Here is a 60,948-nt window from a genome sequence, read left to right as displayed (position 1 = left end):
TTCAGGGCAATGCAGTTTATTTTGTATAGCTTCCTTCAAGCACATTGTGTCTCTAATGTGTCAGAGCTAATTAACACACTTGCAAATTTTAAAATACTCTTAAAGGTTTTAACTTGATGAAAATTCTAAACAACAGTATCAATATATATGCTCCTTAATTCACATGCATCCTAAAGGTAAAAGGGCAATTACACCTGTGCAACTATTTACATTCTTGTAAATACTGGTTTGGTGAACTCTGAGTGAGGAGGGATATTGGTTATCTTTGTTCATTGATTCAGAAAGACCAGCACTGTGACTCTTCTGTTTAAAAACTTCATATACATGTTTGGACTGTTGGAACAGTATGAGGGACAAGGGGTTTTGCTTGTTTTTTCTTTTTTTTTTTTTTTTTTTTTTTCAATATGGGACTAGCCAATCCCAGTACCAAAAGACAGCTCTACCATAAAACTGAAATTAAAATAATTAATCTCATTATCATGGTGCAATAGCTATATTTTATTAAAATTTCACAATAGTACTGCTGAGTCTTCCTGGTGAAACACTCAAGCTGCCTGATGAACTCAGCAGACAGCTGCTTACCACCACACACTTGACTTGTTCCAGCAGACAGTTCCTGTAAAGACACATCATTGTTTCATGCAGTATAGAGATTTTTTTTCTTTGCTTGCACTACGGACAAAACCAGGTCTGAATTGTGATATTTTGCCTGCACTGTGCAGATCTGTCATACACAGGAGAGCAGCTTCTCTGGCCACATGAAGTCCGAAGGCAGCCTGCCGGGTATCCCTGTTCCAGGCAGTTTGTGGGGCTGGATTTCACATCCCCACACGGGGCTGGAGTGACCTGCTGTGCTTCACAACATTACATGTGAAATTACTGATACTATTAAGCAAGCAATGCTTCTTTGCTCTTCCCTTTTCAAGCCCCCTATTTACTGTACACACCTCCTTTTATTATGCATTTGTCCTTAATAAGAGCTTAAAAAATGAAATAAATTGCCATCATGATAGTTTCATTTTTGCGATTAAAATGGATTTCACTGGAGCTATAAGGACAGAATTACTTAAGGAGTATTGATGGAACAGTCAAGGATCTGAAGAAACACCAATTTGTCAGGAATGGCAGTCTAGCCTCCAACTGCCTGGAAGCCTTGTAGCTACAGCAGTGGCTGGCAGCAGGGTTAGGTGGAAGGAATGACCATTTCACACACCCTGGGGCACTGGGCATCAGGCAGGTTTTAATGTCAGATTTATATAAATGATTCTTTGTTGGTTTTGGAGCAATCTTTGTAGCTTTGCAGCTTTCAATACCTGTGTGAAGACTAAGCAGGAGTGCAGATAAAAAGAGTAAGCTTAAGACACAGAGAAAGTTCTGTCACATGAACAGTTAGATTGTTCCCATCCTGTTCCAGCCACTGGAAGCCAAGGGAGCTTTGTGATTCATAGAAATTCCTCATTTCTGTGTCATGCGTGAGTATAAATCCCACTCCATGACATATTATTCAGTTTTCAAGATTTTTTTAAAAGGAAATACGATGAAGGACATGATAGTCCGTTCCAAAATGTTAGAATTTTGCAATCTACCCATAAATGGCATGAGAGGGCAATTCTCTGCATACAATTTATTACAAATTACTAAGTGGTGGGACAAAAAAAGCAAATGCCATTGACAGTCATATTTGTGCCATCCTATTAACTTTAATTTTATGTAGCTAGGAACCTTAATTTCTTACCTGTTGTTTTTTTCTTTTTTTCTAAGAGGTCATCATTATTTTACTGTGTCGCTCTATAGAATGGGAAAGGCAACTACTTTTTTCCCCATAGAGTTGTAATATTAGCTGTAAACTAATGCTGTTTTCCATAATTCCAGTGCTCCATTCACATGGCTTGAAATATTCAGGTGTATTCTCATCTTTCAGAAAGGGAGAACCCTGGAATAGAAAATTCTTCAATCTCCTAGGGGCAAGAAGGTAATTTAAGCTTTTCAGAACAACTTAAGAGCCATGATAGCTACTAGTGTTATTAAAGTAGCATAGTTTTTCAGAAGATCAACTGTAATGACCTTCATATCCTGGATTTAGATTCAGATGTTGTTGACACAACCATATTAACACAGACAAATGTCTCCATCTTTACTTATAATTTAGCAACACTATAGTGTACAAATGCTTCAGTTACTAAGACAAAGAACAGCAGGAGAGATTAATTTTTATATAACAGTTCCATTGATACGGAAGGAAGATGTTCAAGTGTTCAGGAAAGCTGTGGGCATGGAATGATTAAAATAAACAGAAAAATATTCCAGTGAATACAGTCAAAAAGCAGTTCTTTAATTTTTAAATTTGCACAGCAATAACAGAGACAAACGAGCCTCTGAAATATTTTGGAAAATGTCACTTTGCAAACCTTGTAGATTGCTTAAATGTTTATTAAAATGGACCAAAAGCCAAAATTCTCTGCGTAAAATAAATACTTTGTCTTTGCTAAGTAACAATATTTGTGAACAAAACATAAAACTATAATTTTCATGTGTCAAACATAGTAACATTTAAGATTAAATGTTGGAGTCAGACTTGGCATTTTTTTTTCATCTTCCTATTTACAAGCTTCTCATTAAGACCATTTACCTCACATTAGCTATCAAAATGACTAACATTTTTAAAGTTTGCTCCGTGACTAAAATAAAAACAACAGAAATGTCCTTTCACCATAACTTAACAAAAAGCAGAACCATACTTTTATCATCTAGGAGAACATGCTGTTATAAATACAGCTGGTTTTCATCTACAATTATATAAATAACAAGCATGCTGCCATTCACAAGGATTTTAATAGATGATTATACATAAGCAATATCATAATCTAGGAGAGGATGGCATGAGTTTTTATCTTTCATTTTTATTGTACTTATTTAGGATCGTTGTCTTCATCTGAAAATTGTGGAACAGACTTCTTTGCTACAACATTGTCCAGTCGCTGTCCTTGCAGATACGGGTTCACACTCTGAAAAAGTTTGAAATTATTTAAACTTATTAGAAACAGGGAAACAGATAAAAGGTAACCAGGATTAATGAACACGTTTATGTATTTCTTATCTGTCAGATATTTACAGACTTGGAGAGAAATTGCTTCCAGAGATTAAATCTAAAAGTCAATCACTGTTTTGTTTCTCCTTTTTTTTTTTGGCGCAAAAATTTAATTTAATCCACTGAAAATAATACAAGTGAAGGAGGACTATCAGGAATATAGAACGATCTGAATTAAGCACTGCCTTTTTTCTCCACTCCTCCTTTCCTCAGCTCAGCAGAGAAGCAGCAGCAATTTTAGCTCCCTAATTCTTGAGGCAGGACAGAACTTGTTAGAGAAGTACAGGTAAGCTTTTGTTTAAATCACTGGCCCCTGATGGACGTTGTGCTGGGATACGAGTTAGAGACCACAATACCATTTACAAAGCCTCTTGTTGAGCCTGTCTCCTCTCCAGGAAACCCCTCCTTGCTTCCTCTGTTGATGCCGAGATAAAAAGCTGCTGGCAAAGAAGCAGAGCCAAACAAGGTTTGGCATAGAAAATGGCTCTCACAGCACTGCCAGAAGAAGGGAATGCTGGAAAGAGGATTCCTGGAGAGGGTTTAACTTCACTTTGCACCATGCAAGCAGCACAACGTGAGGCTGAAGATGAACAGATCATGTCTCAAAACTGCTAGGAGATCGTAGATGGAGTAACATGGAAAGCCTATGCTTCAATCTATCTATAACAATGGAGCAAAATCTATTTACTGTATTTGCAAGTGACAAGCAATTCAGTGGAGCTTCAGTATAAAGTATCATTTACACCTGCTTTCTGGCCTGTTACAGTTTCAGTGTAAGCAAAATTCAAGTGTATGCTTTCTCTTTCACACAGATACAGTCAAAAATTCTAGCATGAAGGGTTTTGATGCCAATAAAAACAACTGTTTGCCTAAGGATAAACTTCAGAGGAATGTGAATTTTCTAGTATCCTGATTCTTCTCAGGCTGACTGTGTCACAAAAATTACTTTACTTGAGATATTTCTGTGCTTCTTTCACCAAAACTTAAGAATTAAAAAAAAAAAAAAAAAAAAAAGGCATTCAGAATGGGCATGAAATATTTATTTTCAACTATCCCAAGTTTTTGTTGAATCTCTGTAAAACATTTAAGGTTTATCTGTCTTCAAGTTTAAGCCCTTGGGTTTCTCCAGATTTGTGGATTAATACTTAGTTATAGCACAGAGCAGCCCTTTTGCTTACTTCTGTTAGGTTTTGAGTGTTTTGCCTGCTGCAAGTGAAAACATAAAAATATTAAGAACCAAAAATGAATGTGGAAAAATCTTTGAAAATAAACTAACTCCAATGGTTTAAATTGTTAGAAATAAGACGTATGTAAATTATTTGTTTGTGTTTGTTTAAAGAAGTTCTGTTTAATGTTAATTTAGTGAAATTCAACAGTTGCATAAACTTCTAGGAATTATTTGAAGATTCCTAGGAAGATTAATTGGTCTTTTTTTGGAATGGTACTTGCTTGCTACTTTTTGAAATAAAGTAGAAGACAATGAGAATACATAAAATTTTGAATCCGTGTTAACCAACAAAAGAAAACACAAAATGTAATGCAAAACACTTTGGCTGATTTGACTGAAATATGTTTAATCCTACGCAGCTGTGCAGAATTCAAAGCAATTCAAGTTCTCAAGCACCTTTGTACACAACTCTGAGCACACAGCAACTTAGTGATCACAGAAGTGGCCCTGACACTTCTTGACAGGGCTGTCTGCAAGCATAAAATTTTAAAAAAGGGAAGAACTGCTAATTAAAATTAGCTGTCACTGTAAACCTCCTTGTCTTGCAGTGCGAGTGCTGCAGAGAAGTTAACAGAGCAGCAAATGGTGAATACATCCCTTTGCTGTACACACTGATGATGTGGATGTATGCTTGCATGTGTGCTTAAAGGGGTACGTATAAATATAGGAATATACACACATGCTTAGAAGATGTGGTTTTCTGGACTCCAGGAATGCCTCTGCGACTGTTTCAGAGCCCTGTATAGACACAACAGGGTTACTACCTACACTGTTATACAGGACTTGTTTTACCACACATGGGGACATTCAGATGCAAAAAAATCAACCTGTTGCCAGATCCCAAAACCATGTCTGTGCAGAAAGCATGGAGGTGTGGCAGGGAGCACAAAAGGCAGGAGGAGAATCCAGTGGACTTTTTGATTTCTAGAAGAACACACTCTACTGCTGACAGTTCTAGGTTACTCTTCTGCTGATAAAGTGGAAATTCTGAATTGTTCATTAAAGCATTAGTAATCTTTACAGTATTGCCCTAAAATAATTTTATTTCTAATGAATTTAGCATTAAGTGACATGTCAGTGCTAGGAAAATAAGTCTCTTGTAAAGCAATTCACCTTCAAAATTCTGGGCTACCCCTGGCCACCCAACTGTCAAGTACTTCTTCTGTATCCAATTATATCAGTCAGCTCACAGAAAGAAAATGTTCTTTTTTTTTTTCCCTCATGTATACGTTGCATGAATTCTACTTTAACATGCTGTTCTCACTATTAATAAATATTCTGCTGAACTATTTCCAGAGTGAATTTTACTTATTTAAAAATAAAGTCAAGTGCCTACCCTTTTTTTTTTACTTTTCAGCTAACAAACTTAATAATCAAATGTAAGCATGAAGCAGATACCAAGCTCAGGTCAGATCATTAACTTGTGGTTGAAGTGTCAACTGCCAGTGATGTCTGAATCAGGAAGAAATCAACTAATCTTCTCCCTTTTCTATCAAAGACCTAAAGTTTGAGAGTTAATTAATAAATCATCTTCACTTATGCTTGTTATTTTAAATTTACTTCATTTACAATATAAACTGTGCTATCATATTTTGAAAAGCTACTTTCTGGCAGAGAGCTAGAATTTTCCTTTTTGTAAAAATAATATACCAGCAGCAAAGCTAAAGACTTCAACTCCTCCTGAAAGTGATTTTTTTTTTTAAATAAAAGAAAGGCTTTTACCAAAAAAGAGAGTAGTGAGGCAGACTGCAGAATTTTTTAATGTGGGTTGCCTTCCTTGTTACAGCAGCAGAACAACAAGAACCCTTTCATCTTTGTCTTTCAAGCAAGTGGGACACAGAGATGGGAGTTTCATTTGAGGTAGATCAGATAAAGAACCACCTCTAGTGTTATTTACACCCCAAAATATATCCACACACACAGATAGTCGTAATTAAATTTACTAATATTTTTAGTAGGAAATTTCAAATTCTGTTTTAGAGATATTTAAATAATTTTAAATGGCTTTAAGCAAATAGGATCAATTTTAAAAGACAGATACAATGTTCTACACTTAAGTGTATCTTCTGAAAGTAAGAGGCTATTTTGAGAAACAAATCTTGTACCCCATGTTCAGTCCTGAAGCTGGCTATAGTAGTTTATCACAGAGAGTCCCTGACTTCACGCATAATCTAAAATATAATATGAATGTATCAGATTATGTCTTCATTTTAACAACATGGTTTTAATTTTTATTAGATCCCTGGATTATATAAGGGCTATGAAATATTCCAATAGTTACCCTCTTTCTTCTTTTTGGACCACCATTGATTTTCTCGAAGAGTAAATTCTTGCTCTGGAAGGGAAAAAAAAACCAACACAGCCATCAAATCCATTACACTCTTCTATTAAAATACTACTTCTGCTATTAAATATTATCAAGTCTAGAGGAGTGTGCAGTTTTATGGGAGAAATAAACCACAAATAAGTATTAGTGTATTCCTACTAGTATTTGCAGTTCTTCCGGAGCAGTCACAGCCTTATCAACAATTTAAAAGCCTGTGATTTTCCACTGTTATCTCCCATGTTCAGGCAATAAGTGCTTCAAGTACGTGCTGTATAGTCTGGATGTTCCCCATCATGTGATGCATGGCATAAATACATAAATACTTTTTTCTTGTTTTTAAGGAAAGTCAGAAGGAAAAAGAAAAATAAGAATGTGAGGGAGAGGAAGCAGGAGTCCTGCCTCTGGTATATCTTTCTACACATTTGAGGTGACACAAGAACGGGAGCAAAAAATATTTGCTTTACAAGGGATTTTCTAATTCCTTTTAAAAACAGAAATAGGCGTCATTCCTACTGTTTTGTTGTCTTTGCTTATTCCCTTCCAGATATCAACACTTCCCAGTGAAAAATTCTGCTGAAAGGAGTTCAGCGCCAACTCTTCCTTTGTTTAAGTAGTGCCCTCAATAAAGTTTCTAAAAACCATTTGGTCTATAACATTTTTAATGGCAAACCTTTTAAAAACTGCCAGAAACATCTTGGCAGAAGAGAAAGTTATGATGATGAGAAAAGAAAAAAGAAAAAGAAAACCAACACAAAAAACCCCTTCTGACCATAGTTTACATAAGTGCATCCACATATTGTTGTATTTCTTATAAGTAGTGAATTCTAATAAAGTCTGGAATAACACACACATGTTCAACACATTTTGTTTCAATTCTGTGTTATGAAGAAAACCAAACCCAATCCCTAACCTGAAAATGGAAGGAGAGAAGAATTACATGTATAAAAGCAGAAGACTATATAAACAAGGCCATTAATTCTGCTATAAACAACTGACCTAACATTGATTATATAAATAGAAAGTGTAATTCTAGCACGAGACAAATTCACCAAACACTTCTAACTCTCTCTGCAGCCTTGATATGAGAAAAAACAAACATTTTCAAGTGTTACAATGAAATCTGCCAAAATTGTATGTTTCGTAATTCTTGTGTTCATTAAGCCTCAAATTCACAAGGCCTATCACTTGTCCAACCTCAGTTATTTTGTCTGAGTTGTTCAAAAGGGAACAGAGATGAAGTTGGCCAAGGGGGACATTCTTTGCTAGTCATTTATGTGAACTCACTTCAGGAAAACTTAAATTTAACATTTTAAAGAAACTCAAGGATGCCATGAATTATTCTCCTTAGGAAACAAAGCACCATCAATGCTTCTCTTAGTAAAGTATTTGACCTTATACTTTCATGAGTGGGAAAAGGGTGTTTCTGAAATAAAAAGAATTTCATGAACTACTGGAGCTGGCATTTCTTCTAGCAATTCCTCATTCTGAAGAATTCCTGACAATTGAACTGTTCCTGCTCAAGGAAACCGTATTTTGTTTAGTCTGTTTGAGAATGTTTTAAGACCCTAAGTACTACTGTAGCATTATGTGGAGTAGAAGGCAAATATGGTTGTGCAGCATGAGCTAAGAACATATTTGTATGATAATAGCAATGCTGAAAATATGTTCCACTGCGTAATGGCCTGACCTCATCAGCCACCAAAATCTACCCAGGAAGTGTCCATCCTTCACTGAGAGGTTGTAAAGAATGAAGGCATGGAGTTTCCTTCAGTTAAAGATACACCTCATGGAGAGACATGCTGCATGTGATTTGCTACATTTTCCTCACTCCTGGAGCTTCCTCTTGGCTACTTGGATTAGAGTACTACAGGTTGGAATTTTTGGGTGAAAAAAAATCAGAAGTAAAAATGCTTTCAACCAACAAAATATGTAAGAGGTTTTTAGATTTGATTCATAAATCATATATTGTAAATTATCTTTGTATAAGTCTTTCTGGATGCTGACAACACTTGTTCAAACCATCTAAAGAGCCAATTTGAAAGATGCAAGAAGGGCACACTCAAAAAGTACCTGTGTCCTCTAAGGAGAAGTCTGAACTGAGGAAAAAACCCTAAAATCTTAGAAACTATAGATACAAAACTCCAAAAGTTATTCATCCTACTATTTCTGCTGTCCTCTCTATGTTTTCCACATATGAGGAGAGGAGAGTATAAGCCATGGATCTCACTCTATAAACAGAGTCTGTTCCAGAGACTTCTCACAGGCCAGCATATTGATATATGGAGTTGTCCCAAAGACAGAAAAATTCTTCTCCTTTCTTCCCACTCCTAACCCAGCATATATTTATTATGATTAATATATTTGTACCTGCAGATGTATTAGCAGTATTTACACATAATATTTAGCATCTACATAACCCTACACTTTGCTGCACAAAATCAGCTTCTAAACTTGCTTGACCTTTATAAAGGATACTGCAGAGGTCCCACAGCTTTGCAAGCACGACTGACTGTGACCAAAACAAGCCAACCAACCAACCAATCTGTTTCTGTCCCAGTAGGACAAGCAGGTCCTTTTCTCTGACCTGCTAAGGCAATCTGGGTTTTTCTGTGGTTACACTAAGGAATGCACGTTGGCTCCTGGAAAGGACAAGTCACTGGGAGCTGTAACACTTTCTCCATCACACAGGTAGTAGGAAAAGGCTGGGGAGAAGCTCCTCCAAGAGCTGGGAGCACATGCCAGGCTCCATGGGTCCAGGAGACACTGGCTGCAAGGGCTGCAGCTGGTGATGACAGCCTAGTGCCCACTCAGCTTGCAAGAGCTGGTGGAAGCACAGTCTGTAAGCATACAGCCATCACAGCCCCTGGGCATGCAGTCCCAGCTCTTCAACAGGGAAAGCAGGAACAAACCATCTGTGGCAGGGGGAATTTTAGGTGCTGGGGGCAGCTGGAGGATGAGGATGCACACAGTTACCCACTGGGCAGCCCACAGCCAGCTGTGTTGGTTGTTTACAACTTAATGCAGACAACAGTGAGTACCCTAAGACATGATCTCTTCAGAGAGATGTGATTCAGCTCTGCTTTATAAGGTCTCAAACAGCTCATTTTTAGAGCGCTTACCTGATTTGCCCAGAGGATTAACAAACCCAGACACAGTAAGATACCACTGTATTTATCTTTTTACCATATGCAAGTAGGAGATGATTAGGGCTATTCTCCTGGATCTGGGCAGAACACTTGCTCATGCATATGAACAGCTGTTTCATCTCTAATTAAAAAGATCTGGAGTTGGTTAAGTTGCTAGATATGATTACTGTTTAGTACCTAAGAGTGTTTTAATCCATACATGAGCAGCTTTTTCCCCTGGATTAGTAGTGATGGATGGAGATACAGAAAAAGCCCAGGATTCGCTAATGATTTACTATCATTTATTAAGTATATATGTTGCTGATGACAACACAGTATACGTATTGCTTGATTCTGAAATATTGCTATAGGCCAAAGATTTATAAAAGTGCTTTTGTAGTATTCAGAATGGTATTATGAAAGTAAAGTACTCATGAATAGTAAGAAAACTAACAGTCTTATCTGGCATAAATAAGAAAGTTCACCATCTGGTATTTTTTAAATTAAAATGTTTGATGGTAATTACTTACAATGCAACAAGTTTCCAGAATTTGGATTTTTGGCATTATTCTCTCCAGAAATTTAGCACTTGCATAAGTAATTAAGACTATAAATCTTACACTGGTTTGATTATGAAGATGAATAATTGTCTCAAAATTACAGCAGCAGAAGAGACTGCCAAACATGTCCATTTATCGATATATGCTTAGAGAACACTGGTTTAGTGAAATCTTAAGTGAAGTGTTATAACAGTGTAAAATGAGATTTCATTATTTGCTCTACAAGCATAAATTATGATCATTGTTATTGTTTTCCTGGCGCCTGAAAATGGATTCGGGATTGGACATTTTAACTGATGTAATCCAAGATTAAGTGGCAGAGCTTTCTTTGGAGCCTCTAGTTTGCAGAAATAGTCTAGCTGCAGTTATTAAAGTCCTTGTATCCTCAGAGCAAGATTTTTGCCCTTAGTGTAACTCACTGTTTATTACATGTGATGTGTGAATTAGATTTTCGATAGAATACACCGCATAACCTGACTAGATGAAGCAGCAGCATCAAGTCCTCCAAAATCCTAAAGGGTGAGGAGGATTTCTTAAAGCAAGTTGTCTGATCCTAATTTTTTTTAAGATGTTTTAAGCTGCTGAACTCTGTCTATCTGTATTTTATTTCTATTTTTTATAGATGTAGCTGAACAGCAAATAGTCACTGAATCTGGATATTCTTTCAGATTAGGGCCATTTTATGTTTTGAAATCTTAAGATCTGCACTAATTTTGGCTACATGTTCACCGTAGTTTGAAATGTGTTTTTTTGCATTTATTGTCATGCTTTGGGACAGGTAATAGAACAAAGATTTCTGCTTTCTGTTTTTCTGGGGTGTTTATCAATCACAAGCACTATTTCTGGTTTTCAGGGCAAGTTCACCTTTTTTGAGAAGTTTCCCTTAGGGTGATAATTTTTCCAGCATTAAGGACAATATTGTCCTAATGGTTTCATAGTGTCCCACACAGCAGACAATGCCCAGTTTCACATGCAACAAAAATAGGCAAGAAGCATGTACTCACCCACTTGCCCCTGTTGGGATAGTCATGCTCTGGATCAAAAAGGTGTTGGTGCAGTTGGTACTCCCTGCTGAACTCTGCTGTGTCTGGGGTGTTTTCTAGACATCCATCCTCAACTGCAAAATAAAGCACTGAGTGTTTAGTAGCTTTGAAACACACAATATGTGCCACGTTAGTCAGCAAACTTCTTAAATGCAATAATGCAAATAAAAAAAAAAAATAACTATATGACTAGAAAATACCAGGGTTTTTTTTCTTTTGAAACAAATTTGTCAGAATGTATTTATTTTTTAAAAAACACAAATCCTCACAGCTTAATGAAAATTGAAGGAATTTATTTTCCAAGCTCTTTCCTTCCTTTGTTTTTCTTTTAATTATTGCACTTGATTTTACCTACAACTACATCCTGTTCTGATTCAGAAGGGATATTCTTTCTTTTTTAAATGTTCACAAGTAGTTTTAGAAATTGTTAATGCAGTACTTTTGAAGGTCATGGTAAAACAGAACTGTGAGCAGAGACAGAATTTCTTTCACTGAGTAGCTCTTCCTCAAGCTCCATTTCTGGTTTGCTACTTTGTTCAAACTGGCTGAAAATCATTTCTGCATTGTAAGATCTCATAAAATGCTATGTAGCAGAAGTTTTATGATGAAGACATTCAAGTTTTATGATGACGATTGGTAACTAATTTGATTGGTCCAGAAACCTCCTTGAACAAAAATGGATAGTTTTGTAGACAGTGTCACATCAAGACAGTATCCTTTTCAAAATCAACTTTCATGTTTTTACCAAAATAAGTCATCTTTAGCTTAAATAAAGTTTCAGCAACTTAAGGCCAGAGTAGCTTTTTGGAAGAGTCTGCCCCTGGAGCTCCCACTGCTTTGCCAGCATGGGGAGCTTGCAGTCCAAGCTCCTCTCAGACACAGCCAAAGACATCCTACCAGCCAGGGCATGATGCTGGGCATTCACATAGCTGCATCTGCCAGAGCAGAGCACACACCTGTGGACTTTCCCTTCTGTCCTTGTGTGTCATCATGTAAAAAGATCTGCAGATGGATCATCTTTTTCCCTCAGATGTGGGAAACAGTAATGACTTGACTTAAAACTGAGTTAATTCAATGACCTGAGGATGTTATTCTGAGTTCAACAGACCCAGCTTTCTCTTTTCTTGCTGGGATTGGGAAAAAATAAAACTGCCAAGAGAAAACAAGGGAAAACTCTTTATACTGGCTAACTAACTCAGAAACTATTAAAACACTTAGAGATCATTTCAGTCTCATCAGGGACAAGGTTACATCAAGAGAGAAACAGATGATAACAGAAGTGTAGTAGAACTCAGAGCATCTGTCTCTTCTGGTAGAAAGTACAAAGGGCAGTTGGACACATGGGTGTCCTCTATGACTGCTAATCCAAAAGTCTTCAACTCAAGTGCTCCAGGCTTATGTATTCCTGCTGTGGAATGTGCATATGCAGACAGTGACTGGAAAAATTGTTTTCCATTAAGCAAATCCACAGACCTGATTGAGGAAGGCCTCTGGTAATTTGTATGCATAATACAGTCACCACTTGAATTTCCATTTAAGACTCTGAAAAACATTTTACTCTAATCCCAGCAGATACTATCTTCACTCACAGCATACCTATGACAGAGCCATTTATCTGAGCAGGCAGCACTTCCCTGCAAATTCTCCCTGAGTTCAAATCTGACTGTATTATCCTAGCTAACAACTTTTATTTCACCTAAGAAAGAAAAATTGAAAGGATTTTCAAAAGCATTTCCCTGGATGCCATGTTTTCAATTTATTTATCTAATCTTGAACAGAAGCCTAATGGGCAAGAAGCTAGAAAGTCCATGTGTGTGCTTGTGTGTGTGAGAAAATCTAAACCCATCATTTGCAACTTGTCAGGCAGCAGCTATAGTGAACAAATTGGAAGATGAGGTATTTTTTTCAGAAGATATGAAGGCATCATCATCAAATGGGCTGTAATAGAAAACAGGAAGGGAGGACTATGTGAAATTTTGTCAAATTTTTAAATGAAATGAAAAAACACTTCACAAAACTTTTCATAACATTTTTTTTGATGAATTCTAAGCTAGTTAGAATATTTTTAAATAAGAATACAGACAACTGTTCCACATTATTCAAATAACATAAAAGAAAACTGAACAGAAATCATTTTGAAAGGATCTCTTAGCTCACAAATAAAAAATGAGAGAAAAATAGAATGCTCATTCCCAGTTCCAGTTCCCAAGGCAACCAATGGGTGTTTTACTACTGCTTGCAGTACTGGAAGTCATTCCTTGGCTCAAATAACAGGAGAGAGATCCATTCTCCCAGGGTATGTGTGTATCAGGACACACAGGGGTCAGTACCTGTGTGGTTGCAGGCTGAGGGACACCACACCCTGTGTGTCCTCTGGCTCTCTGAGCTGTGCTGCCCCTCTGCCTGGGCCAGCCTGCCTGCACTGCCTTGGGGTACAGCCATGTGCTTCTCCATTTCTTGGCACAGATGCACCCTCAGTGAGCTATAAAGACCCATGGACTGAAGCCAAGGTATCTTAAATATTGACTCATGGTCTGGGTTGGAGATCAGGGCAGACAGTTTCATTCCTCTTGGCACAATGAAAGTCTCTAAAATAAGGGTAAATCTCATCTGTGCAGAATAACTTTTTTCAGGGGCCATCTTAAAAATAAATTCCCTCGGGAACAGGATGCTCTCATAAATCTATCTTCTACTCTGAGGTCAAGATGATTTCTTCCATGTGACCTTCTCCAGCATCATACAGCAATACAGGAGGTGCACATAGTAATAAAATTTAAAAGAAAAGGAAAAAAAAAAAAAAAAAAAAAAAAAAAAAAAAAAAAAAAAAAAAAAAAAAAAGAAGAAGAAGAAAAGCTCATCTGAAACACACCACCACCTAATTTCTCAACAGTTCTCTCTCCTGGGGCAGAGAATAAAAAATGTCCTAATTTCTGATCATGGCTTGTACAGTGCTGAAAGATATGTACAGTGAAGACAGAGGTACAAAGGCTACAGCTGAATTACCTGTTTTTCCAATAGGGCAGGGATTTGGAGGGTCAGGATATCCTTGATCTTCACTGAAATCCTTTGGTACATTATCTCCTGTCAGCTCAGCCACGATGTTTGGGATATTGCCGTAAGGACCCAAGTGCTGGAGACCCTCATGGGCACCACCTAGCAAAGACAACTTATGCACAGTCTTTTTACAAGATTAAAAGTGTAAGTACTTTAGCTGGTGCAAGTAATCTGGACTTCAATTTAAAATATAAACTCTCTTTATATATATATATATATATATATATATAAATATATATAATTGTTTTAGAGACAAATCCAATCAAGCATCATCTCTTTTAGAAACAATAACATGCAACCTAAATCCAGTAACTTAGATAATTAAAAATGAAACTAGGAAACAAAATTGGCCACATATTATTAAGTCTTATGCTTGTTTTTTCCTTAACTGTGAAAGTTTTAGGCAAGAAAATGCAAAGAAAAAGAAATAATGAAACTTGATACATTTAAAGCCAATTATCTTCAGTCACTGGTACAGTTACTGTTCATTATAGCAACTAACAATAGACGATATGGCAAGACAGTCCCATGGCAGGAAGACAATGTTAGGGACATTGTAAAAAAGAAATACTACCTGCACAGCCTAGAAATACATTAATAAATTAAGTCCTAAGGGAGCTTAAGATATTAAGGCCTCTGGGGACCCAGGGTATTCTAGCAAATTTGGTTGTGTAAACCTAGAAAAATTATTTTTAAATTAAACCAATTCTTTAATGTAAATTTGCATTTTCTGTTGTAATGATGAAAAGAGGTGAAGAGTCCCTGTTGCTGACGGGAATTGTTGTTCACACATATCTCCACAGCAGTCAACACGTTACAAAGCATCCCAGTCAGTGACTTCACACCTTTCCATACACGACTGCCTTTTCCCTGTGGGACCAGAGCACCATCACTGCAGGGTTACAGCAGCAGAGTGCAGCATGTTTTATAACTCAGAGGATACAATGATGGGCCTGCTGTGCTTGGCCAACTGCACCCAAAAGTGGTGTGCTGTGCCTGCCTCCCACACACCTCAGCTGCCTCTGACAACTAGGGTCTTCCATTGAAGATTTGGGAACCAACCTCAGGCCACTCTCTCTCTCTCTATGCCTCTCTACAAATAATTATCTGTCCCAGATCCTTTCTGCATGCCTTACTGGCCAAATGCATCCACAGGCTAAACCCCAGCTGCTTGTGGAGTTTTTAAAATACTATTGTACACTATTCTTTTGAATTTCAGACAAATAAAAAGTTTCAAGCATGTTCTTTTTCCCTGACAAAGACAGTCACCACACACACTGCAGCAATGGAGATGGTTGTGTGACAGCAAAGCAGTATTTTTTTAAACCCTATATAATGAGGGATAACAACATACAGTCAACATATAAATTCTACTAACAATGACTTGAGAGAAAAAGGAATTTGAACAATTGGAAAATATGAGTTAAAGAGTGAACGCAGACACAACTGCTTGGGTAAATAGAAAAATCACCATATTATCACCAAGTAGTCTTATTTTAAATTTATATGTTTTTCACAGATCCGGGAGACATGAATCAGGCCTCTGAACATGAAAGTTACTCCAAAAGAATCATTCAAATACTCCTGTCCCAAATTACAAATAAACATTACCAGCCTAAATCATCTTTTATACAGCCAAACACTGTAAGCTAACATCATTTGCAAAAATTGCTAACAGAAGGCACTCGAATACAAAATTCAAATATTGTGTTCATTTCTACATTTAGAAGTGGCAGTTGAGGCAAATTTTGCAAATTAATTTTGCAAACGATCATTTGGATGTTGGCATTATAGTACCAGAAGCAAATTAGCTTATAAGCACATCTATTTCCATTTTATTTACACAATGGACTAAAATCTAATCAATGTGCTAATTTTCCCCCTCAAGTACAAGTCTCTTATTCTGTAATGCAGTGTTTCAGAAAAGTTTTACAGATACATAACAAACATAAAACTAGCCCTGTAAAAAAAATTGCATCTCTGTTATATGGGGGTTTTGCTTGTAGCTGACCATGAGACCTGGTACTAAAACCAGAACAGAACTAACACTCATTCTGAACTTTTATTATAGGTTTAGTCCACACCCACACAAAGATGACACTCGTAACACAATAATATTATGGTGATGAGGTTAAAAAAAAAGTATAACATACACCTAATCTAATGTAATTTAATATAATGTCTAATATATAGCATAAAATACTTCTTTTGTCCTGAGTTCCTTCACATGAAGATTGATTACATATATGTACTTAAAAGCATCAGGTTATGATTCTGCCGTAAACTACGGAACCACATAATCAATACATGTTTGAATATCTTGTATACAATGTGGTCCACTATGGGACAATCCATCAGATAGAAGCCTATCTGTGCTTGCATGTGGTGCAGACCTCTTGGCACCAAAGCTCCATCCATAAAGAAAACAGAGGTACTTAGCAGGCTCCAGTGTGCTATATATACATGTAAGTTTAAACCAACTGCCAAGAATTCCCCTGACTGACTACAAACCAATCTTTTTATATTAATATAAAGGATTGTTTCCTTTAGGTATAAATGTCCAGAATCATTGAGGGCTTTTCCTTTCTTTCCAACAGAGCTGCAGACAATAGCACCTGCAGTGGTGCCATAATTTAGCACACTTGAGTGATTTAATAGCATCAGCAAAGCTCATTCCTTATAAACTCTGATAAACAGTGCACTCAGCAAAGACTACAATAATAAAAATGAAATGCTATGAATATACGAAGTTGGGGTATTATGTACTGTAACTCTCATTAGTTGCATTTGTTTTGGTATTATAACATTACTGATTTAAAGAAACATTAGGATTGTGCTACACTGCAACTACCAAGTCAAAATATTGGGATACAAACATATCATATTGGGACACAAACATACACAGCTACAAAAGTAGCAGAAAAGCAGTTTTCTTTCAGAGCCTGAAAGAAAAAGACAAGGCAACTAAATATCAAGAAATTTTTCACAATTTCCTATCCAAATGAATCATGAGACACATAATTGTTAAATTATTTGAACCTGGACTATCAAAACTCCAGAGTAGTACAGACTTTCTTTCACCCTTGTGCTGAGAAAGGATGAGCTAGATAAATCTATGGGTTTTCCCATATCTCCTTACTTATATGAGCAGGCTTTTCTGTGCCACATACTAGCAAAGACAAATCAAAACAATCAGCTCCCTATCACATGCAGGATTTCTGTGAGCATTTATTATTAGGTATTTCACATTCCTACAGGATAAACTAGAGGTTTAGCTCTCTTGGGCTAAGATCAGCATTGTTCTAAGTAAGCTTTGAATTTCATTGAAAATATATGCATATATGTAGTCATCTAACACTAGTCTTGAAATATTGCAGGGTGGAAAACAAAAAAAGAACAATGCCTCTCACCATTATTATAATTCTGGAGAAGTATTTTATCAGCTGATTTCAGTTAGAGATCCTTGGAATGATTAAAAGTTTAAAGTGCATACATTGCAGATCTTTTCTTTGTAAGAGCAATACTGTCTGTATGGGTTTCCCATCCATACAGGCAACACAACCACTCCATTCTTGGAGGACAAAAAAAAAGGAAAAGAAACATAAAGAGCAAGTAATTTCTTGCAGGTATTGAATATTTCCCTGATTAAACATGTCCAATGGAAATGCTGTTAATCCACTGATGTTTTAGCTGCCGTTATCCATCTATTGGTAGTGTAAAGCACAGAGCACAGTGGGAACAAATCTGTGGAGAGCAATCCTCCACATCAAATACAAACAGGCAGTGCTGTCCCTCAGAAGTCAGCTTAAGAAAGTCAATGAGAATGGATTTTCAAAAGTGAAAAATTATTGCAGAACATTTAAAGAGAAACAAGAGGACAGATTTGCCTTTCAGTCTCATTGAAACCATATCCCATGTCACAGTGAAGATAGAATTACCTCAATTACAAATTCACAAAAGAGGTAGTCTGGCCAATCTTAGCATGAAGATACAAAATAGGAAGGATCATGAGTATGTGTTGTGAGTAAATAAATCCCAAATCCCAAGTTAAAGCCCTTCACTTAGCGAGTCATACTCCGTGCCTCAGAGTGTCCAAGCGCCTCACAGATTCACAGGGGAATCTTCTCCCTGAGCAAAAATCACATCTCTTATCTTGACCTGTACCAACTCCAAGCAAACACGAGCTGCAAGGGAAGCCTGGTATAGCTTGTCCCATTTGCTCAAGGCTCCTGAGGGAGCAAATACATATTAATCAGAGATGTAATACCATACTTCCTACTTTGCAAAATCTTTTGTTAACCTGGACTATTTGTTCTTATCTTCCAGATTGTTTACAGTGTCTCCTCAACAAATCAGAAATACATCTTTTTCCTTTCACAATGTCAGCTTCCCATACTATCCTGCACTTTCATGCTCAGTCATCTTGTCGTATCTACATTTGTTTTGTCATTGTCTCATTCAAAAGGAACGTCTCCCCAATCAAAGGCAGATTTGATAGAATGCTTCCCAGTGCTCTTATGTGTTAAACTGGGACACCATCCACTACTTACTTTTTCTTTTCTTTTATTATCTGCAGGACCACCCATCATGTAAACTCTCAAAAAATCCTGAATGCAGAAAATGCATTTACATTTTCCTTACCCTTTCTAGCACTTCTAAAGGCTTTACTGCCTCATTGCTGTAATTATAATTCTGCTAGCTTCATCCTAGAGAGTCCTATCCTGCTTACTGAAGTTGATTAAGCACAGGAAGTTGTGGGAAATGGATCTGTAGTGAATTCTTAAAGCCTGACAGAAGGCTCACATAGTCTTGTGCATCTGTATGCAAACCTTGAGATAAAGTATGCTGACTTGGAAAGGCCATGGAACAGGACAGACATTGTTGAGAGAGAAATTGAGCTAGAAACAAGTTTCAAATTATGACCTTGCAAATAAACCAGAAATTTTGGAGACATAGAATTATCAAAGATGTATTGTAGCAAGACTCACATGGGGTATTTTAACAGATGACTGGCTTAAGCATTAGCAGCATTATGTGGCAAAAGCTGATAGCCAAAAAACACTTATAATATATTGTAATTAAGAAACAGTTTGGCTTCTGATTGTGATGGCGTGAATTGTAACATCTGTACCGTCTCACCCTTCACATGAGACTGAAAATCAAGTAAAAGGCCTTAAAGCGCCTCTCATGAGCCCTGTTTCTGGGTCAGAAAAAAGGTTTTTCCAACAAACTGGTGCCCCGGTGTGTGGCAGATAACTCAGCTAATTTGTCAGCTTGTCAGAATGCCCTGAAGTAATTTTTTTGTGAACTACCACTAAAAGTCAGAAAAATCCTCTTTCTGACAGAAGTGAGAAGAACAGAAAAAATTATGAATTATCACATTTTGTCTATTCCACATTTTGTCTATTTTGTCTATTCTAGAAGCTGCTAAATAAGAGAACAGAAAAGGAGAAAAAACATAGGAGAACAAAGAATGGAAAAATGCAAACCTAGCCAACTTCCTTAACCATTCAAGAGCATGCCTCAAGAAACACAAAAGCACTACAGCTATACATGCTCAGGCATCCCAGATTCCAGAGTCAGCTTGTCTTCTCCTTAATAACACAAAGTTTCTTAAAACTATAAAGACTAATTTTCTATTTTTCTGCAGAGGGACAATTTTTGCTAAAGCCTTAAGCACACAAATCGCACAATTACTGACCTTGCTTTCAGCAAATAATTCAGTTTTATCCAATATTTTAATTACAAACAGTACAAATATTTAAGATATGAAAGGCTCTTACTGTAAAATGGTTAGGACCAAAGTAATGCCCATGCCTCCACAATAAATTTATAACAGTAGCTTATATGTCATTATTATTCAAATTGTATACACGATAAAAAAATCCACCAGCCCACTTGCTGACAAAGCAAAAAAAAAAGCAAACTCTTACGCCTGCCTTATTTGAACAGTTCTCTAATGGAGTATATTAACTTGTCCTTCAGCTGAGCAGTGGCTTTTGCACTTCACCATGTGCATTAGCTGACCCATTTTACACACACAGAGCATTATGCAGCACACAGCCATGGGCCCCTCTGCCACCCTGCCTTGCAGCCACCACACACCAGCAGAGTGAAAAAAAAAAAAAAAAATCAACAAAGCGAGAAAATGGCACCCTCCTGTCACTGTCACAGCACAACCTCACTACTGACCACCACACGTGCAGCACTTGGTTCTGGGAAACAGGGCAAGGAAAGGAAAACAGTGACCTCCTTTATCCCATGAGGGATGAGACACTATTTCAATCCTATAAATGTAAATGTGCCAATGGAAGACTGGAACGCTCTATTCACTGGCACTTTATTCACTTGACATCAGCTGCATGAGAAGTCCAAATGCTCCATCATGTCAACACATTCAGAAAAAAATACTCCTTTCACTCCGGTAATGTGAAGCCTGGATGCACCAGAAACATCCAGAATATCCACGTTTTGTCTGTATTGCTCCACTGAACTTCAGAAAATTTTCATGTTCATTTCCGTGTTCATATTCATTCAATTCCATTTCCCATGCAGATGGCTCATGGAGTCCCAGCTGATTCTCCAGCACATTTAAAACCTTCCCATGCCTGTCTGACACCTGCTATAAGGCAGATTTCCCAACTGCCCCCAACGAGTTCCTTGCGAGCATTCCCAGTGTGGAGTTGGAAGGCTCCAGCCTCTGTCCTGGTGAGCCAGCATGACCTCAGAACTTCAAAAGCAGCAGCCCTGCCATGCCACACCACCCCAGTCAACATGAGGCTTCTTTTGCACTTGGATAAAAGCACTGGCACACAACAAAGATGCAACAGAGTGGGGAGATGAAGAGGCCTGGCAGGTAAGGCCAGGCCCAGTGCTGCTCTCTGGTGCTGCAAAGGGACTCAGATCAGCTAACCTGAGGTACTAAAGCATCCCAAGGGGAAGAACCAGCTTCTTCAGCTGACAACATCCTTCTTCTCATTCATCCCTGCAGCTGAGAGCACTGCGGAGTGCATGCACCATGGCAAGCACAGAGAGAAAAGCTCTGGAAACCTTTGGAGAGTGCCAGACATCCTATCCCCTGGCACAACAACAAAATCAAGATGAGTAAGAGTCTCTTCTTTCTAGATTCTTCTAGTTTCTCTAGATTTCTAAAATATCTCTTCATAGAACTGAGTAAGCTTAAAAGTATTTTCTTACTGCAAGTTAATTTAAAATTTAGGTGGGGACATGGGAAATGCAGCTGATTTTGAGAACAAATGGAGGTATAAATCCTAGCATGCTCACAGAATCCCAGATTATGCTGAGTTGGAAGGGACACACAGGGATGGTTGAGTCTGACTCCTCGCTCTGCATGGGACACCCCAAGAGTCATACCATGTGCCTGAGGGCATTGTCCAGAAGCCTCTTGAGCTCTGTGACCACAACCCTGTTCCAGTGCCCAATCACCCTCTGGGTGAAGAACCTTTCCCTAATATCCAACATCCAACCTCTTGGCAACCTCAGGCCATTCCCCTGGGCCCTGTCACTGCTCACCACAAGGGAAAATCAGTGCTGGCCCCTCCTCTTCACCTTATGAGGAATTTGTAACTGCAATGAGGTCTCCCCTCAGTCTCCTGAGAGACAAGCATGGAAAAAAATCTTTGAAAACAAGAGTTCATCGTAGTTTGGCCAATCTTTACTCATAGATTTTCTAAAATACTTTGGGACCATATTGCAATGGTAGATGGAATTTTACAGATTCATGTTAAATTTCTCTATACCTTTTGCCAACATTAGAAAACAGTTACTCTAAAGCATCACACAATACAGAAGTTATTATATTCCCTTTTCTCTTCAGGTTTCTTACCTCTCCTTCTGGATTTTTCCTTTTACTAACATGTACAAAAAATAATTGTGACTACAAATTCCATTCTAATTGATTAATTATCTTTAGGAACCTGACAATCTACTTAATTCAAAATCCCTACAGACCTGCCATTTTTCTTTCCCAAAAGCTGCTTGAGATGGGACTCTTTCTCCTTTGGTGGCATCTTTTAAAGATGACTTTATGAATAGCAGCACTAGTCTGTACAACATAACAGAGGTTTGTAGGAGGTTTTATGAGTTGGAGACACTTTATCTTCTTGGTTCCTCAGCAGAGGTATGTGACGCCTGCACACTCCTGCAATCACAAGAGGAGGATGTTTCAAGAGAAGATTTCAAAGTCTCAAATCTAAATAGGTTCTTCAGTCAGATCCACTTGAAAATGACAGAGATCTGGAGAGAAACAGGATTAATACTCATTTCTTCTTGTGTTTTCTATTGACTTCTCTGACAAGCACACTGGATTTCAGAATTTCCCCTGTATGTTCTCAGCCACACTGAGAACACAGGAGTAGCAGCTGCACCCCTTCTGCAGCTCTGGGGCATCAAAGAAGGGCACTTCCCAAAGTTCAGTTATGGCACAGCTCATAGTGGTAACACCTGCTGCCTTTGCTGGATCCTGCCCGTGCTCCTCAAGAGGGAAAGATGTGAAACACATTGAGGGAACCTGGTATGACCTCCAGGCAGCAGCACAAACACCAGCTTGGCTTTCTTATTATTCACTGCTGGTCACGGCTTATCAATTCATATGGAATCGAGGATATTATAGGCCAAATTTTCAAAGATTTTTCCTTAATAAAAATAAAATCACACCACCTCATCATTTTCCTGTTTGTGGAGTTAGAGGTATAAACATTTTATGTGCAGTTTCTTCACAGACCTGTGCCATATCACTCAGATAAAGAAAATCCACTGCAAGCCACTGCTGTCATTAGCTTTTAAATTCAGAAATTAGCATTCTAAGGCACCTCTCTGATGACATGCATCACTGCCTGATACTCAAATTCTGGTTATACTTAACACTACAATTTGTTGAATGAAATGCAAAGAAAATAGGTATTTTTTGTCAAATCTATACAAATCTAGGTATTTGCATATTTTTGTATAAAAAGCATGTAGGTTTGCCAACTTTCATTTCCATCTTAAAAATGTGAGATGTCCATATTAAATTTTAAAATTATGTTTTCTGGGCTATTAAGATAATTTGGGGGGAAAAAAAAGCAACAAAAAAACCAAACCCAAAAACCACCAAAAACAAACAAACAAAAAAAAAAAACCCAAATCAAAAACCACCACAACAAAGAAATCAGGCTCCCTGGCTGTGTGAGGTCTGCCCCAGCTCAGCCCCACGCAGCCAGCCCTGCACTCCAGCACTGTTCCCCGAGGATGCTGGCACAGATTGGCACAGAGCACCCAAACTGGAGCAGAGAGGGTGCAGCTGTCACACTGCTGTGTTTGCTGACCCCCAAATATCCTACGGTTATTACCTGCAGTCACCCAAGGAAGTCCAAATACATGGAGGACATGTTAGCCTGAAAGTGAATGAGTGCAAAGGTCATTTCTGCACTGGTTTCACTGAGGGAGTTCATCAGCAAAAGTTTTTGCAGCTTTCTAATATGAAGATTTTACTGTTCTTGTAGGAAACAAGTACCTGTCTTGCAGGACAGACAGCCAAGTAATACACTTATTTACTAAGAAAACCTTTACTTTTCTTATTAGTAAAATGTAAATAAAATAGATACTATTACATGCATGAGTAATCTGCATAATTTTATGGGCAGTAGGTTTGATGTAGAGTTATATTTGTACAGAGTCCATGCTGACAAGCCATTGTTAGTAGACATATTTGCATAATGTTTCAGACTCTCTTGAATTTTATCATCTCAATGTGACAAACAGTAACTACACTTTTCTAAAACAATAAATGTACTTACTTCCTTTCAAAATAATTGAATAAACCCCAGCCTGTTTCTAGTAGTCATGAGGAGTCTCTGCAGGAGAACCAAAAGACTCCCTAAGAGTCATTGTATTTTTAAAATTCTTATACCTACAAACAATCACAGTTTAAGAGACATCATTTAATGTTGTCACTGAGGCTGACAGCATTATGCCTCTTCTGCACACTGAAGACTTCACTCTGGGCTCTCCTGCCTGCACCTTTACTGATAATCATTTTGTTTGAAGTAGTTTTAAGAAATAAAAGCAACTAAATCAAACAAAACCAAACAAACCACATGAGACTGTCTGTTGTACTGAATTTATGGTGGGCGATGATATTTGCAAAATGAAAATGGGACTTCACATTTCCAATTATTAAGTTAAGTGCTATAAGCTGCTCAAGATGAGCTACTGGTGCCCCCGTGTGTTTAAGTGAGATTTTTGCTGTTGTCCTATGCAGGGCATGATAGGCCCTAAATTCACATAATATGCTCATTCCCTTCCACTCCTCAAGAAAAGGAAAACAACTGAAAACTAAACAATAACAAACAAAACCCCCTTCTTAAATATTGGCACAAAACTGTAAGCATGCAAGGAAAGAAAAAAAAGTGTGGTCTCTTACTTCATAAATGCCCTGCCAGGCAGAAAAAATTAACTTCTATGTTTTTTGGAATGTTGAGTGCATTTTTTTAATCTTATTCTTTTGTTCTCTTTTAACATAAATGCAGCCCCCTTCTTATCTGTAGAAAGCTTTAATCTAGCCCGGTAAGGTTTGCATAATATTTGTTCAGTTTGATAAGCTGAACAGTAAGTACAGAAACACAGCTACTCACTAAAAATTCCTATTTTGCTTTTCTGTGTTTTACAATCTTTTTATAGATGCTGCTAAGTGATTCCAATATAGCTTTCTGGTAAGATGAATTAACAAGGAGAGTGAATATTATTAGAGAAATTAGACTACCTAATATGAGTTTATTACTTTTTGGAATTGGGGAATGTACAGAAAGAGAAATCTATTAAGTGGCCAGCAAAAACCAGCTGCTCCCAAGACATCCCTTTCAGGTACTAAAAACATTTTCACTTGACCCTCCTCGTGCAGGATCTGTTTGGCTCCTGCCATGCACTATCTGCTGGCTGCAGTACACGAGCAGAGGGAATCAGCCAGCAAATTCCCATTTCTGGGACATATTTATCCTATTCCATTTAATTCCAGCAGAGCCCTAGCAAAAGAATAGAGCTCACATTGCCTCTGCACCTCCCTGAACTTCAAAATGATCTCCTGGTACATTAAACTTTCTATCAGGCATTTTCTAGACACTACTCCTATTTAAGCAGCCTGACCTGAAGTAACAGCAAATTGACAAATGCAAAGTTAAGGAGATTAAAAAAAAAAAAAAAAAAAAAAACAAAAAAAAAAAAAAAAAAAAAACACACCACGCACCATATGTTTATAGATTTCAACACTAAAAAAGGCAGAAATTTCTTTCAATTACAAGCTGTAATTTTTTTTAATCCATCAACAAGAAAACTATCTGATCACTTCAAAAAGAGAGCACATGCTACTAAATGTATTTTCTGAAAAGTGTCCCTTTTTTTAGTTTTCTTTGGTATAGAGTATGTTTGTGACAGAACTTTCTACATACCCAATTTTACTGTCCATTACTTTCAGGCAAAATATCCCAGTGAAGACAGTAGAGTAGCTCAGATGAGTAGTTGGTGAATTACCACTTTGCCATAATGGTATTTATGATGAAAACCCTGTTTTACTCTGACACATTCTAATAATTAAAAATCTCTTTCTTTCCTTCCCCCTTAGTCTTCCTTTCTATTATCATAGAGATTTTTTTAAGCACTTGCACACAGAATTATTAGCCAGTGATAACAGTGTGAATATGTTAAGGGAAGTCCATAGGTGAATTCTTCAGAATGTGAAACCTTGTACTGACATTATTTAAAAACATATGGACTTACTTTTTCAGAATGAAATGCAAGTTTTAATGGATTAGCTATCCTGTAAATGATGGTCTATATTTTAAAATAGACTCATGGTGACAATTCACTGAACTATATGTACTTTAAAAAAAAAAGCAGTATGAGAAAATATTTTGTTCAATGATGTGAGACCACATTAACCTTGAAACTGCAAACAACACTTTCTTAGGTTGAAGTTTCTAATCAGATACTTTTAGACATACCTACCTATAGATAGATACACATGGCCACAAGAAACCAAAGAAAGAGTAAGTGATTGCTATGTGAAAAACTCACCACAGAATACTCTGTAAAAAGCAACATCTGATACAAATGTTTTGCTTGCCTATTTCTACACTGACTGACAGCGTTCACTCCACAACACGGTTTTGCTTTTGCAGAAACTTCTCAATAGGCTGTTAATATCCATGGTAGGCTTGGGGGAAAAAAGTGGGTCATTCTCATTTGAACAAGAGGGGAAAGTTAAATATTATAAATCAACTGGATTTATCACATTTCAGTTTTACTCTGTTACATACACAGATGGATTTTTTAATTTAAAAAAAAAAAAAAAAAAAAGGAGAAAGAAAAAAAATTTTGTCCAAGCTGATGTTTGTGGAAGACTGTACAGATGACTGGAAAACTAGCATTACTTCAATCTCACAAACACTAAAAACTTCTGATACTTACACAAAGAGATGCATAATCTGATTTTGCTAGTGATGTAATTAGAAAGTAACATCAAACAGCTGAGATTAAATATTTGCCAGAGATTCAGGGTTGCTTATATTTTCTAAGGTTTGTCTTTTTAAAAAAATGTCTAAGGAAAAGAGGAAAATGGAGAGTAAAATTACTCACTTCTACCATGTGTCCCAATTCTTCTATGTATGAACATTCATAAAGGAGAAAAGGGTACAGACCAAATAATGCTCTTTAAACTTAGTCTCTGTTATTTAAGTTTACAGAAGAGCATGTGTCCATCAAAGTTTCTTTGGAAAATACATAAACTTAGGTCTGCAATTATCTGGTAGAAATGCCTATTCAGCTTTAATCCTCTCCTCAGCCTCCATTAAAGCAATTCTGTCTGTTCGGTTAGGACAGTCTGTAGATCTGAGTGAGGATAAAGTAGAGGACACAGACTTAGGAACTGTGGAGTCTTACTGCACTTAAAGTGTCAGATTGATTTCATTCTGAGAGGAAGGTTGGAGAGTTCTGCCCTGTTTTGATGTTCACACATAAGTAACAATATTTGGAGTTTCGTACCTTCACCTCTTGTTGTCATGCCAAAACAAAAGCTGGTTTGTTCAGTTAAAATAGCAACACACCAAAACATTATCCCAATATCCTAACATTTGAACCAAATATTTCAAATTATTTACATAGCTATAAAAGACTGACTCCAAGGAACACTTACACATTGTGAGATCAGAGGTTCTGGCCAAAAAAAAAAAATGAAGTTGGGCCCAGAGCATTCATCCCTGCAACATCCATTTAATTCCAGCAGAGCCCTAGCAAAGGAATAGAGCTCACATTGCCTCTGCACCTCCCTGAACTTCACAATGATTTCCTGGTACATTAAACTTTCTATCAGGCATTTTCTAGACACACTACTCCTATTTAAGCAGCCTGACCTGTAACAGCACGTCAAAACAGGTTTTGACATGCTACTTGTGGACATAAGGAGAGGAGCACCCCCAGTGTAAGGTTTATCTCTTTATCTCACATGGCACCACAAACATTTGACCTCCTCTGGTTTGCAACTGTTTCTAAAAATCCATGGAACTTGGGTTCTATAGATACTTGTTTCATGTGAAATATATATATATTTATACATAATATTCAGGAATAATTTAGCAAACCCATTGTTCTGAAGCACTAGACATCAGACAATGCTGAGACAACACAACTTTTTCTGCAAAGCCTGTACGTTACAAAACCTCACTACTTCTACCCAAAACATTACATTAAGGAAGGTGGAAGATGGATGGTGATTTTAAAACAAAGATGAAGCAACAACATGGTGAAGAAGTCTATGATTCTGATTCCTGAGTCTTTAAGCTCAGGATATTCTTTCTGCATGTATAAACAAAACATTAATTAATAGCAAAGCATAGTATTAATCATAACTCAAAGTAGGAATTAGCTACCTTCAATGCTCTGTGGACCAACAAGATTGGTAGCCTGGTGTGCCGGATATTCCACCCGGGGTCTGGCAATGCCCAATTGCTCCATAACCCCATGGAGGAGCCTCTGAATATCTGCTTCAGTAACCCTGTCAGGTGTCCTAGGGCTGTGGCTAAAAGCTGAAGCCAATCCAAATGCCAGCAGAAATATCATGTTGCAAAGCAAGGTAGTTATCATAGTGGCAGCCACCTTCATCCTGTCAAAAAGAAAGGAATTATAAATTATAGTGGGGGGGAAAAAGTCCTCTTGGAAACACATATTAGAAGTATCATCTGATCCCACTATTGGGCTTTACAGTTTAGCACCACAGGTTCCAGGGGCAGCTGGAAGTCAAGCCAGCTGGAAACAGGGTGGGGGGAGCCAGGGAAGGAATAAGGAGGACAAATTCTTCTCTTCTAAAAGAAATATTAAGCAGCAAACCGCAGAAATCAATTTGCTGATTTGCATTTTCCCATAACATTAATTAACAGTCACTGCAAAACAAAATGAATCCACTTTTTCATTTGAGGAGAACACGTCACCCACTACACCACCCGCCCCTCCATGTTCATTACACTATTTATAAAGCTCTGGTCTAGAAGCCAAGAGCTCTTCATCCAGGAACTGTGTTTTCCAGGCTGTGCTCCTGCGTTGCCTGAAAAATCAATAACAGACTGCCGAACAGCCTAGATATATTTTGTTTGCAGCTTAAGACAAAAGGTTTCCGACCTCAAAGGCACCGTGTTTCCCACGGTTTCGTTTGTTTCCTTGAATCCCTTTCACTAAATGGCTGCACAGTGTAGTTTCATTAGGAGAAAACCCCCCAAAGCAAACAACAAAAAAACCCAAAACACAACAAGCGAGTATCATTTACTGTCCTCTGATGGGCTAAATTTTAATCAAAATGCTTGTTTTCTTAAACCTCCTTTCCCCCTCACAGCGGAGAATAATTAAAATCCATCACTTCCAGTCCCCTGGATAAACAAAACCCCTCCGGTTCCCCTTAAAACACGCACAGCTGCCCGATTTCTCCACGCCAGACGTTTAAAGATGCTCCGATGCTCCAGCCACCGGCGCAAGGCAGCTGGAAGCGTCTTTGAGGCAAAAATGGCTGAACCCCCAATGGTGGGAACAGTCCCCGCTCCGCCTGTGCGCGGCTCCCCCCCCGCCCCGCGCTCCTCCCGCTCCATCTGCAGCCCCGTTCCGAGGGAAAACCTCTGCTCGTCACGGGCCTTCCCGGTGCCCTCCGCCGCTCCCTGGGACAGCCGGGCCCCGCTCCCTTCCCTTCCCCCGGGCAGCAGCAGCAGCCGCACGGAGCGCCCCGCTCACCTCCGCTCCCGGCGCGGCTCCGCGGGGGCGGCTCCGCATCCTCCGCCGCATCCTCCGTGCGCAGCCGCGCCTCGCCCCGCTACCCACCGGCCGGGCACAAAGCTCGGGGTGAGGAGGGACATTATAAACCTCCCCTTTTCACTTAACAGTCTAAAAATAAAACTGAAGGGTTTTGATGCAGTAACGGTGACAGAAATGATATTGCGTATTAGTGGGAGAGTATCCATCTTCCTGCTGTGATTCCTGGCTCTAGAATAATATGATCAATGGTTTACTTATGGGATGATAGTGTCACCTAACTGCAGGTTTACAGGGTAGCAACGCGGCAACCATCTCCAAGGATTTGCAGGTAAATGGCAGCTCCAGATTAGGCAAATCTAGACACATCATCCAGAGCAGAGGTTACCAAGAATTTAACTACAAAAGTATCTTGCTAAATGAAGTGTGTCATCTAACACAGCACTTGGCAAAACGGTGGCGTCTAAAGGTTATTCTATGTATCACACCTTCACTGCTACTGACAGGAATGCATCACACCCCAGTTTAGTATAGCTATCCACAGAAAAACTCTGAGATTATACCCCAGGAACCACAACAGTCCCATGAACTACACTTGCACATGTAGACTATTCTCTTTTTGCTGGCCTCTTGTACATTATGAAACCTGTAACTTGCAGGATTAAGCAATAGGAACTTCTACTTGGCATCCACTGTGTCTTTCTGCAAAACATAACTTTATATAATGTCCAGACTGTTCTGCAAAAATCTCTAAAAACAGAATCCAAACGTTAACTTTTTTTTTTTTCTGCTACAGGTTTCTTTATCAGGGCCCTACCAAATTCCCCCTAAGAATCTAAGTTTAGATGTTTAAAGATTAGCTTTCATGGATGATCAAAAGTAGCTTACTGCTCCACACAGGACACATGGTTAGTATCTACCAAATATTTCAAATGCTGATGCAGCTTTGACTATCTCAATCTTAGTCTTCTAAACAAAAATCAGTGTGACATTTCACTATTACTATTCACTATTACAGAGTCAGACCTCATTTTCTTCCTGCCTTTATCTCCTTCTGTCCTATTTCCAGCTGCTCCCTCCTTGCATGAGCCATGACAGCTGGAAGGTGTTTTGCAGGTCTGTCCTTATCCTCAGTGAGACAATAAGCACCAAGAGATGGTGCTCTGGTGCCTGCTCAGCCTATTGAGGGATCTGCCAGCACCAGCTAAAGGCAGCCGGTGGGAGCAGCTTCCTCTTTGGATTGTGGTGAACTGCGATATCCTTTACTTCATGAAACTGAAGCTTCCCACTCTTAACCACAACACCAAGCAATCTGGTTAAGATCTGCTCATGGCTGGCTCCCTGCTATTAGATTTTACAGTAATGTAGTAAGAGGGAGGCAGAGGTTCCCACAGACCAACCAATTCAACTTGCAAGTTGGTGGACACATGGGGACAGAGACAGGGAGCAGAAAAGAACTATTATTTTGATCAACATGCCCTTTTAAGAAGTTCAGAAGACTACTGCTGATAAACTATGCTGCATTGTGCCTTTTGCTAGTTGTGAGAATTACCAATGTGTAGCTAAGATGAACAAAAAGGACAGTCAGAACAGGCTTACTTCTGGCTTCAGTGTTTTCAGATTTACTAATTTTGGTGTTTACAGGCTGCATATAACAGCATAATCTAACTTTCCAAGTCATTATAGAAGAACAAGCTCAGAAGAGGGAAAAAACAATGGTTTTACTAAAACCAAAAGTATCCAGTGCTTCAGCTCTAACATTTTGCTAATAAGCAATTCACACATACAAAAAGTGAATTAACAGTTTCAAGTGTTTACTCTTAAATAATTTTACAACTGATGACAGACAAACAGCTTTCATTCCAAAAGATGTAAACATTTGCTTGTGCAAATCAACCTTTAACATACTATGGCTTCTTACATTCGTCTCTTGCAACACTTTCAGCATCTAAACCGAGCTTCTGCACCACTTAGTTAACATAATTCTACAGCTCTAAAAATAAGTTAAAACTCCCCTCTCATAATAAAACATTTTATGACTCATAACCGAAAATACTTGGTACCTACTGCACAACACAACACTGGATGAAGTTTTAAGACTTTTCAATTCTTGAATAAACTGCACATTTGTTTTCCATGTGTTCTAATAATTCTCCAGTGTGTGTGCACACATGGATTATATTTTGACATTTACCTACTCAAGTAAAATACACTCCAAATTTACTCCAACAAAAACAAAAAACATGTCTCAAAAGAAGTAAGAGCTCGTGAGGTCCAACTTAGTAGCACCAAGGGGTGCTACAATACACTTAAAACTAAAAAGTAAATAAATTTAACTACTGATACTCAGCATTAAAACACTTCCTTTCATATGTCTGTTAAATTTGTTTTAAATATTTGAGAAATTGTTTTTGAACTTGATACTTAATCTAAATACTGCAAGAACAGTTTTGAGAGATGTAGCATGTTTTTAGAAGCTGTGATAATCAAAATTTGAGATCTAACACAAACATTTGTGTTATATTATTTATGGATTAACAGATTATTTTTGTTTTATAAGTCAAATTCATTTAGTTGAACTGACTAGCATTTACGGAAGTTTCAGTAAATGAAGAAAACCTCAACATAAAACAAATTGCTATTTGTACATCTTCATAACTTGTTCATTTAAAACAAATGAAAAATTACAAACAGAAAGAGCTAGGAAAAAAATCATACAAATTTAGATTTTTCCAAAGGTTAACCAAGTTACAAAGAACCCATTTAGCCATAACATTTGATCTTATAAATCTACTGGCTTTGCAGTTGGTAGCAGTTTTACTTCAGATATTGGATTCTTTGGGGACCCTCTATAGCGAACTCTTTCTCTTCCTGAAGCACTTCTTGTGAGCATAGATTTTTCTAGGGCAGCACCTGGAATATTTATATTTGCATTCACTTTCAAACTGGATTTAACCATTTCATGATTGGTTAGATCTTCCAGAACAGACTTTGATGGATGAACAGTTGCTTTTTGTTCATGGATTCCAACAGTTCCGCCAGAAACACCAGGCTTGTCTGATGGCTTTAATGGCCTGCAACATGATTTGGACGTTAAGTCCAGCTGCTTATGAGCTGCAGAAACTTGGTCACGTGTGCTTTCACTCCTGCGTGGCAAAAGCATGGAATTCTTTGAGGGTTTTCCTGTGCAAGGGAATAGGGCAGAATCACAGCTCAAAGATTTAACAAGTGGTGAACCAACACCACTTGATTTAACTGTCTTAGAGCTTACAGATTGCCTGTTAGCCTCCAAAAGGGAATTAATTCTTCTTACAGACTGTCTAACTGGAGTACGCTGAAACTTCAGAGCTGGTTTAGTTTTGCTTGCAGAATTTGGATCATTTAATGAAAGCTGGTTGAACCACTGTATGTGGTCAGAAACCTTCCCATGGTCAGCAGCAGCTGATGTTTTAGTTAAAACTTTATCCGAATTTTCAGTTTTCAAGTATTGGTTGCCCATTTCATTTTGTGATTCAGGCAACTGTGAAGTAGGCAGCTGTCCTGCCAAAGAAGGTTTAGCAGTACCCTCTTCCAAATTACAGCACTTCACCACACAGTTTTCAGCTGTTTGTGAGTGCATTGATTCCATTTCCTCTTTTCTTCCAAAGAAATCTGATTTGTGTAAGTCATCTTCTATTGAGCTATTCTCAACAGTAAACTTATTTTCCTCGGCTAGTACTTGAGGCACAAGAAGTTCTTTTACTTTCCTTGTAGCTGGTATTGGGACATGAAGGTCTATCTCAATAGAAGTTTTGAAGTTCCTTTTCTCCAAAATGTCAATTTCCTCTTTTTTTGACTGCTGTTTATCAGCAGCAGAAGATTCATTAAATTGGTGCAACAGTTCTCTGGATTGTACATCTGCTAGATTTTCAGAAACTTCTGCTAACACCTCTTTCACCAAACTGAGCCCTGAGGGACATGGAGTTTCATTTAATATTTCACTTTCTACAGCTGAGAGGCATGACTTTTTATCACCTGTCAAATTGTGAAGACTACTCCCAGATGCAGAGAAGGCTTGCTTAACTTTCAGTAATGTTTCTGTAGTTGAATTACTTTCATCTTCACAAAGCCCAAGTTCCAAGTTGTCTTGTTTGCTTACAGTTCCAGATTTTAATTCATCTGGAATAACTGGTGACTCTCTAATTATCAAAACAGATTCTGAAGAGCTGGCTCCCATTTCAGAGTGTCCAGGCAGAATTTGCTCACTCTTGCTGATCACCTGAGTATCCGTAACAGCAGGACTATTCCATGACATTCGGTGAACTACTTTATTGTGACATTTTGGAGTTAGCAAGTTTTCTTCTGACTTGCTTACATTCCTTGAACCTTAAAATAAATACCACAGTGTTTAAGAATAATTTATTGTGATTTTAATAACTATAGACAAAATACTTACTAAAAATAATTATCAAAGCAGCACCGAATTTAAAGAAGCCATTATGCCCTTAAATTTCAGAAATGTAAAAAAAGGTTATATTAAGCAAAATCATGCATCTCCTCTTGTTTAACTAAGAGAGCTACTAAAATACACTAGAAACACAAGCTTGTTCTAAACCAATTTTTTTTCCCAAAAAGCCATTAACATACAAGTGACTTCTGACTTAGCTAGAAGCATACTTTTAATCCAATTGCTTTTAGATTTTTATCCACAAAGTTGCTTTTGCAAAGTGAAAAAAAAAGTTTTCCCCATCTAATACATTTGGTTAGGCAATTACCTTTCTTAGGGAATTTTTCATTGACATATGGGCTGAAGAGTACATCTCTTTTTGCACATTCAGTTCTGCTTCCCAAACCTTGCTGACTTGCAAGACGCCTTCCAATATTTTCTGATCTATTGCCAGCTGCAGATCCTGATACAATATTCTTGAACAAATAAAAAGTGTTAATTGCATTTATACAAACTTATTATTTGGAATCTGATTTACAGAGGAAGTTTCAGGAAACCGCTACACAAATCAGCCACAGCAGCCTTTTTCTGGCCATACTTCCTCTTGCCTTGGTTCTCTGCAGAGCTAGGCAGGGAACAGGCTCCCTAATCACACTGAACAGAGACACTCTGTGCACGGGCTCTGCCAGGTCAGACATTCAGCAATTGTGAGACTCACTGATCACAAGCCTGGTAGGTTGATCCCAACAAGCAGGCAAGCTCCCACCCAGTGACATGCTCACTTTCCCCATTCCCCAACAGGATGAGGGAGAGAACTGGAAAGATGAAAAGGGACACACACACCCCACAGAGAAAAAAAAAACCAAACCCACACATGATGCAAAGGTCATCTCTTACAACAATCAGGCCAATTCTCAGCAAGCCTCTGAGCAGTGGCTACTTTCCATAAATTATCCCCATCCCAGTTTTACTGGTGAGCTTAGAATTGCTCCTTGGTCAATTCAGGTCAGCTGCTGCCTTCCTCAGCATCTTGCCCCATGCCAGCTAAACAGAGCACAAGCTGATCAGTTACTGCTATGCAAATAAACCTCAAGCTTCTTGTACTTGACTGCAAGCAGGTTCAATTAACACTGGGATCCATCCCTACATTACAAAACACATCCTTCCTGCTCCTGAAAAGCAGTGCCTCAAACTTTGGATTAAAATCTGCAGTCTGAGTACTTACCATTTCTCTGTTGCTTTTCCCCAAACCGAATTTCAAGCGTAAAGACCTACGAACCATATCTTTTCTGCTTATCTTTGGAGAAAAACAACCCGTCTTTCCTGACTCAGCCCTGGAAGGACACAAGGGAAGAAGGGACATAAACTCTTTAGGAAGGCAATGAAAACATTTTATAGTTATTTCCTCCAGTTTTACTTATATGGCTTTCTTGCCCACCTTTTTTAATAAGCACAGAGAGCTATACCAGATCTTATTTTGTTTTGAGTTCAAATTTTGCAACACCAGAAGATCTGGTGGTTTTAAGATTACTATAAAAATTTACCAAAAACCTTAATTTTTGAGACAGATTGGGGTCATTATTTGAAGGGTCTAGACACATCTTCCCATCTTATCTGTAGGTTTTGAGAGTTAATTACCTGTATAGTTTTTTGCTTGCAAGTCTTTTACTTCTTCTATTCCCTGTACTGGGCACATGATTTTCACCCGTGGTTGAAGGGGATAATGAAGTTTGCGATGACTCAAGACACACACAAGGACTTGCTTCAAACTGAACTACAAGGACAAAATTAATTTTAAGAGTTTAAAATAGTCACATTTTTTCAGATAAAGACTTATAAGATAATACAATAAAGAACAGGTTTTTAAATAGCACTTTTTTTTTGCTCATTTTGTAGAGTGCTGGCTTGAAACTACTTTGACTTGCACTTTAAAATGAAACAAAGCTGTTGCTTGTAGCATCCATAAAAGCGGCTGGAATGCAATTAATTACATGCTACAGATACCACTTCCTCAAAGTTTCCACACTTACCATCAAATCAGTTCCTCAAATTTAAGAGCTCAAGAAGAAAAAAATTAAACAGTCTCATTATTATTTGCAGTATTTTTTTTTAACATACCTAGCCAGAATAGCTAAAGCAACAATGAAGAAAAGAGTTGCTTTTTTTACTACTGGACATTTTATGAAACACATGCATCACTGCTATCCTTATAAAATGTCATTGCTTTGGTTTGCTTATCCATAAAAACAAGAATTTCATGGAGAACATGAAAAATGATTTAATAAGAAAAGCACTGTTTTATAATGCTCATTTAAGGGGGGAAAAAAATCAAGCAAAACAGCCAATCTAGAAATAATAATTCCACTCTAACTTCAGTTGGCAGCACATTAAAGAACCAAATAAAAATAAAACAGGATTTTCAGAATAGCCTGATCATTGGAAGCACTCTAGTAGAATAAAGTGGTACTAAAGCATTGTCAAACAAAAGTAAAATTTTCTCTAGAGTTTTGAGATGTAGATCTAGAGGAAAAACAAGAGGTGGCAGGACACAAGAAGCTTTATAAAAGCAACAATTACATTTCACATAGAGCTAAGATCAGCTATTTAAGCATTTAGGAGACAGAACAACTTTCAAAAGGCTGGAAGCATAGGCAGTCTCATGGATTTGTGCACCAAGAAAGAAACAGGAGTATAACCTCAGTGATATATACAGAGTAAAAAAGGTAAAAGTATTGCAAGTATGAGAGATTAAGAGAACAAAAAAAAACAAGAAAGAATTTGGCTTTTGCTCCATCACATAACATGAGTCACCAATGAACATAAACATATTTACCAAGATGGGGAAGTAGTGCAAGGAACACTTCAGCAATGAGCATCAATGACTGTCTAACAAGAACAAATGGCTTCACTCCTAAAAAAACCACCACCAACCACTACAAGCAGCAAGGAAAAAGTGATGGCACTGTACCTGATGCTGGTGTTGAGCTGCTGTTAAATATGCTACTTGGTAAAAACTCAAAGGCAAAACTATGTTTAAAAGATCGTCTCTTCTTGCTGGACAAACCGTGAGAGCAATCAGTTGGAAGCTTCCGCTTGGTACTTGGAGTAAGGACCACTGGAGTCACTGATGAAAGGACTGAAATTAAGAAAATCAAATTTGCAATAATAACTTAAAAGTTGGACAGTTCAGTAAGTAAAAAGCTGTTTTGAGTGTTTTTTTTTAACTCTGAAAAAAAACTTGTTGCAAAAGCTTAGTCAAAGTGCATGCATTTCAAACAGGCAAAGCAATCAGTATAGCTTAGGGTTTGATTTTTTATTTTGTTGGGTTTTTTGCAAGTTTAGAGCACCAGAAAGGAAAATGCAAACCCACACATCAATAAAACAATATAGGTATTAGGAGGAAGTAAATGTATAGTCATCTTCTGTAAGTTTTAGAGACAGTAAGTGTGAAAGAATTTTAGTCCTCGCAGATTCATTCTGAAGATGATAAAATGCTGCACTACTGCACTGAAGCTTTAGTGATTCATTAGCTAAAAAGCACAAGTTTGGTTGGGTAATCCCCACAGAGCTAAACCACACAGCCCACTACTGCAGTGATTGCAGCTGCTCCAAGAACTACAGTAAATGCAGTATCCTCAAAAAATATGTAGCTATATTCCATTTTAAATAATTTAAAATTTCAACTAAGTTCTAATTCTTTAGTCAAAAAAATTGTTGAATATAGTTAACAAATCCAGAAGATACTGCATGGGCTTTAGTCAGTACGAATACATCAATACCTACCACTTCTGTCTTGTTGAGGTGTAGTGGAGGGTGTTCTGTTAGATTTAAATTTATTCAATGCTCCACTAACAATATCTGAAATGCAAGACACACCGAGCAATCAAATTTAAATCTGAAGCTTGTCTTGCTGTTTTCAACCCAAGTTTAACTTGTATTTTTTTGAAGGAGAAAGAAAGCAAATCAGTTTAAATGGTTGTTTTATGTACAGAATATCATAGCCCAGATCTTCCCATCACATAGTTTTTATTGCTTTCACAATAGCTGAAAATCTATTTTCCTTAAAATAAGAATTATTTTAAAAAACCAAACAAAAAACCCCAACAAACAAACAGAGCAGAGAAGTACAACACACAAAAAACCATGCCATAGCTAAACATACAATCACACAGCCTCAATTTCAGCTACTGTCAGGTTTAATACTCCAGGTACATAAGCTAAATAAATATTTATATTTTCATAGCAATACATAAAAGATCCCTTTGTAGTGGATTTTAATGAAGTCGAACATACATGTTCCATAGTATCTCCTCTAAGAGAGTGCAGAACTGAGAATGTACCATTTGATTGTCCATATCCAGCAAAAAACCCCAACTCAACCCTGTTGAAAACTGAAAAACATTCACCCAAAATCCCGGATCCATGACACCAGAACACACGGTATCCAATAATATCCAATTCAGATTTACACTTCAAAACACAAATTACCTACTCTAATTCAAAACACACTTGCCATTTGCATCCCTGCTTTCTCGTGACCTGACTTCTCAAAGTATATATTAAAGTACCATTTGAAAATTACTAACAGCAACAAAAAAACCAACCCTTTAGCCTTCTGCAACAGGATCTGAAGTTGACTAAACAAAAAGCCAGAATATTAATCTGGTTACAGAAATCCAAAATAGCTTCTTTAGCAGACAAGGAAACACAGAGTAAATATATAATAATATGATTACTGAAGTCATATAGATTTTGCACATCAAACCCAACCAGTTTGGAAGACATCTGTTCTGCTTGTGGAAGAAGCAAGGATCAGACTACCTGAAGTCTCAATACTGTTTTTGGTTTTGAAAGTTTCACAAAACATACCTACCCCCTACACTTCGGTGCCTCCTTCTCTTGCATTCACTGGGAGATTCATTTTCACTGTCTTCATGGCCCCACAGTGAGGGAGTAGATTGAAACACATCGACACCTAACATTGAAGGAATCTTTTCCAAGATAAATTCTGGTACTTGTCCTGGAATAGTAGAGAAGTATTTTTTACATTATTCTTGAAAGTTGAAAGCAAAGCTGTACACAGGTTGGTGCGTTGGGACATGTTGATAAGCATTTATCATCTTACCAATTTCTGCTGCATGGTCAATGAGTGTTTCCACAACAGCAGCTTGCAAGCGAATTTTTTTTTCTGTACTAGAGGACATCTTTTCATTTTCATTCGAGTGCAAGAGGTTGGGAGCAAAAATCACTGCCAGATTACTGCTATCCATTCTGTTTTCATTGGATCTTAACAAGAAAAGGCTTTTTTTATTCAAATTGTCAGAATACAAACAGTGGAGAAAGAAAAGACCAAATAAGACAAATACAGTTAAAAAAATAAAAATGGACTCATTCACTGGAGTGCTTACATAACATGATTAATGGATAGATTTATGCATTCCAGGCCAGGTAACTGCACAACTATGTTACTGAAATCAAGAAGTTCTAAAACCCCCTCAGTTTTAGGGAATGCAAGGTATCAAATTATGAACAAAGCTTGAACAAAGGCAAATCTCCAGTTAATTAAGTTTTCATAAAGAAAACCTTGGATTTATGAAATAAAAGACTGTGGCTGAATTTAGTGAAAGTTTAAAATGGCAAATTACTCACAGAAAGTTACAGCACTCGCATAGGCAGAGAAGTGATTAAGGGAATTCAGAGCTGTTTATACCACACCCTCTACACTGACCTTAAGGACACAGTTCTCAGAAAGTTGAAAAAGTATCTCAAAGCTGCAATTGTTCTGTCAGCCATCAAACAGGACAGCAACACAGTTGCAGTTTTCTTCTCATTTCCAAGCCCCTGAGCTTTGAACAGGCCTTCCTGCAGGTGAGGTGGGAGGATGGGTTCTGGCAGCTCTCTAAAGAACTGTTTGAGGAGCCCTGCAACATCACATGGCAGTGCAGCTGAGAGGCAGTTTTCACCTTGATCCAGTTTACTCTGAAATTTTTCATAAGAAACACAATTTTAAGTCTTCAACATATTGTCAGATTTCTAAATTTAGGCAGTAATGCTCTAGCCCATGTCACAACAGACAGTCATATCTGCCCCCTGGTTAGTTTCAGCCTTGTCATGTTTTACCCAGGTACATTATCTACAGTGAGACACAGGCAAGGTTGTTGGACTATGTGTGTTAATTGAGAGGTTTCCCATCTTCCCTCCAGCCACAGAACATTGCTAAACAAATATCCTCATATCATCCAATGTGCACAATTGCTAATGAGTTTGTTCAGTCCCAGACTATTCTCATCACCTGGAAGACAAAATATTTAAAAGGAAAACAAAAAGGGAGGGAAGCCTGCTAGCTTCTGGACTAGATCGCCTATCATTTCTAAAGCAGGCAATGTTACCAACCTACTTCCAGTGTTAAAAACTGAGTATGACTGAAAAGAGTCCGAAAATTAAAACATGCTCAAGTGAAATGCAGCTTTTTTTAAAAAAAGAGAAGAGGAGCTTTAGAGAATACCTTTAAAGCTTTTAATCGAACAAGAGATCCAGACTTTCTGAAGAGTCCCTCAGTATGGACATATTCTTCCAAATATTCACATGTATCAACGAGAAAGCTGAGAAAAGAACAGTAACATAGCTCTGATGCCCAGAATAAAGCTTGGGTTTTTTCCACGAAAACCATTTCACCGTTTATTGTAAAACTTAAATAGAATATAGAATAATTTTCCCCAGTGACAAGAATATAAAGAAATACAACTGAATAAGAACTCTGAATTTCCTAACTTCTTCAACCCTCCTTTTCTATTCTTATAACCCCCAGAAGCTCTAGCAGGTGTGGAACAAATAATTGCATTCCTTCTTCTGACAAGGGTTCAATACCATAAGGAGGGCAAAGCAAGCACAAAATCTAAAAACACACTGTTAATTTACCTTGGAATATGACCATATTCTGGCACAAGTGATTGTGGCAACGCATGAAAAGATATTCCAAAGATTTTACCCTGAAATACAAAATTCAAATCATGTAATTTGAAAGTTGATCTAATTATCAACTACATATTACAAAGAAGCATACATTCCACAAGTAGATATAAGGGTAGTTAAGACAAAAAACAAAGTCTTTGGATAAGACAGATAAGAGGTATTGTCTAGAAAATCACTGTTGTCTGCAGAGATCTAAAACGACGCTGATTCTAGTTACAGTAACAACTTAGATGATTGTGAAAGAGCAGAAAGCTTTTCTGCAGTATGTTTGAACTAACTGCTTGTAAAATAAGAAGTGTTTCTTATAGGACTCATAAATCAGTAAGGATATTAACCAAATTGTTTTGGAATCTCACCTTAGTTTTTCAAATTGACTACATCCTATTTTTCTTAGAAATCAACACAAGACAATTGAAAAAACTTTTCTTTTAATAATTTTTTCTTCATCTCAGACACTCAAGATTGCTCTTTGGGGAAGGATTAAACTCAACAGAACAATCTAGACAACTGTTCTGAACATCACACTTAGCATTTGTTCTTAGAAACCTGATGCCTACTGCCTTATGGCAAGACATTAGAGTATGTTACGTATTAGAAAATAAGTAAATCTCATCAGTCATTACTATTGATGTTCACCTGTGGCATCAACAACTTCTACTTCACTTTTTTATATTCATGTTTACAGAACATGCAAGCCAGTCCCTCTCCCAGCCAGGACTGGGATCATGCCAGTTTGTTCTTAGAGCTGAATGCAAACACTTAGTCATTCATTGCTGAAATTCAACGTGCTGTCCATGGTAGGAAAACAGTTAATCAGTAACTAACCATTAGACCCAATCTAATCTGTCCTACAGAAAACAAACATCACAGAGTCAGAAAAGAGAAGCAGCACAACTGTCATTGTGTTCCAGGTTCCTACTAAAACTACAAAAAGAAAATTAACTCCAAGAGAGAACGTTTTTTCTGTATGTACAAGATTACATACTAGGAAATTCCAGTGGTTTGGAATTCAACATTTAAAATTCCCAACTGATATGCTCACTTCACTAGGTTTTGTCTGAAGTATCAGTAATTGTGATTTAATTTCTTGTTAATAAATAATAAAGCTAATAAAATAATGTCTGTTCACCCATAACAGAAATAAAATATGCCTTGGCAAAACAAATGTTTTTCTATAGCTTTTCCTACCTCGTTCAGTAGTTAAGTACATTTTCTTCCTAGTATACAGTTTAAGCACTACAGACAACAACATCGTCAACTTTTATCAAGACATACCTATATTGGTCACAGTTTTTATTATCTTCCCTTCAAATGGAAAAGGAAAGAAAGTCTAGAACCATAATATTGGATATTGACAAAGGGAAGAAAACTAATTCTAACTTTACTCGTGCTTGAGCTAAGTTGTTTTGAAAGGGAGAAAGCAAATCTTGCCAACTTCTTTAGCTCATATTGACCACGGATTAGCGCAGCATTGTGCCTGAGATGTCTCCTCAGCCTTACAGCAAGCTCAGTGTGAGGATGTTCAGCTCTGTGCCACACCGGTTACACAGAGACCTTGTGACATCGGTCACGGTGAAGCACGAAAAGGGGCGGGCAGGGAACAGAGGCGAGCGTGTTTCGGGGGCCAGCAGGCCCACGGACAAAAGAGGAACACAACATCTCCCCCGCCATCCGGCCCGACAACACGAGTCCCAGCTGCCGGGGCGGGGCATCCAGCGCCACCGAGCCATCACCGCCCTGAACCACAACACGGCTCTATAACGGCCCCCGGGGCTGAAAGAAAGAGGAAAAAGCTCTTTTCCCCATTACGGGACGTGATGCTCTGTTAGGAGTGCCAGGAGCCGCTGCTTTAGGGAATGGCACTGCTGCCCGAACCAGCGCTCCCGGCGACAGGAGCAGCCCCCGGGCCCGAGTGAGCTTTGGCTCCCCCGCCCGCTCACCTCCGCCCCCCTCTGAGCCCCGCTCACCTCCGCCGCCGCCGCTGCTCCCGGCGCCTTGGCCGCTGCCAGGCAACTCCCGCTCTTCACCTTAATCCCGTACGACACCCGCAGCTCCTCCAGCACCGCCAGCCGCACCAGCCTCCGCCTCTGCTCCGCCATCCCCGCGCCGCCCGCCCTGTACCCGAGCCCAGCCCTCTCCCGCCGCCGCTCAGAGCCCGCCGGGCGCCATGGCGGCCCCGCTCCCAGCCCGGATCGAACCCGCCGCGCGGCCCCGCCCGCGCCTCCCATTGGCCCGTTCGCTGTTCGAAATCAGGCCCCGCCGCCCAACGGCCGCCTGGGGCTGCCCTGCCGCGCCTGCCCCGTGCGCCTCCTCCGGGCCGGGCAAGGCCCCCGCGGGCAATCGCGCTGGGCGCCTAAGGGCCGGGGGGCGGGGAGCAGTGGGGGCGCCCTCAGCCCTCAGTGCCCGCATCGCCCTCAGTGCCCGCATCGCCTCAGCCTTCAATCTCCACATCGCCCTCAGCCCTCAGTGCCCGCATCGCCCTCAGCCTTCAATCTCCACATCGCCCTCAGCCCTCAGTGCCCGCATCGCCCTCATACCTCAGTGCTCGCATCGCCCTCAGCCTTCAATTCCCACATCTCCATCATCCCGACATCCCATATCCTCTCAGTTTCGCCGTCCCTTATCCCATCATCCCCAATACGTGCCCCCCCTCGCCCCCACAAGCGTCGGCCCCGTGTAACCGAGTTTGGGGATGTTCAGTGGGTTGGTCACTTAGAAACGAGTGTCTCTTTCTTCGAAAATAAGTTTCAAATAAAAGCAGCCGCCCACGGCAGTTTTGTGGGTAAACTGGACTCTTCTACCCTACCTAATGGCCGGGGAATGTCGGGTATCGGCATAAAAACAATATTCTTCCTATGTGCTTCCGTCACTGGCGCCGCTTTCCCTGCATTACCTGGGCTCTGTGCAGGTCTGCCCGAGGCCACCCAGTATTTCCATCACCTGCTGACAAAGCCGCACTGCAGTTTAAGTGCCACTTGAACTGTTAGCACCAAGTTTGGCGTGTACTTTGTAAATTTGGGTTCCCTTGACCGTTCTGTACAGTGAACTCAGACCCCTCCTGCAGTAGGGTCATTCTGGGCTTTGCACTCTGTCACTAGAGGAAGAACTGCTTCCTTTTTTCCCTTTTTTTCCCTTATTTTTTTTTTTTTTAATTTTTTGATTTTTTTTGAAATTTTTTGGGGTTTTTTTTGTTGGGTTTGTTTTTTTGTTTGTTTTTGAGGGTTTTTTTCCTATGCTGAAGTAACTCTAAAGTGCCAGCAACAACAGTACAGTTAACCAAATGCAGTCTTTCTGTGAAGTCAGAAAAAAAGCACTGTGCCAAAAAAAAGGCTTTCCAAGGCTTTCCAAGTTTTCTGTTACTAGTTCTAAAGTGACTCTTATTTCACTGAGAGAAAGACTAAGATTACCACAAAGCTTAGACACAGAATGATAAGCTTGTTACAGTGCTCTGAACACTTAGGGACACAAAAGCTAGAGAATAAAAAGAGAATAGCTAGACTTTTTCCAAATGTCAGCAAAATGTAAACGGAAAAAAAACCCCTCTAACAAAATATATAGAATAAAGCAGCGGTAAAAAAAGACAGATTAGATATAAATTTTCTTAAGTAAACCTCCATGATTTTGATTATGGATGTCAAAATAATGTAACTGTACAAAAGTAATATTTCTCTATATGTGGTTTTAGTGTAACCTTACTGTAAGTATTATTATCTCTCCTGGCATTGAAATGGCATGAAAATACAAAGTTTTTACTCTAAAACATCACTAAATTTCTCTAAATATGAGAAAAATAAAAATAAACGAATCAAGTAAATAGCTACCATAAAATTTAAACAATCTCTATTCCAACTTAGTTTTTTGTAGTAATGATGACTTACACAAGAGGGAGCTGTGACTGGATAAATATATCAGAACTTTTCATACTGTGTATTTTCTGTTCACTATTTATGTAAGAAGAAACATGTTATGATAGTATGTATGGGATTTTTTTTACTAAAAAATGTGTATGTAATTTTTTTTACCTTTTGCAGGAGACACTTAAAGTGACAGGATTATCCAAATTTTGTCAACACCATTTGTCAAATATTTTAATATTCTTTAGGTGAGCTTTTTAGCATGCTTCTGTTTTATTTGCAGGTAGAGACTGGAGCAGGAAAAAATACTTTGCAAATAAAAACTATAGTTTTTCAAGCAGTTGTAACATCCCAACTCTATTACACCAGTTTGAAATTGAGTTAAGAAAAATAAACAGCTATTTGGCAATGTCCTGGGGTGCCTTTATGATACTTGTATCCCCAGTTGTCTGTTCTGCCTATGCTGGATATTGAGTTGTGTGATTTTTAAACTAGATCTGAGAGTGAAGGGAAGGAGAAGGAGAAGCAGTGGAATGTCTGAGGTGGTGTATTCAAAAATATAGAGATAAGAGCTTTTACAAGAAAATTTGGGGAATTTTTACATTCACTAGTGCTATGGTCAAATAAGGTTTTCCAATGAGATCTTGGAACATCCCTCAAAGTAGAGCAGTATACAGCATTATTATATTATATTACCCTTTCTTCTCAGGGTTTCAAGACTGCCAGCAAACCTGCTCCAGCTTGGGCTTCTCTTTCCATGGGGGCACTGGTGCTGCCAGGAGCTTGCTGCAATGTGGACTTCCACCTCCTTCAGCCATCCACCAGCTCTGGCGTGGGGTCCTTCATCAGCTGGATGTGGACATCTGTTCCACCATGGACAGCAGCAACAGACGGACAGATTGCCTCACCATGGCTTTACATGGGCCACCAGGAGATTTCACAGTGCCTGGAGCACCACCTTCCCTGCTTCTTCACTGACCATGGTGTCTGCGGAACTGTTTCCTTTGCATATTCTCAATCCCATCTCCAGCTACTGCTCTGCAGCAGTTTTTTCACCCATCTTAAATATGTTATCCCAGAGGCATTACGGGTGTCTCTGATGGACTCAGCCAGAGGCAGTTTCATCTTGGAGGTGATTGGCATTGTTTCTGTCAGACATGGGGGAAGTTTCTAGCAGCTCCTCACAGGAACCTTCATTGTAGTCCCCTTGCTGCCAAAACCTTGCTATATAAACCCAGTAGAGGTTTCTTCTCTGAAAAGATACGTTTTTGATCCATTGAAGCCATCATGCTGAGGATGCATTACTGGGACAAAGCATTCGTTTTGAAGACCTGTGGATCTAGAGTTTAACAGTTAATACAACTTTCCTGTGAGGAAATAAAAGCTTCAGACTGGTATAATTCTGCATGTGGAAAGGAAATTAAAATTATTCTTGTATTACTCCACATTTATGGAATACTTAAGATCAGAAGTGCTTCAAAAAGTATGTCTAGGGCTCGGCTCACCTGCTGAAATCCTGTCAGTTGCAAGTACAAAGGCATTGACTTGGGCAGACCCCGAGGCAAAAGTTAGATGAGACGCTAAACATGTCTTGTGTCACAAACTTGTCACAAGTTTCTCAGAAGGATATGATACCATCACATGTCTGAAGTAGGAGCTGTGCTGAAGCCTTTAGAAGTTTATCTTCAGGCCCAAACTTGATGTTTTTTCTCTCCTGACTTTTGCTCTCTCCCATTTAATCAGTGTGGGAAGGAGAGATGGTAAAGCAAGCAGTGTATGGGAAATTAAAATGAGAACAAAAGTCTGTCCAAATTATGCAACAAGGATCATTATGCTATAAAATTGCTCTTCAAATGTGGCTGTCATTGAGAGGTATTAAGATTTCAACAGTTATTTCCTTGATGAAGGCTTAATTTCTTGCATAAAAAGGTTTTTAAGCTTAAAGCAATGCCTACACAATTAATGTCCTTTGGTTTTTTGAATGTTTGAAGGGTGCTAAAGGATTTAAATGTTACAGGAGCATTGTTCACTACATATCAGTAGTATCAAAGTACTGTCACAATAGCCTTAAAATTCTAACAAATTACAAATGTAATGTATCTCTAGGTAGAATGATCACTAGATCATTCTGCAGTGGAACGTGTGTAGTTTTAGGAACCCATGGCTCTGCAGCCTCCTGTGCTGGCACACATGTATGTGGCTTCATTGTGCAAGCCTGCAGGCTTTGCAAACTGCACTTCCCAGCTAAGTGTTGTTCAGTAGTTAATAATTTCTTTATTACATCTCATCATATATTCTTCTAGCCTTATTACCTAAATATTACAGTATGTTTATTTTAACTGTGTTATCTCTCTTCACCTTGAATGATAACCGAATGTTTAAATGTAACATAGTCAGCAATCCCTGCCAAATAAACTTCAAATTTCATGTATGAAAACTGTTTCTTTTAAAATATTAGACTTGTCTGCTCATTTATTACTTTCAATTATTTCAGAAAACTGAAAAAGGCTAAATACATTAAGAATGAGAAGGCAACAGCTCAGAAGAAAAAAGAGCAGAAAAGCTTCATGAGACAGCTAATGAAACATTCAAATGGAACCTACTGCTGTATACTTAAATTTCTTCCATTCTTTGTGATCTCTGGAATTGCACTGTTTTTATCATTTCCAAATATTTCAATTTTCAAATTACCATGCTGGACCTTTTCAACATCTTTACTGTTCTAGTAAAAGCAGTTCTAAATATATATATAGCTATTTTTATATGTGCTATTTAAAAAAATATTTTATTTTTAGCTACTTATTTTCCCTCTAAAAATACACATAAGATCAGCACTCACCTAGGAAATACAGAAACTCATCCTTTTTTTTTTTTTTTTTTTTTTTTTTTTTTTGTCTCATGACTACTGATCAGTTTAGATTCTTACTGCGTTGAAAACAATTACCTGCCTTCCACTTGAAGGCATTCATGCTGATGTCAAGATGTGTCAAGATCTTTTGCTGTGCCACCTCCAGTGAAAGGCTGTCAAGGTGAAAACACTACGTGTCATCCTAGCCTCCCACACTACATCCAATTTTAATTTACTCTTAAGTTGCCACAGTATCTTGTGAGTCCTGTATTCTATTACGTAAATGTTTATAATCCATGTTTCCTTCAAGAATAGATAAGAAATAATAAAAAAGGAATACAACAAAATAATGAAATACTTCACTTTTCAGATTGTGGTATTTGTTTTTGGCAGAAGGAAGTAGAGAAAAGGAGGGTGAGACATTTCCAACGGAAACAGGTTATGAATTGCAAATGCTCTTGGAAGAAATTTTGCCAGGAATGGAAGACTGGCATCCACCAGCTTCAGTGTCACAGCTGTAGGACTGCTGTAGGAATTTTTCTTTTATCAGTCAGATACTTATTTAAATAACTTCCATTGTGTAATCCTCAAACAAGCAAACTTCCCCTATTCATGTTCATGGTTTAGCCCCAGCTGGCAACAAAGTACCACACAGCCACTGGCTCACTTCCCCTTCCCCCCACTGATGGGATGAGGAGGAGAATCAGGAAAGAAAAGAGAATAAAACTCATGGGTTGAGATAAGAACAGTTTATTGATTGAAACAAAGGAATAATAATAATAATAGTAATAATAATAATAATAATAATAATAATAGTAGTAGTAAATGAGAAGGAGATAAAACACAAGAAACACAAGTGCTGACAATAAAATCTCTCACGACATGTTGACCAATGCCCAGCCCATTTCTGAACCACAACTGGCCCTATTACAGGTAACTCCCTCCAGTTTGTATATTGGGCATAACTTTTTCATTATGGAATATCTCTTTGGGCAGTTTGGACAGCTATGCTTCCTCCCAGCTTTTGTGTACCTCCTCACTGGAGGATGAGACACTGAAAAGTCCAGAATCACAGGTATGCTGAGTTGGAAGGGACCCACAGGGAACATCAAGTCCGACTCGTGTCCCTGCACAGCACCATCCCCAAGAGTCACACCATGTGCCTGCCAGTATTGTCCAAAGTTTCCTATCCGCCAGGCTCAGAGCTGTGACCACTTTTCTGGGGAGCCTGTTCCAGTGACCAGCCACCCTCTGGGTGAAGAACCTTTCCCTAATATCCAACCTAAACTTTCCCTGACACAACTTCAGGCCATTCCCTTGGGTCCTGTCACTGTCACCACAGAGAAGAGATCAATGCCTGCCCCTCCTCTTCCCCTCATAATGAAGCTGCAGGCTGTGATGAGGTCCCCTCTCAGGGATCCTCTCCAGGCTCAACAAGCCAAGTGACCTGAGCCATATGGCTGTCTCTCAAGGCCCTGCACTATCTTTGCTGCTTCCCCTGGATGCTCTCTAATACCTTAATGTCTTTCTTATATTGCAGTGACCAAATCTGCAGATGGGACTCAGGATGAGGCTGTACCAGTGCAGAGCAGAGTGGGAAGTCTTTGACTTAGGGTAAGTATGACTTAGCAACAACCAAAATTTCAGTGTTTTATTTGCATTATTCTCTTACTGAATCCAAAACACAGCACTGCATCAACTACTGAGAAGAAAATGAGCTCTGCCTCAGCCAAAATCAGGACAAGAGAAAGCAAATATGTTAGCATATTATTGCATAAGCATACTATTTCTTCTGTTTGGTTTCAATCATTCATAAACATACAAATACTCAAGACAGAATTAAAACATACATATTGAAATAACTCGACAATGATGGAATGTCAAGAAATTATCATTAGAAGCTTCTAGAGTCATTTATTTATAGCTTTATGAGAAATTTTCATGTAGACTCAGACATGCTTAACTCTATCGACTGCACAAAAATATCTGTTTAAAAATCTTCAAAGATCAGACAATTCCTATGTTGATTATCTTAGCTGCAGAAAAACCACCACCCCTGAAGCTGACTTCCTGCTTGAGAAACCATAAACTAATTGCAAAACAAAAGGCATGTTTGGAGAGGTCCTCGACTTTGAGCAGTTAGTGCATTACAGCATATCTGATGCCGAACAACTTGTGAATGTTTAGCATGTTCTTTGTTGAAGACAGTCTGGTTGATGTATGCTGCTAATACTGCTGGGTGAGATGATAGAGCATGAAGGAAAACAAGCTGCATCCTTTACTGTCAAACTGTTCAGTTTCAGCTGCTCCAAAGAGTAGGCATTTGGGTAAAGAGTAGGTAGCTGCTTTTTTTTTTTTTTTTCCAGTCAGCTGTCATCTTTACCAAGTCACTTTCCACCTGCTGTTTTTTGATTAAATAAAATCCTTCCCACTCTCTTCAAGTCATTTACTGAGATTCAAACACATGATGCCAGACTAATGTCTGTTACATGACTGACTATGAAAAGAACAACATGAAGAAAGCAACAGGTAACTTGTGGTCCTTAACAAGAGTGGTTTTGTGTGGTTTGGGTTTTTCTTAAACTGGAATAGAATAACTGTTTTTTCTTTATTTTCCATTGATGGTGACTCCTAGTTTTCTACTAATTTTTCCAAGATCTATTTTCAGTGTATTTAATGTCCAGTTTAAACTCAAAATTTACCATAATTAAAATTAATGAAAATATTTTAGACTTTAAAACCTTAACAGTACATACTCAGAAAACGACTTTGTTATGTTAGTTTCTAGAAGTATGTAGGTAATACTGTGTTCAGTGCTTCTAGACCTGTGTGACATATGATAGAATTAAACCCAGACCTTCTAACTGTCCACACAAAAAGGCTCCAAATCAAATCCCCAGGAATTTTGAATCATGGCATGGCCATAAGGCAGTCATGTTGCCAAGTTACCTCCCTCTCCACTTCACTATGTGCTCTAGTATGAAGGGTTTGAGCGCAGGAAGCCAAGCAGAGTTAGATCCATGGCTTGCTGGTCCTGACCTTCCACCCATCTGCACTTCCTGCCCCTCTGAAATACAGTCCCATGATGGAGAGACATGGCTTCTGCACGGGACAGGGTAGCTCTGTTGGATTTACATGGCCAGCCCAGGGATGGGGTACAAGGATGAGGTGTGCACAGGATAAAAGAATGGAGTTACAGGGCTTCAGATGCTGAAAATGATCCCACCAGCAGCTGTTACAGAATCATATAATCACAGAATGGTTGAGGCTGGAAGGGACCACTGGAAATCATCTACTCCAACCTCTTAGAGCATGTTATTCAGGATTGTATCCAGGTAGGTGTTGAATAGCTCCAGTGAGGGAGACCACAACTCTCTTGGCAACCTATTCCAGTGCTTGGTCACCTGAACAGTAAAGAAGCTCTTCCTCATGTTCAGGCTGAACTTCCTGTCCCTCTTGTCCTATTGGCAACATCCAGAAGAGCCTGGCTCCATCCCATTCACCCTTCAGATACTTGTATATATTGATAACATCCCCTCTCAGTCTTCTCTAGGATAAACAGGCCCAGCTCCCTCAGCCTTTCCTCATAAATTACCTGTTCCAATCCCCTCATCATCTTCATTGCCCTTCACTGGACCTGCTCCAGGAGCTCCTGTCTCTCTTGCCCTGAGGAGCCCAGAACTGGACACAGCACTCCAGGTCAGGCCTCACCAGGGCTGAATGGAGGGGCAGGATCCCCTCCCTCGACCTGCTGCCAATGCTCTTCCTAATGCAGCCCAGGATTCCATTGGCAACAGGGACACATTGCTGTTGGCTCATGTGTCAGCACAGTCAGACTGTTACAGTTTAACTTCTGCTACTGAGACCTGAGCCTTTAATTTAAATGGATTCCATAAAGTTGGCTGGAATAGCATTTAATATTTAAAAGAAGGGCCATAGTGTTTTAGGAGCTGTTTGAATTTAAATGCCATTTTGACTGATAATCTCAAAGTATGTGGGACCTGATGCACAGCAATAGTCAGAACCAAGAATAACTGGTGTAGCCACTAATAAGCACCCCAGAGACCTGGATTTTCCAATCAAGTGCGGGCAAAATTGCAATAACTACAGTGACTACCACTTTTAAAAACAAAGTCCAGCTGTACATTTAAGGTTTTAAATGCTCCGATTTCACTTGCTTAAAGATTTTCAAAACTCCTGTCTGTGGATATGAATATGTTTCTCATCCATTATTATCATGACTCTCTCTATTTCCTTATTTTTAATGATAGCGAGCCTAATTAATTTGTAAATCATCAGCAACCCCATTAAAATCCTTCTGGCTTTTTAGTGTCCTAAATAGCATCCTATTAAAACCAGGTTGCAAATTGAATAGCTGCTTGTCTCTATTTTTAGCTAACTACCACTGAAAATGTAAGAGGAAAAAGGTTTTCTTTGTTTTGCTGTGTATTACTTGCTGAAAAATCAGATATATCAAGACTTCTCAGATACATTTTAGTTAAGTGGGTCCTTCTGATTATGCTGCACTTTATGCAACAAGAGAAGAAACAAGCATTAAAATTACATTTAATGTAAAACCACAGAGATAACAATAAAAGGGTAGTGAGATACATGATTTTATTTCTGGCTTGTTTTTCAGATTATCTATATAATAACTCAATTGATTTCCTTAAAAAACAGTTAATTTCCTCAAATATAGGTGTTTATACTGAACTTGCCTATGTGCCTCTTCAGTATGCCATATATTCTTTTAATGCCAAAGTTCTTGACAGATATTATAAAATATCACATAACTGTCAGGAAAACAAATTCACTCATCATCAGGAATGTAATTCACATCTCTGTCTAATTGTGTTATTTGATGCACAGGGGGTGTTTTTCTTTATGGAAGTTTATCATTCTTCTTTCTTGTTCCCTAATGGAAAATGAGCTCCTAAGTTCAGAGCTTGGAAAAGAATGAAATTTCCGCCCTGTGACATTTCTCTGAAACCACTCTCTGTTGTGAGTATCTCCTTCTGTGCTGGAAATGGAATCCCAGATGAAGCCACTCTATACTAATGGTTTTAGTTGCTCCCAGCACTGCTTATGACTAAGTGCAAAATCCTCTCTTCTACCTCGCTACCAACCCCATCCCCCCATGTGAACCACAAGTCTAATAAGAGAACCAAGTCTTTCTCTTCTAAGATCTTCTTCATGGTGGTGCTAATTATATACAAAGACATGAACACTTCCTTTGAGAGGAAACAAAGTCATCAGGTCTGTCTGTGTGCTCAAAACTGCTGCACAAGTATGTGTACCTAAGCTTGCTGTGAGTTACTCACAATATTTTTACAACCTGAGGGCTGGAAGGGCAGCAGATGATAAACTTGTAAAAATCTGTGTACATATTCTACTACTTTATAATGTCTCATATTGTATACAAGGTGAGCCAGTGTTGTCAAAGGATAACAGCCCACTCGAAAAAATATGATAATTTCAGGCAATATCTGAGAAGTTTACAATATGAGAGTTCTTGTTCTGCAAACTCTTAACCCAGATGGAAACTTACCTGCTTTTTGAGTTGGAAGTGAATCAATTTGTGTCAACATAGTGCAATCCCTGTTCTAGCCAAGGGATTCTTTTGCTCTGTGTGTGTCACTCTTGTGCAAGAGCTTGGGAAGTTTTCAATTAGCCAGGTTCTGAAAACATAGGGCTGGCATATTGTTCAGTATTGGTACAAGAGATGTACCATAAACTTGGCATAAGACAATATAAACAGAAATTTCTCTTGAAATAGAAATGAAAAATTTTCAGAATTCACACAGTTGGTTTCCCCATCCCCCAAAAACCAACCCAAATCTGTTTTCAGAGAAAAAAAAAACAACCAACAAAAACCACCAAGTATCTCTGAGTCCTGGGTGGAGTTCAACTCTTTCCTAACTGTTAGCCTTCTGATCTTGTGGCCACTGGTATTGAAATACCTTTCTCCCTGATTTCTAGTGTTTGCTTCCAAGTCAAACAAGATTTTGCTGGGCTTGCTCAATGTGGCATGGTCAACACAGTCGCAGCTTCTGGTTCCTATGTCGTTTGTCCAAATTTGTTCCATGATTTCTCATCAAGGTGAAGATGAGATGAAGACATGATCTACCAAAAGGACATGATATTCATTCTTGGAGACTTGGAGACATTCATTCAGACTTGGACAAGTCTTGCGAAGAGCAAAGCAGTCTTTCACCAGTCATGTATCACCTGGACAAAAACCATGCAAATTAAAAAAAAATTATTTTCCTCTCTTTTCATTTTAGTTCTAACACATACTCAGGCTTTAAAGGGAACATCTATTTAAGATCTCCTCAGAGCCCAAGGATATGTATTTTTCTTTGGGTCAATTCTGATTGACATAGCTTCTTCTTTAATCAATAATTACAAATCTCAGAAACACTGCTGATAACATCTGAAATTTTATGTATTATCTATAGTAATCTCTGAAAATTGCTTTCTTCCAAGTATAGTAGAGATTGTCTCTTGAATATGTAATTAATTATTGAATACAGGGCAACTTAGGCTCTCAATAAAAGGGCTTTTTTCCTGTTCCATACATATACATTCCATTTTTTGCTTGAGGATTAAAGTAGATATGAATAGGAGAATACATAATCTACTCTGTTCTCATCTTTTGACACCCTGCAGAAAAATAATATTTAGGCCTTATCTTTCTTATTTAGGCATTATCTCATGCACTCAGCAAAAGATGTGCCTAATTATTTATGGTCCACAGCCCTGGTCTTTCATCTGAATGCTTGTGTATACAGAGGTGTGGTAATCAGAATGCAGATGATTACTCTAGACAGTAGGCTAGAATTTAAGGCTGATTTTTAAAATTAATTTTAGAATTATAAATGTTACTTGTGTTCTTAGGTGGCTAAGTTTAAAGTAATCAGTGAATCATGGAGATTACAAGGTACAAAGTTAAATTCTTAAAAGACATCAAATAAATTACTACTCTAAGAGAAGAGTGAGAGCATGTGGAAGAGAAAGAAGTGAAATCAAAGCAATATTTCTAATAGGATAAATTTTGCATTACGTGAGCAAGTACTGGTAGCTTTTTCAATAATATGCTGTTTTGTCTTAACACAGAAATTTACTCCTTTCTCTCTGTCAACTAATTTGTTACATGAGTTAAATATAACTCTCAGTTGTAGAATTTATTTTACAGATATCTAGTCTGACTTGTCAGGTGTTGCATATCATACAAACAGAAAGGCACAGTCTATCTATTGAAGAAATGTAAATTTTCACTTGCCTTTCATACCTAAAAGGAGCATGTAAGAAAGAAAGATATGCTTTTACTCTAATTTGTGCATCTGCTAAAATGGCCAATTTTTATTTTCTCTTTGAAAGGAATGGTACCAAAAAATGACCCTTTTGTTAAAGCATATGGCAGGTGAGTTTGGTAATGTAACATGAAGTGTATGACCATATGAATTCTGGCTCAAATCCAAGACTTCAATGAACATCTGAGGGAAAACTTCTCAAAGGCACGTGTGCAACCTGCAGCACCTTAGTGTGAGAAAAGTTCAGGTTTGACTGCTCAGGAATTCTGACTAAACAGAAGCAACTTGCACATGACTGAGAAAGAAAGTTGAAGAAGAAACTGGTATCTGGTGATGAGGTTTATGCTCTCGTTTTTTCAGATTTTACAAAATCACTACCTGTCAGGCACAAAGATTTCTCAGAAGCCCATTTTCAAAACACTTACCGGATCAGAGTTTTTTAGAAGCGCTTATATATATGCAGTGTCAAAATCAAAGCAGAGCATGTAAGGGCAGAGTAAAACCACAGCTTAAAAACAATATTCCTGCTTTTTTTTTTTTTTTAAATAGGACAATAAGTGCAATGCCAGTAGGGTAAGCATTTTGTAGATGTTCTAATCCTTATGATTTTCCATAATAAGAAATTATTTTCTTCTTGTTTTTAACTAGCAAACTGCAAATATTTGGGCTGAAACTCTTCATGCTGCTGTTTGCTACTAGCTGGGTATTTCTGTAAATTTCAGCTACCAAGACAGAACCACCTCTAATAGTAAAACCAAACAAAAATACATCATGTGGTCTACATTCTAACCTGTGTAGACTGAACAGATAAAATAATAGGATCAAGCTATACTCAATCTTGTCAGACATTGTTAAATCTCCAAGGTGATGGTGTGGATTTTCTTGCCCTGATTAAAACTTGTTTCATCTGGTAATTTTGTAATGATTACAGCATCTTTTACCAAACTGCATTTCACAGTTAAACTCTTTTGCCTCCCCAAGCAGTGATCAGACATCTAGTGTCCAACACAGACATGCTTTGTGAGTCACTGCTCTGTGAAGAATTATTCAAGTTCATCCTTCCTGGACTCATGTGGTGGTCCATGTGCCCTCTTCTAGGTTAAGCCAGAGCATTCTGTGAGTCATTCTGTGAACTGGAGGGCTTGAATAGCTTATGTTAAAAGGAAAGAGAACAGACACACACAAGGTGTATCAGTTGTCTGACACCGTTCACAGCCCTGTGCCACGGTCAGGTATGAGGCAGGGGACACGGAATACAGCACTGCAGTGAGGGATGTCCAAGCACGGCAAAGACAACAATCTTAGACTGGCATTACCACTGAAGCCCTGTAGAGTGGAAATAGAGCCCCTGGGGGTTTATCCTCTAACTGAGGCTCAGGAACACAGTTACTGTGACTGATCAGAGCAGCAATCAAATTACACTAATTCCACCTAGTTAAGTCCTTTGCACAATTGTATCTCAACATCATTTCAGTTTCAACCCTTTACAGTCACCTTGAGATAAAGCATTGCTTGAAAAACCATCTCTATTTGATAGGGACAAATTGGGCAAAAAGAAATATGGTCTTTTGCTACAGCTTAAACTAGTGTTATAAAACATAATGGTGGACTTGATATTAAATTGCCTCTTCCATACAATTCTGCAATCTAAGTATCATTCAAGAACAGAAAAAATAAGGCACCTATGATCTGACTTGTAGCAGAGCTGAGTTTCCTCAGCAGAAGTTAATGATAAGTATGATTTTAATATAAATTTCTAAATATTTGGAAAACAAGGATATAGATATCTTGCATGGGACATGCAACATGATTTGACTTAACTCTTTGCAATTTATTCTTACACTTTAGTTTTTTTTATCACAACACGAACAGGTTTTCTTTCAACTTTTGCTAAATTTAATTATTAACATAAGAAACTGTAAAATGGAAGCTAAAATTCCTGTATTCAGTACAGACTGCAATAAACTGTAAATAATTCATGGAGCTGTAATAATACTGTAGAAAATAGCAAACTCCTTGTATGACCATACAACCAGCAGACCTAATTTATGCTATAGGTTGCTAAACCTAAGATTCAATTGCAGGCTACCACATGACCTAATTATTTTCCTAAATGTTCCAAATTGATTTTAAAGATTACTGAATTGCTTGCCACAGTAGGAAAAGTGATAACCCACTCATCTCCAGATTTTACTGACCATTTTGCCAGAAACTTTGAATGCTTAATCTGCATCATGGAAAGTTTCTGTTTTCCTGCTAATGCTTTTCTTTTAGAATGAAATGTCATATATTCAGCTATATTATGACAGATTGGATTAGAGCAGAGAAATCGTACACCTTTTTCTGTAGCATTTGTTTCACTCTGAAATCATCTTTCTCGAGCTTGCATGCCAAGAGCTATTGCAGGGAGATAGCTCCTGCCCATCAAATAACACAACTGCTTTCCAACACTGCTGTAGCCAGTGTCACCTGGTACACTGCTCTCCTACAGCCACATTACACCAGTGACTCATAAATCATTCTATGATCAACCACTGTGTCCCCACCACAGCTGTTTCCAGTCAGTGAGCTCACAAATTAACTCTCAGAAACTCTCAGTATTAGTCCTGAGGAATACTTGCACTTTATACTAATTAATTTTGTCCCTTGTATATGATTCCAGTTCTTACAGTCATGCAGGTCTTCCTGGACATTACAGCTGCCTTCTGTGTTACTGAGAGACACATTTTACTGTCAGCAAACTCCATTATCACACTCCTGTATCTCCCAACTAAGCTTTTTAATGAAATGACAAAACAAGTATTGTTTGAAGACTGGCCCTCTAAGAGCTCCAGTAATAACACCACGTAACAGCACTTTCCCTTTCAATGCCACTTTCCCCCCTCACAATATTCTCCTCTCAATAATTAGTGAGCACTGTTTATCGTGTGCACTGAAGGTACAGTCGTCAGGCAGGACTCCTGCAGAAATAATATGTTTTGTTTAGGTACACACAGTCTACTGATGCATGTTTACCTACAGACCAAAATAAGCACTTATATAAATGTAGGTTTGGGTTTTTTTTAAAATTAATAAAAAATATCTTTTTCTACTGTGCTAACACTAGTTGAATCTGAAAATGCTAAGAGACAGAAGAATTAAAATCTCTTTTTTTGCTATTCTTTGGGCAAAATATTTTGTTTCATAAATGATGAAATATTTTTTTAAGTTTCATTTTGAAAAACCAAGCCTGAACTAAATTAAAAAAAAAAAATTGAAAAGACCAAATGTTTCCAATGCTACATGGAATAAATGAATAAAATCACAATGAAGTATTTTTTGTGAATATATAGGAAGAAAAGTGCTTGGCTAGAACAAAAAAAAAAGTATTTTGGATTGACACAGAAGGAGTGTACTTTCTGATTGTTTGGATTTTGCAACAGAACCGAAAGAAAATAATTCATTTAACCAACCTCTGGTTTTACAGAAAGCGTGAGCTCTGGTGTTCTCATATACCAACTCTGTATCTTTGCAAGTTTAGTATTCTTCTACCACAGGTTTTTCAGGGCACAAATTAAAATTAAACCCTAGCAGTGTGACAGAGATAGCTCTGATCCCAAAGCTCAGATGTTGTCACGAGAACAAATTCTGGAGTTTGGACTAATGGAGGAGTGGCAGCAGCAGGAAATCTCCCCAGTCTCTGCCAGGAAGCAGTTAATGCAGGGACAAGCCAGTGCCATGTGCTCAAACAAGCCTGTATTTCTATGATGAAGACATAGAAGCATGTATCAAAACCCAAATGCATATTTGAGGTGATTTTTTTTTATTGGTCCTCAGAAAAAGCTAGGAGGAGCTTAAAGAAAAGATAAAAAAACAATTAGAGACAAGTAATAATGTTGACAGACATGGACAGTGGGGGAAAAAAACAAGCCAAGGAAAATCTCCCAGGAAACTACTCTTTCACATGCATATGGCAGAAATAAAAAGTTGTTTACTGAAATGGAATAAAAGAGAGTCATTTGTGTCCGTTAGACATTGTGTGCAATACAACCAAATATTTATTTAAAGGCATAAAATGTCACGCTGTTTTGCATAATCACTGGCAGAAATACTTCTTGAATAAACAAATTCTACAAATTTGATCATTATATACTTAAAAAACCATTTCTAAGAGATACTTTATATGTCAGAGTGATCACATGTAGCCTAGCAACCAGGATGTTATTGAAATTCTACATACAAGTGCATGAGTCATTTTTAGATGTGAAGTAAGTGTAATAATGAATGCTTAATAAATGGCAGAATCAGTAAGATATGAGCTAGATTTTATAAATGTGCTAAGCTTAGTAAATTATATTTTTTCATAAATTTGCTGATAAGAAAGGATAAATATCTGTGGGGTTTTTTTTCCAAGAGAATGTTAAATAATATTTTCTGTCTTTTCAGGTTATTTCCCATATTTATCATCTGAAGATTTTTACACATCAACTTCACTTATCTCAGGTGTTAGGATTTGTCCTAAAAACATATATCATATCTGTCTTATCCTGCCCAAGACCTGAAAAAGAGTCTTCTCTGCTTCAAGTACAGATTTGTGGGTACAAATGTCATGCATCTAACTGAAAAAAATCTGTCTAGCCTATTTGATATGCCTTTTCTGACTCCAGTTTCCTGATACTTCAGCTCTCTGGTGAGGCATTATCATTTTCTAAGAACAGACTGTTCTGTAGTTAGTGCACAAAACTCGCACAATGTGCTGCTTCAAAGATCACATGACACTTGAAAAGAAAAGAAAAAAAAAAAGTGGAAATAGAATTAATACCCTAAGTGATTTTCTTTTCCATACAGGGGATCTGAAGAGGTCTTCTTTCATGGTTGTAACTTTGCATTCATCACAAGCTTGGACTCCAGCTCCTTGGGATTCTTTCCTAAGCAGCAGTCTACAAAATAGCCTATAATAAAGTGTACAAGGGCACATGATGAAAATGCAAGATTCAAGGTTGAAAGGAAAGAGCATTGATGCACTCTAGAATGACAGTCCTCACATTCCTAGCACAGACAATGTATTTGGTTTGCATTATTCCAGGCCTTAATCCTCAATCTAACTGTACTCATTGCTCCTCTGTTCTGTGCTAATTTGCATGCAGCATCAGTTAATGCCAGCTTAGAAGAATTGTTTAGCAATTGGCTGTTAATTGATCTTGTGTATGTGAGTCGTATCTCATTGCCAAAGCTTTTTTCTTTAATTCTGATTATGAATTAGGAATAAATTTTGATTAGCTATCAATCTGATAGGAAAAATTATCAGAAGTTTTTGAACAGTGGACATTCCTAAAAATAGGGCATGAAAGAGAAATAGGTCTTTGCAAACACTGTATGGAATAAGAGACCTTAAAGTAATTGGAGGAAGAAGGTGACTGCCAATATAAAATTGTTGCTGGTTTAACATAAACTGAGAATGATGGACATCTAATCCAAACCAAGCTAAAGTTTAATCAACTGTCCTCATAACTTGCCCAGGCTTTGTGGGATCACTGCTCTGTTAGTCCAAAGCACAGCGTACATTTCTCATGCAAAATGAGACTACAACAGTTATGGTGAAGCCAAGAGCAGCTTTTTAACAGTTCAGAACCCTTATTTATAGATTTTAAAACCTAAGGCACAAATCCATAGTTTTAGTCTGTGCTGAAAGAAAAACAGAGGTAAACAGCATCTCAGAGAAGCAGTGTGAATGAAAACCTGTCCCTTTTTCTGATATAACTGGATGTAGGGTATGGTGTGCCATTACTACCTTATCACAGAACCCATCCCTTGATCTGTTTATAGTAAGGTACTGAGTAAGCTAGGCTT

General features: G+C 38.2%; 1 protein-coding gene across 1 annotated transcript; it reads right to left on the bottom strand.

Moving 5' to 3' along the window:
• Positions 1 to 367: 367 nt before the first annotated feature.
• LOC310910146 (rho GTPase-activating protein 11A-like) lies at positions 368 to 43,203 on the bottom strand (the record flags this gene model as incomplete). Its single annotated transcript, XM_083862603.1, has 19 exons — positions 368 to 3,005; positions 6,598 to 6,651; positions 11,332 to 11,444; positions 14,374 to 14,523; positions 28,344 to 28,576; positions 29,575 to 29,643; positions 30,908 to 30,996; positions 32,501 to 34,071; positions 34,461 to 34,608; positions 35,358 to 35,466; positions 35,771 to 35,906; positions 37,101 to 37,268; positions 37,916 to 37,990; positions 39,006 to 39,152; positions 39,258 to 39,418; positions 39,861 to 40,111; positions 40,638 to 40,734; positions 41,051 to 41,121; positions 43,072 to 43,203. 19 exons carry the CDS (start codon positions 43,201 to 43,203, stop codon positions 2,910 to 2,912), a joined length of 3,870 nt encoding a protein of 1,289 aa, XP_083718729.1. The 3' UTR covers positions 368 to 2,909.
• Positions 43,204 to 60,948: the final 17,745 nt, after the last annotated feature.

The sequence above is a fragment of the Zosterops lateralis genome (assembly GCF_965231275.1).
Source record: "Zosterops lateralis genome assembly, chromosome: 6".
NCBI lineage: Eukaryota > Metazoa > Chordata > Aves > Passeriformes > Zosteropidae > Zosterops > Zosterops lateralis.
Note: the sequence above shows the minus strand (reverse complement) of the source record. Positions and strands in the feature narration are given on the sequence as shown.